Source organism: Oncorhynchus mykiss, chromosome 6 (assembly GCF_057628025.1).
Source record: "Oncorhynchus mykiss isolate SJ-2025 chromosome 6, ASM5762802v1, whole genome shotgun sequence".
In the NCBI taxonomy this organism is placed as follows: domain Eukaryota; kingdom Metazoa; phylum Chordata; class Actinopteri; order Salmoniformes; family Salmonidae; genus Oncorhynchus; species Oncorhynchus mykiss.
Window position 1 is genome coordinate 14,710,103 of NC_143027.1, and position 60,948 is coordinate 14,771,050.

Here is a 60,948-nt window from a genome sequence, read left to right on the forward strand (position 1 = left end):
ATGCAAGAATTTTGAATCGAAACCACACATAAATCAACTGTGTTCTACAGTAAAATGCAGAGGGGAATTTGGTCATGATTTCTTGGAATTGAGACTTGTTAGCTCCAGAAGTGTTTATTTGAATCGGATTTGGAATGTTTGTTGTAATTCAATCTCTTTTAAATAACACACTGCACACTAGCCTTCTTCACCTAGTTATTATTGATATTAAAAAGACATGTCCTTGATTAAATAATTGAAGGTCCTGGTCATGAGTCGACAAGACAATAATCAAAGTTCCCAGGGGGGTATTCACTAGGATCCAAACAGGGAGGGACTTACTGGAATTTGTCCAATAGGAGTTTTCATTGCAAAACCTTTCGCTATGGTCCAAAAGTTTTGCTACAGTGTGCGACTAATGAATACACACGTGGTGTTCCAATGACTAGTATGTTACACAATTAGTCATGTAAATAAAGTGTTGCAGGGTTGGTACAAATTCTCGTTTCAACTGTGATTCCTCGTGGTTTATGTATTTAGGCCTACACAATTAAATATTTTCATTTTCCATTATTTAGATATGCAAAAAGTAAGCTACAAAGTAGTTAATGAGCATGTCTACAACATTGTGCAAGCCATGGACAGGTGGGACTATATACCATGTAGACAATTCACCTGCCAATGTAATGACCATTAACATTGGTTTCAGTGCCACTTGATATGCCCTGAAGCGTCACTTTTAACAAAAAATATTGAGACACCATATTTTTCAATCATTCCCAATCTGTTCAAACTCCCATGGGCTGATCATGAAAGACTGGTGGGGGAGGGGCGAGAGACTTCATGAACTAGGCCTAGTAGGAAAACAAAGTCCCAATATTTCACAGTGCTGTTGTCATGCTGCCAAAGTGATTCTCTGATGTTTCTGCCCATAGGCAAATCATCAGTTTTGCAAGTGCAGAGCATGTTGGAAATGTCAGTTAATTACACTGCTGGTTGTCCAGGCCTTGGCTGCAGTGACTTGGCTATATGTAATTAGAGAATCACTTATCTCTTGGAAGCACCTTGAATTAGTGGCTGGGGTTGTTTGACTTCATATCCTCCATAACTCATCCTCTATAGAGAATTACATTTTATCACCTAGGCCTAGTTCACATTTTTCAGGCAGCTCAATGTGCCCTATACAAGATCATAGTGTCACATGGCCGTAATCTTTATTTCTTTCTGGTACATTTGTTTTGATTTTGACAAAGTCATTTCCCTTGTAATCAAAAGAGATTTGCATATAACAGTTTGTAATGTTTTTTATTTGTTTTATTTTCACCTTTATTTAACCAGGTAGGCCAGTTGAGAACAAGTTCTCATTTACAGCTGCAACCTGGCCAAGATAAAGCAAAGCAGTGTGACAAAAACAACAACACAGGGTTACACATGGGATAAGCAAACTTACAGTATATAACACAAAATAAAAATCTATGTACAGTGTGTGCACATGTAGTAAGATTAGGGAGGTAAGGCAATAAATAGGCCATTGTGGCAAAATAATTACAATTTCGCATTTCACTGGAGTGATAGATGTGCAGATGATGATATGCAAGTAGAGTTACTGGGGTGCAAAAGAGCAAAAAAATAAATAACAATATGGGGATGAGGGTGTGCTATTTACAGATGGGCTGTGTACAGGTACAGTGAAAGATGCTCTGACAGCTGATGCTTAAAATTAGTGAGGGAGATGTAAATCTCCAGCTTCAGTGATTTTTGCAATTCGTTCCAGTCATTGGCAGCAGATAACTGGAAGGAAAGGCGGCCAAAGCAGGTGTTGGCTTTGGGGATGACCAATGAGATATACAGTGCCTTGCGAAAGTATTCGGCCCCCTTGAACTTTGCAACCTTTTGCCACATTTCAGGCTTCAAACATAAAGATATACAATTGTATTTTTTTGTGAAGAATCAACAACAAGTGGGACACAATCATGAAGTGGAACGACATTTATTGGATATTTCAAACTTTTTTAACAAATCAAAAACCGAAAAATTGGGCGTGCAAAATTATTCAGCCCCCTTAAGTTAATACTTTGTCTCGCCACCTCTTGCTGCGATTACAGCTGTAAGTCGCTTGGGGTATGTCTCTATCAGTTTTGCACATCGAGAGACTGACATTTTTTCCCATTCCTCCTTGCAAAACAGCTCGAGCTCAGTGAGGTTGGATGGAGAGCATTTGTGAACAGCAGTTTTCAGTTCTTTCCACAGATTCTCGATTGGATTCAGGTCTGGACTTTGACTTGGCCATTCTAACACCTGGATATGTTTATTTTTGAACCATTCCATTGTAGATTTTGCTTTATGTTTTGGATCATTGTCTTGTTGGAAGACAAATCTCCGTCCCAGTCTCAGGTCTTTTGCAGACTCCATCAGGTTTTCTTCCAGAATGGTCCTGTATTTGGCTCCATCCATCTTCCCATCAATTTTAACCATCTTCCCTGTCCCTGCTGAAGAAAAGCAGGCCCAAACCATGATGCTGCCACCACCATGTTTGACAGTGGGGATGGTGTGTTCAGCTGTGTTGCTTTTACGCCAAACATAACGTTTTGCATTGTTGCCAAAAAGTTCAATTTTGGTTTCATCTGACCAGAGCACCTTCTTCCACATGTTTGGTGTGTCTCCCAGGTGGCTTGTGGCAAACTTTAAACAACACTTTTTATGGATATCTTTAAGAAAAGGCTTTCTTCTTGCCACTCTTCCATAAAGGCCAGATTTGTGCAATATACGACTGATTGTTGTCCTATGGACAGAGTCTCCCACCTCAGCTGTAGATCTCTGCAGTTCATCCAGAGTGATCATGGGCCTCTTGGCTGCATCTCTGATCAGTCTTCTCCTTGTGTGAGCTGAAAGTTTAGAGTGAAGGCCAGGTCTTGGTAGATTTGCAGTGGTCTGATACTCCTTCCATTTCAATATTATCGCTTGCACCGTGCTCCTTGGGATGTTTAAAGCTTGGGAAATCTTTTTGTATCCAAATCCGGCTTTAAACTTCTTCACAACAGTATCTCGGACCTGCCTGGTGTGTTCCTTGTTCTTCATGATGCTCTCTGCGCTTTTAACGGACCTCTGAGACTATCACAGTGCAGGTGCATTTATACGGAGACTTGATTACACACAGGTGGATTGTATTTATCATCATTAGTCATTTAGGTCAACATTGGATCATTCAGAGATCCTCACTGAACTTCTGGAGAGAGTTTGCTGCACTGAAAGTAAAGGGGCTGAATAATTTTGCACGCCCAATTTTTCAGTTTTTGATTTGTTAAAAAAGTTTGAAGTATCCAATAAATGTCGTTCCACTTCATGATTGTGTCCCACTTGTTGTTGATTCTTCACAAAAAAATGCAGTTTTATATCTTTATGTTTGAAGCCTGAAATGTGGCAAAAGGTCGCAAAGTTCAAGGGGGCCGAATACTTTCGCAAGGCACTGTACCTGCTGGAGCGTGTGCTACGGGTGGGTGTTGCTATGGTGACCAGTGAGCTGAGATAAGGCAGGACTTTACCTAGCAAAGACTTATAGATGACCTGGAGCCAGTGGGGTTGGCAACGAATATGTAGCGAGGGCCAGCCAACGAGAGCATACAGGTCGCAGTGGTGGGTAGTGTATGGGGCTTTAGTGACAAAACGGATGGCACTGTGATAGCCTGCAATACCGGTCAAAAGTTTTAGAACACCTACTCATTCAAGGGTTTTTCTTTATTTGTACTATTTTATATTGTAGAATAATGGTGAAGACATCAAAACGATAAAATAACACATATGGAATCATGTAGTAACCAAAAAAATTGTTAAACAAATACAAATATATTTTATATTTGAGATTATTCAAAGTAGCCACCCTTTGCCTTGATGACAGCTTGGCACATTCTTGGTATTCTCTCAACCAGCTTCATGAGGTAGTCACCTGGAATGCATTTAAATTAAAAGGTGTGCCTTGTTCAAAGTTAATTTCTGGAATTTCTTCCCGCGTTTGAGCCAATCAGTTGTGTTGTGACAAGGTAAAGGGGTATACGGAAGATAGCCCTATTTGGTAAAAGACCAAGTCCATATTATGGCAAGAACAGCTCAAATAAGCAAAAAGAAACGACAGTCCATCATTACTTTAAGACATGAAGGTCAGTCAATATGGAACATTTCAACAACTTTGAAAGTGTCTTCAAGTGTAGTCGCAAAAACAATCAAGTGCTATGATGAAACTCTCCCATGAGGACCGCCACAGGAAAGGAAGACCCAGAGTTGCCTCTTCTGCAGAGGATAAGTTCGTTACAGTTACCTGACTCAGAAATTGCAGCCCAAATAGATGCTTCACAGAGTTCAAGTAACAGACACATGTCAACATCAACTGTTCAGAGGAGACTGCGTGAATCAGGCCTTCATGGTCAAATTGCCAAAAATAAACCACTACTAAAGGACACCAATAAGAAGAAGATACTTGCTTGGGCCAAGAAACACGAGCAATGGACATTAGACCGGTGGAAATTTGTCCTTTGGTCTGGAGTCCAAATTGGAGATTTTTGGTTCCAACTGTCATGTCTTTGTGAGACGAGGTGTGGGTGAACGGATGATCTCTGCATGTGTATTTTCCACCTTAAAGCATGAATGCGGAGGTGTTATGGTGTGGGTGTGCTTTGCTGGTGACACTGTCTGCGATTTATTTTGAATTCAAGGCAAACTTAACCAGCATGGCTACCTCAGCATTCTGTAGCGATACGCCATCCCATCTGGTTTGGGCTTAGTGGGACTATAATTTGTTTTTCAACAGGACAATGACCCAACACACCTCCAGGCTGTGCAAGGGCTATTTTTTCACCACAAAGGAGAGTGGTGGAGTGCTGCATCAGATGACCTGGCCTCCACAATCCCCCGACCTCAACCAAATTGAGATGTTTTTTTGATGAGTCGGACCGCAGAGTGAAGGAAAAAGGCAGCCAACAAGTGCTCAGCATATGTGGGAACTCCTTCAAGACTGTTGGAAAAGCATTCCAGGTGAAGCTGGTTGAGAGAACGCCAAGAGTGGACAAAGATCTCATCAAGGCAAAGGATGGCTACTTGAAGAATCTCAAATATAAAATATATTTTGACATGTTTAACACTTTTTTGATTATTACATGATTCCAAATGTGTTATTTCATAGTGTTGATGTCTTCACTATTATTCTACAATGTAGAAAATATTAAGAATAAAGAAAAACCCTTGAATGAGCAGGTGTGTCCAAACATTTGTGTAGATATATATTTTTTTAACCTTTATTTAACTAGGCAAGTCAGTTAAGAACAAATTCTTATTTTCAATGACGGCCTAGGAACAGTGGGTTAACTGCCTGTTCAGCGGCAGAACGACGATACAGTGGGGCAAAAAAGTATTTAGTCAGCCACCAATTGTGAAAGTTCTCCCACTTAAAAAGATGAGAGAGGCCTGTAATTTTCATCATAGGTACACTTCAACTATGACAGACAAAATGAGAAAAAAAATCCAGAAAATCACATTGTAGGATTTTTTATGAATTTATTTGCAAATTATGGTGGAAAATAAGTATTTGGTCACCTACAAACAAGAAAGATTTCTGGCTCTCACAGACCTGTAACTTCTTCTTTAAGAGGCTCCTCTGTCCTCCACTCGTTACCTGTATTAATGGCACTTGTTTGAACTTGTTATCAGTATAAAAGACACCTGTCCACAACCTCAAACAGTCACACTCCAAACTCCACTATGGCCAAGACCAAAGAGCTGTCAAAGGACACCAGAAACAACATTTTAGACCTGCACCAGGCTGGGAAGACTGAATCTGCAATAGGTAAGCAGCTTGGTTTGAAGAAATCAACTGTGGGAGCAATTATTAGGAAATGGAAGACATACAAGACCACTGATAATCTCCCTCGATCTGGGGCTCCATGCAAGATCTCACCCCGTGGGGTCAAAATTATCACAAGAACGGTGAGCAAAAATCCCAGAACCACACGGGGGGACCTAGTGAATGACCTGCAGAGAGCTATGACCAAAGTAACAAAGCCTTCCATCAGTAACACACTACGCCGCCAGGGACTCAAATCCTGCAGTGCCAAACGTGTCCCCCTGCTTAAGCCAGTACATGTCCAGGCCCGTCTGAAGTTTGCTAGAGAGCATTTGGATGATCCAGAAGAAGATTGGGAATGTCATATGGTCAGATGAAACCAAAATATAACTTTTTGGTAAAAACTCAACTCGTCGTGTGTGGAGGACAAATAATGCTGAGTTGCATCCAAAGAACACCATACCTACTGTGAAGCATGGGCGTGTAAACATCATGCTTTGGGGCTGTTTTTCTGCAAAGGGACCAGGACAACTGATCCGTGTAAAGGAAAGAAAAAATGGGGCCATGTATCGTGAGATTTTGAGTGAAAACCTCCCTCCATCAGCAAGGGCATTGAAGATGAAACGTGGCTGGGTCTTTCAGCATGACAATGATCCCAAACACACCGCCCGGGCAATGAAGGAGTGGCTTCGTAAGAAGCATTTCAAGGTCCTGGAGTGGCCTAGCCAGTCTCCAGATCTCAACCCCATAGAAAATCTTTGGAGGGAGTTGAAAGTCTGTGTTGCCCAGCAACAGCCCCAAAACATCACTGCTCTAGAGGAGATCTGCATGGAGGAATGGGCCAAAATACCAGCAACAGTGTGTGAAAACCTTGTGAAGACTTACAGAAAACGTTTGACCTCTGTCATTGCCAACAAAGGGTATATAACAAAGTATTGAGATAAACCATAATTTGCAAATAAATCCATTAAAAATTCTACAATGTTTTTTCTCATTTTGTGTTGTTTAAGTGTTCCCGTTATTTTTTTGAGCAGTGTATATACATTAAAGAAATATTACAGTCGTATTTTACATATAGAATTGCCATCTCTTTCAATGAACAGACTGCGCAAACGTGTAAAAACCCAAAATAAATACAAATAATAAAACAAAAAACACACAGTGTGGTCTATTCAGGAATCAAGTTACAGTGATTTACTAAAAAGAACAAGTGCTTGTTTGGATTTAACCCCAAAAAATATTTCATTGTTTTTATTTCCAAGATTTCATCATGGCAAAATATTTCATTCACAACATGTATTTCCACCCTTTTTTTCATTTACCCCCTGTTTTTTGTCTTAATAGACAAGGTAAAGTTTTTATAATCATTCTTAGAAATTGGTTCAAATTTTTACAAATTAGATGCGCTGAAATGAAAGCTCCTCCCGAAAATGATAATATTGATTGTTATGTATAAACTTGCAAACAATGGAAAACATTTAGCGACACTCGCAATAACGGGCTCCCCGTTATTTAAAAAAAAATCTGCTAAATATGTGTATTTGACCAATACGATTTGATGTTTAGACAGGTGTAATCTAGTGTGATCCAAGTGTGTTGATTTTTATTCTGAGGGTATCCTGCTATTCACACTTGTTGAGTAAGTAATTGAGGCAGTCTAGGCTGTTCAGGTGAGTGCTGGTTGCAGCCCTGTTCAAACCCTTTTTTGTTAATGTGTTCATATATGTAAATATACAGTACCCTGTGTATTTATGGAAATGAGGAACATATAATCATTTTTTTTTTACACTAAATATATTTCAAAAATATACCTGATACAATAAGAAAATGTATATATGATTTCATTCTAAGAATAAAATGTAAAATTTGACAATACATTTTATACACGGATTAAAAAGTTTGGAGTATCTTTGTCGATCTTCCGACTGTTGCATTTATTAGAATAGTTTTTAAACAATTAGCTTTTTGGTCTTAATTTAAGGTTTGTGTTAGGCATACGGTTAGGAGTGGGGTTAAGGTTAGTGTTAGGTTTAAAATACAATTTTAAGATGAGAAATTGAAGATATAGGCAGGGTTTACTTTGTGGCTGCGGTAACTTTTGATGACCCCTACAGTAGGGTACTGCACCATTGAGATTTGAGGCCCTGTCAAACGTGCTTCAGAACAGAAAGGACAGAACATAACATTGGGAAAGAGGGGAGGAGTGAACAAAGAATTACAGAGTTAGTGAGAGGAGAATAGAGGAGTGAGGGGCTGGAGGTGAAAGGGAGGGAGTTTGTGTCATGATTTAGGGATACAGGGATGATTGTGTGTAAGGGATATGAGGATGACATGGCCAGAATTCCATCATTGGCTTTGAAGCTCTATGGGCAATGCTCCATTCCTGAGAGTCAGCACAGTGTTTATTTAATTGGAGTGTCCTTCTGTCATTACTGCAGGGTCATCGTCCCTTCAGACAGATGTTACAGTAACTAATGAGAAGCTGGGCTCTCTTTATGAGGTTAAAGTTGACCCTACCCCCCTTCTCTCCTTATCCTTTACCCCCTCCATCCTGCCTAACCAAACCCTCCTCAGAGCACAAAGGGTCAACTTTAATCTGCTGTGTGTGTGTCTGTGTGTGTGTGAGAGAGGACAGGTCTCAGCTGTACCACTGATTTTGAATCACCTTGACCTGCTCCTTGGACTTCTTTAGGGAGAAAAAAAATGTGTGTACACATAACTTTTGGCTCCCTCTCCGAATGGGCTCCTTTTCATTTCTTCAAACGTGTCCAAATGGCCAACTGCCAATGAAGCTGTTCTTTTCACTCAGCCCTATACTTTGGCAGGCAATAGTCCAACTCACCTCTCACTTCACCTGGAAGCTGTATGCTTTTTGGCATGGACATTCGTAATCAAGTAAAAGTTTCCCTGGCTTTGTCGAGGAAAACACATTTTCCAATGCATTTCTAATTCATCAATGGTTTCTGTATTGGGAGATTTGAAGAAATGTTGCAGGTAGGGGAATCTGAGATTGGTTTGTAATCCTCAGATTATCATTTTTGGGATTGAGGATAAAATCTTTGTCTGGCAAAACCTGCAGGGATTGAAGTGATTCAGTCTATGCCTAACCTATATGTTTTGATACACAACATTCTAATTGAGTTAGCTGTTAAACAACCAGGATGTTGTGCTCTTTTCTTTTATTCTGCACTTTGTTGGTGGTTAGAGAGCCAACACCCCAATGCCAGACCCCATGGATATCCCCTGTGGTTTTAACGTCACACACACACACACACATATACAACCTCCTAAAAGGCCCTTTGTTGCAACACACTGTATGACACTGCCCAATCCCTGAGTGAATTTACATGGGGGCTCGTATTCACAGTAAACCATGAGCAATGAAACAATGCCCGGCATTGATGCAACCACTGTTAATACTCCAAATACGTAACAGAAAACTTTTTAAAACATTTTTAAGAGTGTTTTATGTACATGATGAAGATTGTCCTTGTCTAAAGTCTGTCCCTTGGGTCTCTATCGCTGCAAGTCTGGAGCTAGAAGTGGGACGGTATTTGGGAGGCATGAGTGGTCAGATCAGTGTGGTGTTGGAGCCAAGCATCCCCTATTTCCTGCGGGTTGACTGGGCCGAAGACCTGGGTGCTGGTTTCACTCTCGCCCTCAGTGACGGCAGCTCGTCCTGGATCGGAGAAGGTAAGGGCTAGATGCGGCTTACACAAGCATGTATGTAGATGCGCACACACACACACACACATACACACAGACACACACACACATGGTAGAGGCCCGACTCCTTCACCATCCTCCAGACTGTGTTGTCACCAGGTGTGTTTGGGGTTCTCTTCATAAGGCTTCTTAAGTAGGCACCTGGCCCAACTATGTACCTCGACTCATAGCACTGTGACTGCAGGTCTGTTAGCCAGAGGGACAGCAGCAGGCTTGTTTCATCATCCATATTCACTCATATGGTGCAGCTTACAGGTGTATTACATTGATGAAGCCTTACAAGGCCTGTCTTTGTGTGTGTGTGTGTGCGTGTGTGTGTGCGTGCGTGCGTGCGTACACGAGAGTGTGTGTGTGTGTGTGTGTTGAGGGGTGTCCGAGTGAATGCCACACTGTGTCTTTCAACTAAGAAGTTACTTAGTGCACCATTTGTTTTGTATCATTTAGGAATGGCAACAAAGCACTGCTATGTTTGCTTTCATGTACACATGGAACATAGCTACTCTCTTCTCTGGCTGTCCATCTGGGAGATGACAGGCAGTAACGGCTTTGTAACAGATATGCACGTGCATGTGTGAGTGTGTGTGTGTTTGAACCTGTGTTAATTGGCACCCTGGCCCCTTGGAGAGCAGTTAATGATCTTCTCCTTGGGTTCCTTGCATGCTTTCCTTAAAGCTGGAATTCTTAATTGGTGAGACTGCCACGTCTGTTTGGGATGTTACAACAACAAAGAACATACTGAAAATATCGTAGCACGTGCGATAGGACAGCAGTGTACTGATTTTTAGATTATTTTCACACTGCCGAATGCCCCTCTACATTGTTTTTATCAACAAAACAAAAACAATAGCAAAGGCGCTGGGGCAAACAGTGGTGCTGTTTCCCATAATGCACATTTTCCCCTAATCTTTAAGCCTCCTTTATACATGCATTTAAAGTATGCATTGTCCTTCCAGTGAGACTTCGGTATAGTCACGTCAGCAATTTTATACAACTCCAGTCCTATTTACTGGCATCAATATCATTGACTGGCCAGTCCACACACCTACATGTAGGTAGCTAAGTAGAATCTCTGATTGAAAAGTGAGGATCAATGCCAGAAGAAACCTTGGGGACTAAAGTTGTGTCTTCTTGTTTTAACCCCTGCTTTGTACTCTTACAGTACTAGAGGAGGAGATGACTGGGAAAGCCACAGAGTTGGGAGTGAAAAGGGAGAAATATGTGGCGATCTTCATCAGGCACTGACCGGAGGAGGAGAAAGCAAAAGAGGAAGAGGAAGAGTGGCAGAAAAGGAGGAGTACCTGTTCCACCTCTCCTCTGACCATGGTTGTCTGTCGTATGACAAGAAGACCCAGAGAGGCGTTTTGGTAAGTGTCAGCCATGGCTACTATAGCATGACACCCCACACGACTCCTTCCCTTTCAGATGGAGATACAGGCTACATCCCAATGTTTATGCTAACATACCAGGTAGAATAGTAGCCTAATCCACTGCTTGTTTTTACTCATACAGATGTAGGATATGAATTTGATCACACTGTTGCAGGAGAACTTTCCTGCAATACAGGACATTTAAAACATATAGTTCATTTCAAGTTTAAAAAGTATTCTGTAGTTTGTAAATTCCACTTTGAATTTTCAGACTTGATTTTACCTTACGAAAAATGTATCCACCCCTACAAAAATGTAATTTTTTTTATAATTCACATTTCTTGTTGCTGCAGATTTATTTTCCTGCTGTAGCAAACTGGTCCAAATTAAGATCCTACATCTGTACTACTCCTGGACCAATGGAGAGTTTCCATCGAACATTCTTTTTAGTCAAGGACTTGAAAGTCGTCTTAATCTGGGCCTGTGAACATGTCCCCAAATGTAAACGGTTACTAGGCCTAATGGCTCTCATTGCAAGATCCTCTAGTCTTCTGGTTTCCCATAGGGTTTTCTTATGTGCGGCTCAATTTGTTTGACCACACACTTCATTTCCCATGATGCCCCAAGGACGTAGGTCACTAGCCACACACAAAAAATACACAGGAAGTCACTAAGAGGGTTTACAAGGGGCTGTTTAAAGATAAGATGTATTGTTTCTCCACAATCCAGGATAAAGAAGGTTGTGTTCCCTTGAGGGCCACTTGAGGAGAAACCAAGATAACAATCTGGCAATTTATTACCCATCTTATCAGAACAGAATGGCTTAGTCCCTGTGTGTAAATCATGCATAGAAATCAATGGGGGATTTGTGAGAACATTCTTAGTCTTTGCACAGATCTCAAGGTAGGATTTGGTCCATATTGTCCTGTGAGTGGGTGTTTAAAGCCCTGGGGGCCAGGTCACTGGGCATCCTGGGACCCCTGTCCTGGTAGATAGAGGGAGGGCTGGAGGGTAAGAAGCTCTGTTAGCAGGGGCCATAAATAACCTGTTTATGAACTAGGGCCGGCTCCATCTAAGACGATGTGAGACAAAAGGTCAGTTACAGAGGACTAATACAAACTGTGTGTGTGTGTGTGTGTGTGTGTGTGTGTGTGTGTGTGTGTGTGTGGTAGGCCTTTGTTGAGGATTCCTGGGGTCTGTTTGCATTAAACTTTAACAACTTAGCTGGCTTATCACCTGCTTCTTTTCTTAGCTCTTTTTTCTCTCTCTCTTTCTTTTTCAACACACACAGAAGTTGAAAGTATAACATGTCTTCTTAGCAAGATAATTGTAGGGTACAAAAGTGACTAAGATGAGGCAAGTTTCCTTCGGGAGCACAAGAAAGGAGAAGAAAGAGTACAAAACAGATGTTGAACTTAACCTGACATTAATATCTGATGCACATGACCCCTAGAAGTTGTAACGATACACTATATATAATATAAGGTTTTGCTGTTAAACTGCTCTTAAGCAGGTGTTTTAGATGAGTTACTCTGACATCAAACTCCTAACGGTGCATTTTATAGCCTCACCATTGCTGGTGGAAAAGATCAAGCTTTTAAATCGACTTGAAGATTGTGTATTAGCAAACATTGCTAATGTATTAGCATTAGCAATGTTTTTAATACTGTTATTATGGTAGTTCATGACACAGTATGCTCTTGATATTGATATTGCTGGAGTTAAGTCACTGTTGGAAATATTAACTAACGTTTTTTCCGAGTGAGAGAGGGAGAGGGAGAGGGAGAGAGAGAGTGTCTCTTGCCAGGTGGTTAACAGTCTACACCTGTTGCTTCAGAGTCTGAGGTAGCATTGTGGCACCAGCTGATATTCCTCATTTTTGCTTGAATGTCCACAGCAGCTTGCCCAATCATTATGTCAACACAGCGTCCCTTCACACTAGTGATTGTATGATATAGCTATGTAATGTCGGAGTGTTTGCAAAAGAAACGACCTGGGTGCTATTGCTATCACATTCACTATGCTCGTAAACTCTGATCTTGGATCAGGAACACTGATCACACAATCTATTAATCTATAGGCGCACACACCCAGTCTCTGCTGAATAGGGGACTATCTCTGTAAAATGTGTAACTTTTTATATTGCCTGTAAACAGTACTCAGTAGTGTGGTCTAGTTGACAGTGACAGATAGCTGTAAAGAGTGGTGAATCACGCTTCACCATCTGGCAGTCCGACGGACGAATCTGAGGTTGGCGTATGCCAAGAGAACACTAGCTGCCCGAATGCATAGTGCCAACTGTAAGGTTTGGCGGAGGATGAGCTGTTTTTCATGGTTTAGGCTACCCTTTAGTTCCAGTGAAGGGAAATCTTAATGGGATGAATTGGAACGCCGATTGCAAGCCAGGCCTAATCACCCAACATCATTGCCCGACCGCACTAATGCTCTTGTGGCTGAATGGAAGTAAGTCCCCGCAACAATGTTCCAACATCTAGTGGAAAGCCTTCCCAGAAGGCCAACTCCATATTAATGCCCATGATTTTGATGAGCAGGTACATACTTTTGGTCATATAGTTTATGAGTGCAGATTATACTGACAAACTACATGCTTCGTTGAATTTTAGATGTCAGTGGATTATCACATAGGGTAGAAGACTATGACTGACGCTCAGTCAGCTGGGACTTCTGTGGCAATGACGCTAACTTTGTGGGTGGCCTCATTTCAACAGACTCATGGTTTGTAGCATACTGTATAGCCTAGGACGACCTTGTCTGGGATTTTTTATTTTACTAGGCAAGTCAGTTAATTAAGAACAAATTCTTATTTTCAATGAAGGCCTAGGAACAGTGGGTTAACTGCCTGTTATGGGGCAGAACGACAGATACCTTGTCTGTACCTTGTCAGCTCGGGGATTCGAACTTGCAACCTTTCGCTTACTAGTCCAATGCTCTAACCACTAGGCTACCCTGCCGCCCAAGGAATTGTCTATACCTTGTCTGGGATTCCCTTCCTGCTTAAAAACACCTACAGGACAGTTCCAGTTCTGGGGTAGTTTCCTGAAGGTGCTTTTTCTGAAGCACATTGATTAGTGATTTAGGTATTTTGTTTAGTTTCCTACTCTCCTTCTTAAGCATTGTCACCCGTTGCTTGCATTGATTTCAAGCATAGGTACACATACTGTGAATGCGTTCATATGCATATTGATTTGTTGGGCTTCAGTAAAGAAGCCCTGTGTACTATGGTATGTTGGACTATACTCTTGTAGAGCCTCCCTATGTTATGAATCACTCTTTACCCTTCTACACAATGCACTAGCCACTGTATGCTTTTTTCCCCATTCGCACAAACTGCCATGCCTGGGGGAAAATAGCACCCCCATGTTCAGTATATGGCACACACTCCACACTACGTTCCCTCATGACAGGCCTGCCTGAGTTGTCACCATTCCACACAGACCACAGGCTGATGTTGTTGGCTAGCCTAGCTGAGGGGGGAACACCCTGACTGTCACTGCTCCTCTTATTCCCAGAGGACAGGGCAGGTCCAGGAGCATCCAGTCCCAGGGAATTCCCAGAGGCTTCCTATGGAGGCTCTCCAATATTTTGAGGTTTTGCGTGTTGAGTCACTTCTCTCATACCCTCTCATACCCATTGAAAGATGGCGCCGGAAGAAATGGCAGCAGTTTTACGGGCACCCAACCAATTGTGCTATTATGTGGGGGGGTTTTCGCGTTATTTGTTACTTATTTTGTACATAATGTTTCTGCCACTATCTTACGGCAAAAAAAGAGCTTCTGGATATCAGGACAGCGATCACTCACCTCGGATAAGACGAAGATTTTTTCTTCAACAAGCAGGACGCACAAGACATTCTCCTAACACCCGACAAGGCCAACATCCCAGTTATCTGCAAGAGGAAGAGATGCAGGTACAGAGGACACAGAGTGGGATTCCTCGAGGGGATCCGCAGAAAACGAGTGGAAAAGCTGCTGTTACCGTCAATATTACTCGCCAACGTGCAATCATTGGACAATAAATTAGACAAGGTACAATCACGAATATCCAACCAACTGGTCATCAAAAACTGTAATATCCGATGTTTCACGGAATCGTGGCTGAATGACAACATGGATATTCAGCTTGCGGGATATTCGCAGCACCGGCAAGACGAGGGAGGGCAGTCTGTGCATATTTGTAAACAACAGCTGCTGCACGAAATCCAAGGGAGTCTCTAGATTTTTCTCTCCTGAAGTAGAGTATATTGTGATAAATTGCAGGCCACACTACTTGCCTAGTGAGTTTTCAGTTATACTTTTCGTGGCTATGTATTTACCACCACAGACAGATGCTGGCACTAAGACTGCACTCAGTCAGCTGTATAAGGAAATAAGCAAACAGGAAACCATTCACCCAGAGGTGGTGCTCCTAGTGGCCAGATACTTTTATGCAGGGAAACTTAAATCAGTTCTCCCAAATGTTAAATGTGCAACAAGAGTGGAAAAAATTCTAGATCACATGTACTCCACACAGAGACGCGAACAAATCTCCCCTTCGCCCTCTCTTTGGTAAATCCGACCACAACTCTATCCTCCTGATTCCTGCTTACAAGCAACAATTAATGCAGGATTCACCAGTGACTCGGTCTATAAAAAAGTCGTCAGATGAAGCAGATGCTAAACTACAGGACTGTTTTGCTATCACAGACTGGAACATGTTCCGGGATTCTTCCGATGGCATTGAGGAGTTCACCACATCAGTCACTGGCTTTATCAATAAGTACATCGAGGACGTCATCCCCATAGTGACTGTACGTACACACCCCAACCAGAAACCATGGATTACAGGCAACATTCGCACTGAGCTAAAGGGTAGAGCTGCAGCTTTCAAGGTGCACGATTCTAACCCCGAAGCTTATAAGAAATCCTGCTATGACCTGCGACAAACCATCAAACAGGCAAAGTGTGAATAAAGGGCTAAGATTGAACTATACTACACCGGCTCTGACGCTCGTCTTATGTGGCAGGGCTTGCAAACTATTACAGACTACAAAGGGAAGCACAGCCGCGAGCTGCCCAGTGACACGGCGGATTACCAGGATGTGTGCTCCGGGCTTGTGCTGACCAACTGGCAGGTGTCTTCACTGACATTTTCAACATGTCCCTGATTGAGTCTGTAATACCAACATGTTTCAAGCAGATCACCATAGTCCCTATGCCCAAGAACACAAAGGCAACCTGCCTAAATGTCTACAGACCCGTAGCACTCACATCCGTAGCCATGAAGTGCTTTGAAAGGCTGGTAATGGCTCACATTAACACCATTATCCCAGAACCCTAGACCCATTCCAATTTGCATACCGCCCAAACAGATTCACAGATGATGCAATCTCTATTGCACTCCACACTGCCCTTTCACACCTGGACTAAAGGAACACCTATGTGAGAATGCTATTCATTGATTACAGCTCAGCGTTCAACACCATAGTACCCTCAAAGCTCATCACTAAGCTAAGGATCTTGGAACTAAACATCTCCCTCTGCAATTGGACCCTGGACTTCCTGATGGGCCGCCCCCAGCTGGTGAGGGTAGGTAGGAACACGCTGATCCTCAACACTGGAGCCCCCCAGAGGTGCGTGCTCAGTTCCCTCCTGTACTTCCTGTTCACCCACGACTGCATGGCCAGGAACGACTCCAACACCATCATTCAATTTGCAGACGACACAACAGTGGTAGTCCTGATCACCGACAATGACGAGACAGCCTATAGGGAGGAGGTCAGAGACATGGCCGGGTGGTGCCAGAATAACAACCTATCCCTCAACGTAACCAAGACTACGGAGATGATTGTGGACAACAGGAAAAGGAGGACCGAACACGCCCCCATTCTCTTCGACGGTGCTGTAGTGGAGCAGATTGAAAGCTTCAAGTTCCTTGGTGTCCACATTACCAACAAACTAGAATGGTCCAAACACACCAAGACAGTCGTGAAGAGGGCATGACAAAGCCTAAAAAAAAAGATTTGGCATGGGTCCTGAGATCCTCAAAAGGTTCTACAGCTGCAATATCGAGAGCATCCTGATTGGTTGTATCACTGCCTGGTACGGCAATTGCTTGGCCTCCGACCGCAAGGCACTTAAGAGGGTTGTGCGTACGGCCCAGTTCATCACTGGGGCTAAGCTGCCTGCCATCCAGGACCTCTACACCAGGCGGTGTCAGAGGAAGGCCCTGAAAATTGTCAAAGACCCCAGCCAACCCAATCATAGACTGTTCTCTCTACTACCGCATGGCAAGCGGTACCGGAATGCCAAGTCTAGGACAAAAAGGCTTTTCAACAGTTTTTACCCCCAAGCCATAAGACCCCTGAACAGGTAATCAAATGGCTACCCTGACTATCTGCATTGTGTGCCCAAACTCCATTTTTTGCTGCTGATACTCTCTGTTTATCATATATGCATAGTCACTTTAACCATATCTACATGTACATGCTACCTCAATCAGCCCGACTAACCGGTGTCTGTATGTAGCCTCGCTACTCTTATAGCCTCGCTACTGTATATAGCCTCGCTACTGTATACAGCCTCGCTACTGTATATAGCCTCGCTACTGTATATAGCCTCGCTACTGTATATAGCCTCGCTACTGTATACAGCCTCGCTACTGTATATAGCCTCGCTACAGTATATAGCCTCGCTACTGTATATAGCCTCGCTACTGTACATAAGCCTCGCTACTGTATATAGCCTCGCTACTGTATATAGCCTCGCTACTGTATATAGCCTCGCTACTGTATATAGCCCCGCTACTGTATATAGCCTCGCTACTGTATATTCAGCCTCGCTACTGTATATATTCTCGCTACTGTATATAGCCTCGCTACTGTATTCAGCCTCGCCGCTGTTATTTGTTTGTCTTTAGACTGTTTCTTTTATTTCTTTACTTACCTATTGTTCACCAAATACCTTTGTTGCACTATTGGTTAGAGCCTGTAAGTAAGCATTTCACTGTAAGGTGAAAAATATACAAATTCATCATGATACAACTATTTTTGAGAACAGAGAGGATGTGGCAGTTCGTCACAAAAAAACTATGTTTAACAGAACTGTAAAAAAAAAAAGATAAAATAGTATTTAAGGACCGTAACCTGTTGTATTCGGCGCACGTGACAAATACATTTTGATTTGACCCATGACTTGTGGCAAGGGCATTCTTGCAGCCGCTCACTTGCCCAGAGCCATATATTTAGATGAATACCTACAGTACACTGCACTTGACACATGTTCAGGTTCTCTTGTTTGGATCTTCAGTTGATTCATTGATGCTCCTCTGTGAAAGTATTACTTGAACGAATTGAGATGTGCTAGTTCGGTGTTGAGGTGAAGTTGGATACTATCAGGATATTGTCAGCAACATCATCTGTCAGGGGTTCTAGAGAACTAACAGGCTGGGGGATAACTGCTTTACCATGTCAGACAAATCCTTTTTTATATATATACAGTACCAGTCAAAAGTTTGGACACACCTACTCATTCAAGGGTTTTTCTTTATTTTGACCATTTTCTACATTGTAGAATAATAGTGAAGACATCAAAACTATGAAATAACACATGTGGAATCATGTAGTAATCAAGAAAGTGTTAAACAAATCAAAATATATTTTATATTTGAGATTCTTCAAAGTAGCCACCCTTTGCCTTGATGACAGCTTTGCACGCTCTTGGCATTCTCTCAACCTTTGGTCTGAGAGAGAGGACAAACATAATGTTTTTGCGGATTATGATGCTTCCTATTGGATTTCTATGGACTAGGAAAGTTCCCTGTCCTTTTCTTTGTGCTACATTAACTCACATTAAATATTGTACTTATCCATATTATGACTAGAATATACAGGGCCTTTCTCACTGTGTTTCCAGTATCCATGCTATTGTACTACTGTAGGGTGTCTAAAGGTCCATATCATGTCCAACCCATTCTATACCAATAATACCACTGTCTCATCTAGCTGTCTCTACTGGGCGTGGAGCTGCTCCAACGCCTGCTTCTGTGGCAGAAAAGAGGAAGAACAGCGAAGGAAACTAAAGAAAACAGTGTGATTGAAATCAAAATGAATTGTCCCCACCCAGCCCAAAACCAAACACGTCTGTGAATACCACATTGTTGGCAAACAGTCATATAGTGGTGCCCTTGTCTAGGGTGCTGTGGCTTTTGTTAGGCAGAATGCATTGATAGATACGCAGGGCGACTTGACTGTTGAGCTTGCCAACCGAAACAGACAAGCTCTGATACAGGTAACACTGCAAGGAAAATGTCTAGATGTCTGTTTTACTTAAAGAACTGCAGATAATGTCTTACTAAGAACATGTTCAGTGATGGGCAGAACAAGTAGTGGTGAAATCCAGAATCATTTCAGTCCTAATCCAGACCCCTCTCGGATACAATAGTATCCTCTCCAAGAAATAATGTTGTCCCGTTTTGTGCTTTCATTTTCACAGTTTTGTGTAGTGGTGCAATGACGCTAATTTGTGTTTGGATAAATTGCTAAACCAACAAAAGCAGACAGGGAGCAGAGTGACTGAAAAGTAGGACAATTAATACAACTCAAATTGTGTATTTGGTTGCAAATTACAAAGAAATTGAGACGGCCAGTTCTGTATGACAATTGGAAGAAAGCTGAAAATGAAGATTCTCCAGACCACAATGGAGGATACAATTTAGGACTAATCCATGTGGTCTGTCTGGGTGTCCATCATTCATCTTTTTGTCTGTTTGCACAAGTTGCACTTACAGATATTTGTTAAAGAACTGCAGTCATTTTGACATGCAGATTTCTCCCACAATCTTGCTGGAGTCTTTCTGGTACAATCAGAAATGTGACCCAATAGTGTCACCGTGTTCCATGGCACACACTAAACTGTTTAGAAAGCCTCAAATTATCAGTCTTTATCAGGACATTGCCGCCTCTCACTTCCGTCTCATTATCTTCCCCACAGCCTCTGCAAGGTGGATCTGCTGCTGACAGGGCAAGCTTTCCGCTAGTTGCCCACGCTTCCCATAATAAAGACCCCCTCCCACCCCAAAACACACACACAGTGCTATACAATCACACACACACACGTATGCACACACACACACACACACACACACACACACACACACACATCATTGTTTTCCAGAGATACATGCCATTTTGAGCTAGGAAAGGGGTATATGGCTATGATTAATGGTTGCGTGGGCTCCAGTAGTAGTCCTGTCTGTTGTAATAATGTGTACTGTCTACTAAGTCCTGTCTGTTGTAATAATATATACTGTCTACTAAGTCCTGTCTGTTGTAATAATATATACTGTCTATTAAGTCCTGTCTGTTGTAATAATATATACTGTCTATTCAGTCCTGTCTGTTGTAATAATGTGTACTCTCTACTAAATCATGTCTGTTGTAATAATATATACTGTCTATTAAGTCCTGTCTGTTGTAATAATATATACTGTCTATTAAGTCCTGTCTGTTGTAATAATATATACTGTCTATTCAGTCCTGTCTGTTGTAATAATGTGTACTCTCTACTAAATCATGTCTGTTGTAGTAATATATACTCTCTACTAAATCCTGTCTGTTGTAATGTGTACTGTCTACTAAGTCCTGTCTGTTGTAATAATATATACTGTCTATTAAGTCCTGTCTGTTGTAATAATATGTACTGTCTATTAAGTCCTGTCTGTTGTAATAATATATACTGTCTATTAAGTCCTGTCTGTTGTAATAATATATACTGTCTATTCAGTCTTGTCTGTTGTAATAATATATACTGTCTATTAAGTCCTGTCTGTTGTAATAATATTTCCCACTTGGGAAATGATGTAAATATATCACTAGCCACTTTAAACAATGCTACCTTATATAATGTTACTTACCCTACATTATTCATCTCATATGCATACGTATATACTGTACTCTATATCATCGACTGTATTCTTATGTAATACATGTATCACTAGCCACTTTAACTATGCCACTTTGTTTACATACTCATCTCATATGTATATACTGTACTCGATACCATCTACTGTATCTTGCCTATGCTGCTCTGTACCATCACTCATTCATATATCCTTATGTACATATTCTTTATCCCCTTACACTGTGTACAAGACAGTAGTTTTGGAATTGTTAGTTAGATTACTTGTTATTACTGCATTGTCGGAACTAGAAGCACAAGCATTTCGCTACACTCGCATTAACATCTGCTAACCATGTGTATGTGACAAATAAAATTTTATTTTATTTGATTTGATACTGTCTATTCAGTCCTGTCTGTTGTAATAATATATACTGTCTATTCAGTCCTGTCTGTTGTAATAATGTGTACTCTCTACTAAATCATGTCTGTTGTAGTAATATATACTCTCTACTAAATCCTGTCTGTTGTAATGTGTACTGTATATTAAGCAATTAATGGGGTTTCACCTTGCGTACTCTGCAACAGGGTCATTTTCCTTAAAGTTTCTTATATCACAGTATGGATGAAATTGCTTAACTTTTTGGAAAACCAAAGGATGTCTAGATTATCAAGTAGACTTTGCCTTTTTGAATGAGTTCATTGTGTCCCTGCTCCCAGTGTAACCAGGGTGACTTCAGGACATTCACTTGGGAGTTGGATGCTCCCAGTGTAACCAGGGTGACTTCAGGACATTCACTTGGGAGTTGGATGCTCCCAGTGTAACCAGGGTGACTTCAGGACATTCACTTGGGAGTTGGATGCTCCCAGTGTGACCAGGGTGACTTCAGGACATTCACTTGGGAGTTGGATGCTCCCAGTGTGACCAGGGTGACTTCAGGACATTCACTTGGGAGTTGGATGCTCCCAGTGTAACCAGGGTGACTTCAGGACATTCACTTGGGAGTTGGATGCTCCCAGTGTAACCAGGGTGACTTCAGGACATTCACTTGGGAGTTGGATGCTCCCAGTGTAACCAGGGCGACTTCAGGACATTCACTTGGGAGTTGGATGCTCCCAGTGTAATCAGGGTGACTTCAGGACATTCACTTGGGAGTTGGATGCTCCCAGTGTGACCAGGGTGACTTCAGGACATTCACTTGGGAGTTGGATGCTCCCAGCGTAACCAGGGTGACTTCAGGACATTCACTTGGGAGTTGGATGCTCCCAGTGTAACCAGGGTGACTTCAGGACATTCACTTGGGAGTTGGATGCTCCCAGTGTAACCAGGGTGACTTCAGGACATTCACTTGGGAGTTGGATGCTCCCAGTGTAACCAGGGTGACTTCAGGACATTCACTTGGGAGTTGGATGCTCCCAGTGTAACCAGGGCGACTTCAGGACATTCACTTGGGAGTTGGATGCTCCCAGTGTAACCAGGGTGACTTCAGGACATTCACTTGGGAGTTGGATGCTCCCAGTGTAACCAGGGTGACTTCAGGACATTCACTTGGGAGTTGGGTGCTCCCATAAGGAATGCCTTGTTCCTCTCTATGCCCACTATGTGTTTCCATTTTCACTCATTATCCCTTTGTTCTCCAGTCCTACATTCCACCTCCCCTCCCTGCTGCTGACCTTCTGTTCTGGGCACTGACTGTCTGGACTAGGTCTATATATATATATATATATATATATATATTAATATATACATACATACATACATACATACATACACACACACACACACACACACACACACACACATACATACACACACACACACACACACACACACACACAGTGTGTGGACAGGAGAAGCTGGTAAAGAAAAGCCTGAGCCCAGTTTTTCAAAAGTTATCTACCTGTATTTCGCCTATCGGATAGGTTGCATATAAATACAACGAATAGAACAGGCAAAAATGTTTTCACTTGTTTGGGACTCCTGTTCTATTCATTATATTTCTATGCATTTCATTCTCTCCAATAAAACTGAGCCCTGGCGTATTGTCCTAAGCTGTGCTCCGCACGCTACCGCTGGGATTTATCTGTGTCGGATGTATAAGACAGGGGAATAATGGAAGTGTGTCTGTGTGATGGGCATATGGGCACTGTATGGCGGATGGGTGTACATATACAGTATGTTGGCTGTTATGCCTGTATTGAGAGAGCACATGGAACATGTTTTCTTTAAGGATATATTTCTTAAGGATGTGTGTGTATGGCAGTTGTGTGTTAAACTACAAAGTGGGGAGGTATATTCTGAGTGTCGAAGATGTGTTTGTAAATTTGGACATAGCGGGTTGGGGTAATAAGGCTGGGGTCATAACTGTGTGTGTCTACAAATTGGGGAATGTATGGTATGTATAAGTAATTTTGTATGTGAATGGAGTATGCATATCAAGGCCATGTATCTAATAGGATATTTTTACAAACATTTACAAATGTGTGTGGTATCCATTAGCTTAGTTCTTTTTTGTTTTTTGTATTCTGAAATGTAACCTTTATTTAACTAGGCCAGTCAGTTAAGAACAAATTATTTCATACAATGACGGCCTACCAGGGAACAGTGGGTTAACTGCCTTGTTCAGGGGCAGAACAACAGACTTTTACCTTGTCAGCTCGGGGATTCGATCCAGCAACCTTTCGGTTACTGGCCCAACGCTCTAACCACTAGGTTGCCTTCCGTCAAATCCATGGCTTCTGTTCTCCTTTCCCTATTGCTTACACAGTGTAAGTGTAACTTTCAACATTAATCTCCTACATTTCTCAAGGATGTCATGTACTTGGACTGTTCAATATTCGTAGAAAATATACCTGGTCTATAGTGTTTCCTTGCAACAATTCCTCACAGAGATGCATCTCAATTGTCTGAAGGACCTTCCTCCCCTTGACCTTCCTTCCCTTGACCTACCTTCCCTTGTATCCTTGCTTCCTTTTCGTTATATTCACTTACAGAAATAACCAGACAGGTGAATGCAAATCTCCCTATTGAATAGCAAGTATATATGTGCTATGAAGTGTGTTCACAGCACTAGCAATATGCAAATGCAAAATTCACAAGTTAACAAATTCCACATGAAAACAGAAAGATGTGTTTGCTCTGTCTGAAAGGAGGCCTTTTTTTCAATACCCCAGCTCTCTGTGAAAGGGTAGCCTATATCGGTCACACAGGATGGCAGTTCTGGTACTGCCCAGTTATCTGCCCACACCCTGGCAAGGCCTGTTACACGGCATAGACTTTGACCTTTAGCTTTATCACTGCGTCTCAGAAGGAAAAGAAAAGTAAAGGAATGAGAGAAGCAAGACTTCATCCTGTCCGTCTTTCCATGGAGACTTCATCCTGTCCGTCTTTCCCAGGAGACTTCATCCTGTCCGTCTTTCCACGGAGACTTCATCCAGTCGGTCTTTCCACGGAGACTTCATCCTGTCCGTCTTTCCACGGAGACTTCATCCTGTCGGTCTTTCCATGGAGACTTCACCCTGTCCGTCTTTCCACGGAGACTTCATCCTGTCGGTCTTTCCACATAGACTTCATCCTGTCGGTCTTTCCCAGAAGACTTCATCCTGTCCGTCTTTCCACGGAGACTTCACCCTGTCCGTCTTTCCCAGGAGACTTCATCCTGTCGGTCTTTCCCAGGAGACTTCACCCTGTCCGTCTTTCCCAGGAGACTTCATCCTGTCCGTCTTTCCCAGGAGACTTCACCCTGTCCGACTTTCCCAGGAGACTTCATCCTGTCCGTCTTTCCACGGAGACTTCATCCTGTCCGTCTTTCCACGGAGACTTCATCCTGTCCGTCTTTCCCAGGAGACTTCATCCTGTCCGTCTTTCCACGGAGACTTCATCCTGTCCGTCTTTCCACGGAGACTTCATCCTGTCCGTCTTTCCCAGGAGACTTCATCCTGTCCGTCTTTCTCAGGAGACTTCATCCTGTATGTCTTTCCCAGGAGACTTCATCCTGTCCGTCTTTCCCAGGAGACTTCATCCTGTCCGTCTTTCCCAGGAGACTTCATCCTGTCCGTCTTTCCCAGGAGACTTCATCCTGTCCGTCTTTCCCAGGAGACTTCATCCTGTCCGTCTTTCCCAGGAGACTTCATCCTGTCGGTCTTTCCACGGAGACTTCACCCTGTCCGTCTTTCCACGGAGACTTCACCCTGTCCGTCTTTCTGCACCTCTTCTAGTATAATACGATGTGGTGATCCTTTGGGGATTTTCTGAGATGGAGAAATCAACAGTTCCTGAAAGAATGGCTGTTCTGCTCAACAAGTCTGCAATATGTTTTGTTTTTCACGGTGTGCATCACACACACACACACACACACACACACACACACACACACACACACACACACACACACACACACACACACACACACACACACTGAGTACGTTTACATGCACAGTAATAATTTGATATTAAACTGATTATGCCAGTAGGCAGATTATGCAATAGTCATGTAAACACCTTACTCTGCTTATCTTAATCGGCATAAGTTCAAAATCAAAGTAAACTTACGCCGATTAAAACACCTGGTTTTCAGGGCAGTCTTTCTAATTATTAGGACATATAAACACCTTAATCGGTGTTCCAGCAGTGTATTTGATCTGCTCATGTGTTGGCGCCAGCCGGGCGAGCCTCCCTCTAGCGTGAGTGAAGTGAGTTCAGAACAACTGAATGTATGCATCTTAGAAGTAGTTTTCACATACAAGCTTTATATGTCCCAAAAATAACATGGTTGCTGTGGTAGAATGTTTAGTTTGCTTGGTGATTTTCGGCATTGATCAGAGTGCCATCAGGTAGCCTGATTTCAGATGTGTCCATGTAAACAGGATTATTAAGGAAATCGTTCTTCTTCCAAAGCATGTAAACATTTTAATTTGAACTATTATATTCATCTGACTTTTCACAGTAATCACATTATGTAACCATACTCATTGTTTGCATTAGTCCTGTGATCTTTTGTCTCAAAATGTCTTAGATGGAGCCGGCCCTAGTTCATAAACAGGTTATTTATGGCCCCTGCTAACAGAGCTTCTTACCCTCCAGCCCTCCCTCTCTCTACCAGGACAAGGGTCCCAGGACACCCAGTGACCTGGCCCCCAGGGCTTTAAACACCCACTCACAGGACATTATGGACCCAACATAGCCTAAACACATTACATTGGTCACTCGCAAGAAGGACTTGTGTCAAGGAAACAGTTTGTCGTCAGAATGAGAGGGAGCAGAGAAACAAATGTGCACATAATGATCTTCAAAATATAATGAGCTGCAAAACCAACTGAATACAAGAGGCCCAGAACAGGAGTAGCCAAGCTGCAGTCGAATTCAGGGCTCACTCTGACTTGTCAGCAATGCTCAGCGTGTTAGTGTACACAAGGGTTATAGTTTACCCCATGCTATTATGACCTCTTCTACTCCCCTAACCTATCATTATAGTGATAAATGAAACAGCACATCTTACAGGCAGAGTAATGTGAACCAGGGTTGAACCACGGGGTCACAGAGATGTACTGTACTTTACAGTATAGATAGACTGACCTGTGATTAGCTACACTGAGCTGACTGACACGCTGCCCTGGCACGGGGGTGAAGGGGGAGATCTGACGGAAGAAGTGAAGGTTGGTTGGAGCTAAAGTAAGAACAAAGCCTTAAGTGTGACTCAGTGTGACACATCATTCCCTGAACACACGTGCACTTTCTAAACCTTTGCTCAGATTCACCTTTGCGCGTTCAGACGGTAACGGTAACGGTCACTCACACAGACCTGTGTACAAACACCCTCTAGTTAAACAGCTCTCTCATTTGAAACTCTGCACATTACTTTTATCATCTCTTATTAAGAACGCTTACAGTTTCATAGACTCTCAGGCTGTGGGGCTCAGCCTGCATAGGATCAGTCAGTAACATCTTCATTTTGGTCTTATTTTTACGAGGTTGGGAAGCTGTCTTTCAATATAACCTGGGTGGTCTCCTCCGAATCCTGAAGCCATTAGTGCATTGTTAAAGTGCTGATTTACATGGCCATGTCGTAATCAGCCCTCGTTGTTGGGGCTCTTTCACAGCCGTTACATCGGCTGTTTGGCAACACCAAGGCCGATGGCAGCGCTTAGGTTAGCAATCACACAAAACAAGGACAGGGAGTCTGAGGGGGGTTAATGTGCATTGTGGTGTTTTAGCTTTGTATTGTCACGTTTTTGAGTGTTGAAAGCTATATAGTTAGTGAACAATAACATATTATGCTGTATATTGAAAACAGAAGAGCATAACTTAGTTTATTGAGAAGTGAATGAGGCAGAGCTGTATAAAGGGCCCTATTCGGCAAGCCAAAGTATTGAATAACATATAAACTAAATCAGTGATCTCCAAACACAATGAAATCCTTACAGGAATTAAACATTGATTTTAGTACCATGAAAAACAAACACTGGTGGAAAGAAATGTCAAATATTGGACAACAGTTTGTCCAAAATTGAAATTACTTGCAGAAGTCAGAATAAACTAGCATTGCGCAAGTTATTTAAATACTGTATAAGAGTGAACTAGCATGGTCTAGTCACAGTAAGAATGAGGAACACTGTGCACATATAACTTCTCCCAAACTTGTGTTCAGGTTTCCTTAAGTTTTCGTATTTTCTGAAAAGTGTGGTGTGCAGGTTTCCTCACAGGTCTGATTTCTGTGTTTTCTTCTTCTTTGTGAGAGAGAATACACGGGGAGAAAGAGACCAACAGAGAGCAGGAAGGGAAACATAGAGAGAACGGTGATGATGAGGAGTGTCTACTTTGACACGATCAGGTTCACCGTGCCAGGAGAAAACAGCTGTGTGGCCTGCCAGGACAACTCTGGCCTAGACAAAAAATTACAAGCATTTAATGAGAGCTTTTGAAGACGCCAGCCTTTATTACAGTGGGTCAACGACCCCAACACAGCCCAGCAAAGATTTAGCACCTCACTACCTTCTGGTTTCCCAACTCATCATGAGGCATTGCATCCTCTTTCTCTATGGGGGGAATTTAGACCTGAGGTATGCATACGTAAAGCTAACTTAATTCCTTTTTTACACACGTCCCTCTTGAATTTAAGTATGGGGAAATGCATGTATTAATTCTCTCATAATTCCACCACCTTTACACGTGAGGAAACTATGAATAAGGTCCAGCAACCTATCGGTTCCAAGTGGAAAAACATCAACTTTCTTTTTTCTGATAGAAATAACACCATTCTCCATGCACTGTAATTTACAACTTGATAAGAGCTATTAATAAGACCTAGGTAAATGAGTAATCTGTTTGGATAAGGGGATTGTAAATATAAAATGACACTTGTTTTAGATCTATTTTAACTTATAGTCGGTGGAAACAAATGTGAAACCAGTCATATCACACACACACACACACACATGCACACGCGCACACACACACACCCACCCACACACACATACATTCATGCTACACACACAACACAACTGCTGCTACCAGACTCTTATTTACTATTGTTAATACTGCACAATTTAAACACATTTAAACACTTGCCCCTCAATCCCCCCTTCCCTGAAACTTGTAAATATTGTGCCTTCCTGTATTATACTTATGATAAAAGGTTTATTCTATTCTACCGAGCCATTTACTTTATGTTTGTATTCTTATGTTTTATCATTTGTAATTGCTGTTGCATTGTTGAGAAGGAGCCTGCAAGTAAGCATTTGGCTACATTTCTTTAAATGGACAATTCTGTGAACTATCTTGTGTATCTTTTAAATTGACACAATACCTGTTAGCAAAGGTGTCAGCTAAAGATTACATGCAGGAGCTTGCAGGGATTTGTAGTTTTGCATGATGTCTACTTTGATGCTAATTAGCATTTCTGAATCTGATAGAGGCGAATAAATTGCTAAAAGTCACCTTGTCCGCGAGAGATTTACATGGTTATCAAAACGTCATGCCATGGTAAGGATACACAAAACACAGCCCTTTAAGTGTTTTTAAAATTCCCTATGGGAAAAATAAATGGTAGGTTTTATGGGTATTATGACACCTCCACAGTAGGGCTCTATATCGTGAAAAATGTCATGAAAACCAAAATTTGCTTTTTGGTCTTAATTTAAGGTTAGGGTTAGTGCATAAGTTTAGCATTGTGGTTAAGTTTAGGGTTAGATTTAAGGTTAGGGTTAGAGAAAATCCGATTTTAAGAAGATAAAATGTAGAAATAGGTGTGGTTTATGACTTTGTGGCTGTGAGGTCTGAGTTTCCCACTTGGAAAGTATCAAAATCAACCAATAGGAAGCTCTACGCAAATAACTTAATTTTAACTCAGAGGTTCAGATTTTCCAACTTGTCATGAATACACCATCTAGCAAACCAAAATAGTTATTGAGTAAGCACGGTGAACTTGCAAGCACCCCTTTTGAGCAAGCTCTATCCTCAAGATTGACCTCTCTTCTTTTGTCTTCAAATCATATTAAATCAAAGTTTGTCACGTGCGCCGACTACAACAGTGAAATGCTCTAACCAATAGTGCAAAAATGGTAGTAGGTGAACAATAGGTAAGTAAAGAAATAAATAATAACAGTAAAAAGACAGTGAAAAATAACAGCAGCGAGGCTATATATAGCAGCGAGGCTATATATAGCAGCGAGGCTATAAAAGTAGCGAGGCTACATGCAGACACCGGTTAGTCGGTCTGATTGAGGTAGTATGTACAGTGGGGCTAAACATTATTTAGTCAGCCACCAATTGTGCAAGTTCTCCCACTTAAAAAGATGAGAGAGGCCTGTAATTTTCATCATAGGTACACTTCAACTATGACAGACAAAATGAGGGGGGAAAATCCAGAAAATCACAGTGTAGGATTTTTAATTAATTTATTTGCAAATGATGGTGGAAAATAAGTATTTGGTCAATAACAAAAGTTCATCTAAATAATTTGTTATATACCCTTTGTTGGCAATGACAGAGGTCAAACATTTTCTGTAAGTCTTCACAAGGTTTTCACACACTGTTGCTGGTATTTTGGCCCATTCCTCCATGCAGATCTCCTCTAGAGCAGTGATGTTTTGGGGCTGTTGCTGTACAACACGGACTTTCAACTCCCTCCAAGAAACATGTTGGTGTTACAGACTCAATCAGGGACATGTTGAAAATGTCAGTGTAGACACCTGCCAGTTGGCCAGCACATGCCCGGAGCACACGTCCTGGTAATCCACCTGGCCCCGCAGCCTTGTGTATGTTGTCCTGTTTAAAGGTCTTACTCACGTTGGCTATGGAGAGCGTGATCACACAGTCGCCTGGAACAGCTGATGCTCTCATACATGCCTGAGTGTTGCTTGCCTCGAAGCGAGTATAGAAGTGATTTAGCTCGTCTGGTAGGCTCTTGTCACTGGGCAGCTCGCGGCTGGGCTTCCCTTTGTAGTCTATAATAGTTTACAAGCCCTGCCACATAAGATGAGCATCGGAGCCGGTGTAGTATGATTCAATCTTAGCCCTGTGTTGACGCTTTGCTTGTTTGATGGTTCGTCGCAGGGCTTAGCAGGATTTCTTAAAAGCTTCCGTCACCTTGTCTTATAAGAGTACCGCACCTTGAAAGCGGCAGCTCTACCCTTTAGCTCTGTGCGAATGTTGCCTGTAATCCATGGTTTCTGGTTGGGGTGTGTACGTACAGTCACTATGGGGACGACGTCCTCGATGCACTTATTGATAAAGCCAGTGACTGATGTGGTGTACTCCTCAATGCCATCGGAAGAATCCCGGAACATGTTCCAGTCTGTGATAGCAAAACAGTCCTGTAGTTTAGCATCTGCTTCATCCGACCACTTCTTTATAGACCGAGTTACTGGTGATTCCTGCTTTAATTGCTGCTTGTAAGCAGGAATCAGGAGGATAGAGTTGTGGTTGGATTTACCAAATAGAGGGCGAAGGAGAGCTTTGTACGCGTCTCTGTGTGTGATGTACAGGTGATCTAGAATTTTTATCCCTGTGGTTGCACATTTAACATTTTAATAGAAATTATTTAAGTTTCCCTGCATTAAAGTCTCCGGCCACTAGGAGCGCCGCCTTTGTGTGAGTGGTTTCCTTTTTGCTTATTTCCTTATACAGCTGACTGAGTGCGGTCTTAATGCCAGCATCTGTCTGTGGTGGTAAATAAATTGCCATGAAAAGTATAGCCGAAAACTCTCTAGGCAAGTAGTGTGGCCTGCAATTTATCACAATATACTCTACTTCAGGTGAGCAAAATCTAGAGACTTCCTTAAATTTCATGCATGAGCTGTTGTTTACAAATATGCACAGACCCCCCCCCCCCCCCCCCCCCCCAATATCTTCCTGGAGTGTGCTGTTCTATCTTGCCGGTGCAGCGCATATCCCGCTAGCTGAATATCCATGTCATCATTCAGGCACGATTCTGTGAAACATAGGATATTACAGTTTTTGATGTCCCATTGGTAGGACATTCGTGATTGTACCTCGTCTAATTTTTTGTCCAATGATTGCACATTGGCGAGTAATATTGACAGTAAAGGCAGCGTTTGATACCATTCCATTTATTCCATTCCATACATTAGAATGAGCCCATTCTCCTATACTGTAGCTCCTCCCACCAGCCTTCTCTGGTTTTCTACCTACCAAATGTTATCATGAAACAATGCTTGATAGCTCGAGGGAACATTACATAAACCTAGCTACGTTTAATGGTGAAATATTGGGAATTGATATATCTAGCTAGCTAGCTAATTAAATATTAGCCTGTTAGCTACCTATCGTTAACCGTAACCTCATCCCTAGGCTCAATTGCTTCCGCATCTGGTGGATGCATCCTTGTTGCATTATTGCTAGCTGACCTTCTAATCTCTGACCTTCCTTGACCCTGTCATTTTCCTTGCCCTCATCAATGATGCTTCACATGAAGCTGCCAACCGTGTCGAAATATGACATGAATCTGCTTGAAACCACGAAACTGCAGCAACCATCATCAATGCAGAGGGAACTGGATGATCTCAGCACCTGGACCGCTACCAATGACATGCTTCTCAATGAGAATAAATGTGTAGTGATGCATGTCATCTTCTCTGAAAACCCAGCCTGCACCACCCCCTCTTCATCAATGGTGTCCCCCTGTCATAGACATCAAAGTTCAGGGTGCTGGGTCTCTGTCCAGCAGGACCTGCGCTGGAGCAGCCAGGTTGGCACCATGACCACAAGCACCAGCAGGAAGCAGTTCCTCCTCAAGCGCATTAAGCACTTCTCTGTAACCACAGCAGACCTACCGTCCATCTTCATCTTCATCTAACCAGTTCTGGAATATGCTGTCCCTGGCACCCTGGCCTCACTCAAACCCTGACTACTCAAGTGTTTTGCTAGTTTAGGATTTTACCATTTGTTCATTATTTATGATTGATTTTATAATTGTAAGTATATGTACAATTCAGTCTATGACTGCGAGAAACCAATAAAAGGTACTACTAGCCATGGCCTAACTAGCTAACATAGCTAGCTAGCTAATTCATCCAGCTAGCGCCATCCGGTATATAGACCACTTCATAGAGAAGGAAAGAGTGACTGAGAGAGAGGGTGGAGCTGTGCGTTATATCATTCAGTTAGCTACTCCAGCCACCATGACCTCAACAACATCACAATCATTGACAACATATTAGCTAGCATAACTCAATTGATGTGATTTAGTTACTACTGTAGCTACATTTCCACTTTGTTATAGCTACATGCACTAGTAAGGACCGTCACAGGTCACTTTGCCATACAGATTTTAAAGGTGCTTTTTTGGATGCTTATAGGCTAGTAGATATGCCCAGACAAGTGCCCATTGAGGGTGAAAGATGGGAGACGGCTAGCCAGAAGCAGAGACAGCCCCCCTCAAGCTGACAGGTTTATAAGGAACATTCACTGTACCACCAGTCTGTCTCCTTCAGGAAACAACAGCAGACACACAGCGGGCTACCTCATTACCTGAGAGAGTGAAGCTTAGAAGTGTGTTCAACATGTTACAGAAAGAGAGGGAAATGCAGTAAACCAACTCCCACCCTGTCTCTGTTTGATGACCTCACCTTGGCACCATTTGATGACTTATTTTCTTATCCTTTTTGAAAGGCCCCCTATATTTGACAGCTCTCTGTCTATGTGCTCAGATCAATGGATGTTCACTGTGTGCATGTACAGGCATTCCTGTGTTATTAGTGTATAAAAACAGAGAATGACGATTGTGGGACGCCCCATAATGACACCTCAGTCAAGAGCCCCTAGGAGGTACAGTACTGTAGCTAGATGTGTCTGGACCGAAGAATTAAGTTGACTGTTATACCTTGTTTAGAAGGAGTGGGGATGGTGAGGGGGACAAGAGAGGAGACGAGAAAAAGCTTGGAGCATTTATTTTCCCTATTCAGTCTCACCTCCTTCTTGCCTTTCTCCTCTCTTTCCCTACATCACTCCCTCTCACCAAGGAGTAAGTGAGATGAAGTGAGAGAGAGGGAGCTTTGGAACTTTAAGTCTTGTCTTCAAGCCACCGAGGCCTAGATCCTGAAAGTCTAGTATCTCCTCTAAAGCACTCCATTCTGATAAACAACTTTGAGTTCCTCTTGTGCTGAGAGGCTGCTTCCTTGCTGCTGAATGCCCGTTTGGGTGGGTAGAGAGCTGGGTGCTTGTTCTGTAGTGGTTTCTAAAGCGATAGTAGTGAATCCCACACTGATATTGTTTCCTCACACACACCACACACCTACTAACACTGCATAAACACACAGGCACACACTCAAGAAGAGAACTTCACTTAATCTTGTTCCCCTCTTTATTTCTGTCTGTTTCTCTCTCTCCCTCTACTTTCCCAACCAACTCTCTATGTGTAGGTGAACATGGGTGCAGTGGAGCTGCACCCTGCCCCTGTGGATCTCAACAGGGAGATGATAGCCCACACTCTGGAGCACAGCGCTGACCTGGAGGCAGAGAACAGACGGCTGCAGGAGAAGAATCAGACCCTCCGGCAGGAGCGGCAGCACCTCCTTGCAGAGTAAGGACTGTGTATGTGTACACGCGTGCACGTGTATGTTTAGATTGAGGGCACGAAAAAAGGAAGTAACTTTCCACTTTTACGATGCAGTCCACTTATCTGTGGGTTGTTGTGCCCGTGCTCCTCGTCTTAGGTCTACTCCCTAGCCCTCTTTCCCCAGAGACTCAACAATGACATCATCACTCAATAACATCATCACTAGCCGCCCAAGTGAGAGGAGAGAGTTACCCACGTCCAGGCCACAAAGACTATTGGGGATTTCTGGGAATTGACTTCAATTAATTAATTAATTTCTTCTTTTTTTTCTTTTTGCTCTTTTTTTTCTTTTTTCTTTCCTCCCTGATCCCTTGAGTAGCTGAAAAAGCCAGACAGTAGAGTGGCTCATGTCTGGCCAGGGTGGGGCACATCATCATCCCAATAACAACCACCCAAAGTTCTCTCTCTCAATTCAAAGTGGCTTTAAAGCAAGTGAAATTAACAAAAGTGAGAAGAAACAAAAAAGCACATAAAAAACATAAAAAAATATACAGTTAACATTGCACTCATAAAGGTTTCAAAGACATAAATATATTTCAAATGTATTATTATCAGCTTTGTACACTGTTTTTAACATTGTGCACATAGTTGTAGTACGAATAGTAGGGGAAGATAAGTACACAGATAAATATTGGTTGTATTTACAATGTTGTTTGTGCTCCACTGGTTGCCCTGTTTTCATGGCGATGGGTCACAAATCTCACTGCTGGGACTGCACATTGTGGTATTTATCCTAACCGATATGGGGGTTTATCAATGTTTGATTTGTTTTCACATTCTTTGTGGATCTGTGTAAACTGTGGGAAATATGTGTCTGTGATATGGTCATAACTTTGGCAATAGGTAAGGAAGTGTAGCTCAGTTTCCACCTCATTTATTTGGGCAGTGGGCACATAGGCATACCTGGCTCTCTCTCTCACAGAGTCTACATAGTCAAGGATTTACTTAATTTTGGGTCAGTCACAGTGGTCAGGTATTCTGCTACTGTGTATTCTCTGTTTAGGGCCAGATACTATTCCAGTTTGCTCAGTTTTTTGTTTGATTCTTTCCAGTGTGTCAAATGGTTATTTTTTATTTATTTTTTAGGGGGGGGGGGGGGGTCTAATTGTGGGGTTCTGTGGGGTCTGTTTGTGTTTCTGAACAGAGCCCCAGAACCAGCTGGCTGAGGGGACTCTTCTCTAGGTTCATCTCTGTAGGTGGGGGCTTTGTGGGTGTAGAATTTAACAGTTATTTATTGATTTTAATATTTAGCGGGTACAGTCCTAATTCTGCTCTGTGCATGCATTGTTTGATGTTTTGCGTTGTACATGAAGGATCATTTTCCCATGTTGTGAATTCTTGGTTGGTGAGTGCTCCACAGACCTCAGAACCATAGAGAGCAATGGGTACTATAACTGATTTAAGTATTTTTAGTCAGATCCTAATTGGGGTGTTGAGTTTTATGTTCCTTTTGATGGTATGAAAGGCACTTCTTTCCTTGTCTCTTAGATTGTTCACAGCCTTGTGGAAGTTACCTATGGTGTTTATGTTTAGGCCGAGGTAGGTATAATTCTTTGTGTGCTCTAGGGCAAAGGTGTCTAGATAGAATTGTCCTGGCAACTGGATATTTTTTGGAACACCTTTATTTTTTGACTTAGTGAGATTTACTGTCAGGGCCCAAGTCTGACAGAATCTGTGCAGAAGATCTAGGTGATGCTGTAGGCCAGAGTTCCCCAACCCAGCAAATCAGCTCCAAGTGATTTAATTTAAGTATTGCCGCACATAAAAGAGTGACCGTATACAAATGTAAGCAAGGTTTGAAATGATTATGTTTTAGTCAGATATATCTGTTTGGGCTTCTTGTGGTCAATTGTTAGACTACAAATTATTTGTAATAACGTTCCGACCATCCGCTCAAGATCAAAATGACCCCCCCCCCTCGGCTGAATCTTGTTGATGATCCCTGCTGTAGGCCCTCCTTGGTTGGGGACAGAAGCAAATCATCTGCAAACAGTAAACATTTGACTTCAGAGTCTAGTAAGTTGAGGCCGGGTGCTGCAGACTGTTCTAGTGCCCTCGCCAATTCATTAATATATACATATTGAAGAGGGTTGGGCTCAAGGTGCATCCTTGTCTCACCCCACGGCAGTGGCAGTGCCTTCAGAAAGTATTCATACCCCTTGACTTATTGCACATTGTGTTGTGTTACAACTTTTTTTTCACTCATCTACACCCAATACACCATAATGGCAAAGTGAGAACATGTTTTTAGACATTTTTGCAATAAACCACTTCTCCAACCTTTTTGACCATATAACAAAGAACCAGGCGCAAACACATATACAGTACGTGATCATTTGCCAAACTTAGAATAAGATATTTAAAGACTACCAGAACCAGCTGGATTCTCCAATTACATTGGATGAGCTACAGGACAAAATACAGACCCTCCAACCCAAAAAGGCCTGTGGTGTTGATGGTATACTAAACTAAATAATAAAATATACAGACCACAAATTCAAATGGGCTATTCTTAGTCTTCAACGGACTGGTATCTTCCCCAGTATTTGGAAGCAAGGTCTGATCATCCTAATTCACAAAAGTAGAGCTAAATTTGACCACAATAACTACCGTGGAATCTGCATCAACAGTAAGCTCAGAAAAATCCTCTGCAGTATCATCAATAGCAGACTCCAACATTTCTTCAGTGAAAACAATGTCCTGAGCAAATGTCAAATTGGTTTCTTACCTACAGTAAATATCGTACGACAGACCACAAACAGTGCCTTCAGAAAGTATTCATATCCCTTGACTTATTCCACATTTTGTTATGTTACTGAGTGGATTTCACACAATAGCCCTAATGAGAATGAGACAACAGCATGTTTTTTTTATATTTTTACGAAGGTATTGAATACAGAAATAACTATTTTACATAAGTATTCACACCCCTTTGCTATGTCACTCCAAATTGAGCTCAGGTGCATCCAATTTCCATTGATCATCCTTGAGATGTAATTTACCCTGCCCCCACCCCCAAATGGACATTTATCATTGTTACAGTTGTAAATATGTATTTATTATTCTTTTTATAGTTTAATTTACTTCTCACTTCCCCCTCTGCTGCTCCCCCTATAGACATTCCCTCGAGGACATTCTACCCTGGTTATTGTTGTTTCATTCACTTCATTCACTGCAATGTTGGTGTTCAGAACTTAAACATTTCATTGTTGTCACGTTCTGACCTTTATTTCCTTTGTTTTGTATTTATTTAGTATGGTCAGGGTGTGAGTTGGGTGGGCAGTCTATGTTTGTTTTTCTAGGTTTTGGGTATTTCTATGTTTCGGCCTAGTATGGTTCTCAATCAGAGGCAGGTGTCAGTAGTTGTCTCTGATTGAGAATCATACTTAGGTAGCCTGGGTTTCACTGTGTGTTTGTGGGTGATTGTTCCTGTCTTTGTGTTTGCACCAGATAGGACTGTTTAGGTTTTCACTTTTCTTGTTTTGTCTGTTCATGTATAGTCGTCTTTATTAAAAACATGAATAACCACCACGCCGCATTTTGGTCCGCCTCTCCTTCACCTAAAGAAAACCCTTACAGAATCACTCACCACAACAGGACCAAGCGGCGTGATGAAAGGCAGCAGGAGCAGCGCGAGGAGTACTGGACATGGGAGGATGAGTTGGATGGTAAAGGACCCTGGGCACAGCCTGGAGAATATCGCCGCCCCAAAGAAGAGCTGGAGGCGGCGAAGGCGGAGAGGCGCTGGTATGAGGAGGCAGCACGGCGGCGTGGATGGAAGCCCGAGAGTCAGCCCCAAAAATGTATTGGGGGGGGCACACAGGAAGTGTGGCGAAGCCAGTTAGGAGACCTGCGCCAACTTCCTGTGTTTACCGGGGGGCTGGAGAGACCGGGCAGGCACCGTGTTATGCTGTGAAGCGCACGGTGTCCCCTGTGCGGGTGCATAGCCCGGTGCGGTACATTCCAGCTCCGCGTATCGGCCGGGCTGGAGTGGGCATCGAGCCAAGTGCCATGAAGCCGGCTCTACGCATCTGGTCTCCAGTGCGTCTCCTTGGGCCGGCTTACATGGCACCAGCCTTGTGCACGGTGTCCCTGGTTCGCCTGCATAGCCCAGTGCGGGCTATTCCACCTCGCCGCACTGGCAGGGCGACCGGGACCATTCAACCGGGTAAGGTTGGGCAGGCTCGGTGCTCAAGAGCTCCAGCCTGCACGGTCCGGTCTATCCGTCACCACCTCCACGCACCAGCCCTCCGGTGGCAGCCCCCCGCACCAGGCTCATCCTTACAGGGGCTCCCGCCTGTCCAGCGCTGCCGGAGCCTTCCTCCTCTTCAGCGCTGTCGGAGTCTCCCGCCTCTCCAGCGCTGCCAGAGCCTTCCTCCTCTCCAGCGCAGCCGGAGTCTCCCGCCTGTTCGGCGTTACCAGAGCTCCCGCCCCTCATTTCAGAGGCACCAGAGCTACTCAGTCCAGCGCTGCCAGAGCCTTCCTCTCCAGCGTTGCCGGAGCTTCCCGTCTGCCCAGCGCCATCTGAGCTACCCGTCTGCCCAGCGCCATCTGAGCTACCCGTCTGCCCAGCGCCGCCTCAGCCACCCGTCTGTCCAGCGCCGCCTGAGCCACCCGTCTGCCCAGCGCCGCCTGAGCCACCCGGCTGCCCAGCGCCGCCTGAGCCGCCCGTCTGCCCAGCGCCGCCTGAGCCGCCCGTCTGCCCAGCGCCGCCAGCGCCGCCAGTGCCGCCCGTCTGCCCAGCGCCGCCAGTGCCGCCCGTCTGCCCAGCGCCGCCAGTGCCGCCAGTCTGCAAGGAGCCGCCAGTCAGCCAGGGGCCGCCAGGGGCCGCCAGTCAGCCAGGGGCCGCCAGTCAGCCAGGGGCCGCCAGTGCCGCCAGTCAGCCATGGGCCGCCAGTGCCGCCAGTCAGCCAGGGGCCGCCAGTGCCGCCAGTCAGCCAGGGGCCGCCAGTCAGCCAGGGGCCGCCAGTGCCGCCAGTCAGCCAGGGGCCGCCAGTGCCGCCAGTCAGCCAGGGGCCGCCAGTGCCGCCAGTCAGCCAGGGGCCGCCAGTGCCGCCAGTCAGCCAGGGGCCGCCAGTGCCGCCAGTCAGCCAGGGGCCGCCAGTGCCACCAGTCAGCCAGGGGCCGCCAGTCAGCCAGTCAGCCAGGGGCCGCCAGTGCCGCACCTCAGCTCAGAGGCGCCAGAGCCCCTCAGCCCAGAGGCGCCAAAGCCCCTCTGTCCCGAGCTGCCGCCCCTCTGTCCCGAGCTGCCGCCCCTCTGTCCCGAGCTGCCGCCCCTCTGTCCCGAGCTGCCGCCCCTCTGTCCCGAGCTGCCCCTCTGTCCATTGAGAAGGGTCGCCATGGTTAGGAGGCCACGGAAGCGGACAATAAGTCAGACTAAGACTATGGTGAAGTGGGGGCCACGTCCAGCACTAGAGCCGCCACCGCGGACAGACGCCCACCCAGACCCTCCCCTATAGGTTAAGGTTTTGCGGCCGGAGTCCGCATGTTTGGGGGGGGGGGGGGGGTACTGTCACGTTCTGACCTTTATTTCCTTTGTTTTGTATTTATTTAGTATGGTCAGGGCGTGAGTTGGGTGGGCAGTCTATGTTTGTTTTTCTATGTTTTGGGGTATTTCTATGTTTCAGCCTAGTATGGTTCTCAATCAGAGGCAGGTGTCATTAGTTGTCTCTGATTGAGAATCATACTTAGGTAGCCTGGGTTTCACTGTGTGTTTGTGGGTGATTGTTCCTGTCTTTGTGTTTGCACCAGATAGGACTGTTTTAGGTTTTCTCACGTTTGTTGTTTTTGTTAGTTATTTCATGTGTAGTGTCTTTATAAATTAAAGAACATGAATAACCACCACGCTGCATTTTGGTCCGCCTCTCCTTCACCTAAAGAAAGCCATTACAATTGTACCCTGCAATTACATCTGCAACGCTGTGTATGTGACTAATAAAAAATAATTGTTTGATTAGCAATATGTTAGCTGTTAGGTCAAATACTATGTTCAGGTTACCTACTGCTAAGATTACTCCTTTGCTATTGCAGGGAAACATTTTGTCCTGGAGGTTGTCTAGGAGGGATTGGATTGTTGGTCAATTTGTTGTTGGACAATAGTTTTTTGGTAGGTCTCTACACTACACTGCCCAGTTTGTTCGGCCTCGATATCTCATGGTTGTGCATTGCTCTTTTCAAGTAGAATGTGATTTTGCTGTGGTATAAATCAGATAGCGGTGTTGGTTGGCTGACTGTGAACGCTCTGAGAGACTCTGGGTTGAGGTCGGTGATAAAGTAACCTACAGTACTACTGCCTGGGGATGAGCTGTAGGTGTACTTACCATAGGAGTCCCCTCGAAGCCTACCATTGACTATGTACAGACCCAGTGTGTGACAGAACTGCAAGAGTTGTGACCCATTTTTGTTGGTTGTTTTGACATAGTTGTCTAGGGGGGCATATCTGGGAGGGAATGGTGTCACCTCCAGGTAGGTGATTGTCCCCCTGTGTGCTGAGAGTGTCAGGGTCTTGTCCAGTTATGGCATTTATGTCCCCAAAAACTAGTTCATCTCCCTGGGTAGGGCTGTTGCGGTGACCATATTACCACCACACCGAAGATCACGAGTTGTGAGTCATGAAGGCAGTCAAATTCCACCTGACCTTTTAGTCACGGTGATTGGGCTTCTCCAAGCTCTGATGCTACTGATGGTCATTAGTAGCCAACCAAACTTGCTAACTGCCTGGTACTGAGCACTCTATTGTCCCTCTAATTACTCTGATGTCAATGCAAATGTAATCGAAAATCTAATCAAACACTTCATGAGAGCCCATTGAGCTCATGTTGCGCAACATTCTGTAGGCTATGCAATTGCAAGAGTGATGGCCAATACTAAAAAGAGGAGGATCCCATCAGCTTTCTATAGGCTTGGCCTGCTATATTTTTATTTCTCAACTTTTCTAATATTAACACACATTGCTTATCTTTACAACAGGAGTATAGCCTACCTGGCTGTCATGAAAATGAACCACGGGAAAAGCGCCCTCCATTCACTTTTTAAGTGCATGTATATTTTCACGCTGCCTCTGTTTCGAGACAGGTGACTGATAATGGTCCATTCAAATTCAAAACAAATGTCACACATATATTATTTAGTATTTAGTGATGGGTGACAATATTAGCCTATCACTTATATATTATCACTTGTGAATGATGTCCAGCATAAGGCAAGAAACAATGCCTTTATTTATTTTTAAAAAAAAATTACCTTATTTTTTTTTTATATCCAAAACATACAATATACTTGCAGTGAAGCCACTCAACAACTACACCACACCAGTCATCCAACAGACTCCCATTCAGAGCGACACCCCGAAATATCCAGGGTCAATGCCCTGCCCAAGGGCACATCGACAGATCTCCCACCAGGCCAAAAACACGGGGACCTGAACCCTCCAAGATCCCCAATAGCTGTCCCTCAACCATCTGAGAACCCTCCCACAATCCCCACCATTTTTTTGCTCCCAGCCTATAGACAGAAACTAAAACAGGAAAGACCCATGCTCAGGTCCATACAATGCTGGTCATTCGGACCATGCTGACCATGCTGGTCATTCGGACCATGCTGACCATTCGGATTCCACACTTCAAGATTGCGTGGACTGGGATATTTTTTATTTATTTTACCTTTATTTTACTAGGTAAGTCAGTTAAGAACAAATTCTTATTTTCAATGACGGCCTAGGAACAGTGGGTTAACTGCCTGTTCAGGGGCAGAACGACAGATTTGATGACTCCCCATCCCGCATGAGGGAGCGTAATCATCGCCTGACACTAATTAGCATAACGCAATGGACATAAATATTCCTAGAAAATATTCCTATTCATGAAAATCACAGATGAAATATATTGAGACACTACTTAGCCTTTTGTTAATCACCCTGTCATCTCAGATTTTCAAAATATGCTTTACAGCCAAAGCTAGACAAGCATTTGTGTAAGTTTATCGATAGCCTAGCATAGCATTTTGTCCAGCTAGCAGCAGGTAACTTGGTCACGGAAATCAGAAAAGCAATCAATTTAAATCGTTTACCTTTGATGAGCTTCAGATGTTTTCACTCACGAGACTCCCAGTTAGATAGCAAATGTTCCTTTTTTCCAAAAATATTATTTTTGTAGGCGAAATAGCTCCGTTTGTTCTTCACGTTTGGCTGAGAAGTCGCCCGGAAATTGCAGTCACGAAAACGGCTAAAAATATTCAAAATTAGCTCCATAATATCGACAGAAACATGGCAAACGTTGTTTATAATCAATCCTCAAGGTGTTTTTAAAATATCTATTCGATAATATATCCATCGGGACAATGAGTTTTTCAGTAGGACCGATTGGAGTAATGGCTACCTCTGTATTTTACGCGACAATCTCTCTGGGAGCATCTATTGACCACTTGCGCAATGTAGCCGCTTACGTGTATTCTTCAACATAAATGCGTAAAACTACGTCAAAATGCTGTAGACACCTTCGGGAATACGGAGAAAGAGTAATCTGGTTGATAGCCCATTCACTGCTCAATAGGGACGCATTGGAACGCAGGGCTTTCAAAACATGAGGCACTTCCGGATTGGATTTTTCTCAGGCTTTCGCCTGCAACATCAGTTCTGTTATACGCTGACTCGGTGAGCGAGTTTATTAGGAAGTGCATCAGAGATGTCGTTCTCTCTGTGACCATTAAAACCTTCCCTAACCAAAAACCATGGATTGATGGCAGCGTTTGTGCGAAACTGAAAGCGCTAACCACCGCTTTTACTCATGGCAAGGTGACCGGAAACACGATTGAATACAAACAGTGCAGCTATTCCCTCCGCAAGGCAATCAAACAAGCAACGCGTCAGTATAGAGACAAAGTAGAGTCGCAATTCAATTCAACGTCTCAAACACGAGGCGTATGCGGCAGGGTCTATAGTCAATCACAGATTACAAAAAGAAAACCAGCCCGTCGCTGACACCGACGTCTTTGCTCGTTTTGAGGACAATACAGTGCCACTGACACGGCCCGCTACTAAAACCTGTGGGCTCTCCTTCACCGTGGCCAACATGAGTAAAACTCTTAAACGTGTTAACCGTTGCAAGGCTGACGGCCCAGGCGGCATACCTAGCCGCTTCCTCAGAGCATGCGCAGACCAGTTGGCTGGTGTGTTTACGAACATATTCAACCAATCCCTATCCCAGTCTTGTCCTTACATGCTTCAAAATTATCACCATTGTTCCTGTCCCCAAGAAAGCTAAGGTAACTGAACTAAATGACTATCGCCCCATTGCACTCACTTCTGTCATCATTAAGTGCTTTGAGAGACTAGTCATGGACAATATCACCTCCATATCCATGATCATATCACCTGTGCATTGACTACAGCTCAGCATTTAACACCATAGTACCCTCTAAACTCGTCATCAAGCTCAAGACCCTGGGTCTCAACCCTGCCCTGTGCAACTGGGTCCTGGACTTTCTGACTGACCGCCCCCAGGTGGTGAATGTAGGGAACAACATTTCCACCCCACTGATCCTCAACACTGTGGCCCCACAAGAGTGCGTTCTCAGCCCTGTCCTGCACTCCCTGGTCACCCATGACTTAGTGGCCATGCACGCTTCCAACTCAATCATCAAGATTGCAGACGACACTACAGTGGTAGGCCTGATTACCAACAACGATGAGACAGCCTACAGGGAGGAGGTGAGGGCCCGGAGTGTGGTGTCAGGAAAATAACCTCTCACTCAATGTCAACAAAACAAAGGAGATGATCGTTTACTTCAGGAAACAGCAGAAGGAGCACCCTCCCCATCCACATTGACGGGACAGTAGTGGAGCAGGTGGAATGTTTTAAGTTCCTCGGCATACACATCACGGACAAACTGAAATGGTCCACCCACACAGACAGCGTGGTGAAGAAGGCGCAACAGCGCCTCTTCAACCTCAGGAGGCTGAAGACATTTGGCTTGTCATCTAAAACACTCACAAACTTTTACAGATGCACAATCGAGAGCATCCTGTCGGGCTGTATCACCGCCTGGTACGGCAATTGCACCGCCCTCAACCGCAAGGCTCTCCAGATGGTGGTGTGGTCTGCCCAACGGGGGCAAACTAACTACCCTCCAGGACGACTACACCACTCGATGTCACAGGAAGGCCAAAAAGATAATCAAGGACAACAACCACCCTAGCCACTGCCTGTTCACCCCTCTATTATCCAGAAGGTGAGGTGAGTACATGTGCGTCATAGTTGGGACCAAGATACTGAAAAACAGCTTTTATCTCAAGGCCATCAGACTGTTAAACAGCCATCACTAACATTGAGAGGCTGCTGCCAACATACAGACTCAAATCTCTGGCCACTTAAATAAACAAACTTAATAAAGGTATCACTAGCCACTTCAAATAACGCCACTTTAATACATTTTACATAGAGGTATCACTAGTCACTTTAAATATCGGCACTTTAAAAATGTTTACATATGCTACATTACTCATCTCATATGTATATACTGTATTCTACTCCATCTTCTGCATCTTGCCTATGCCGCACGCCATCGCTCATCCATATGTACATATTCTTATTCATCCCTTTACATTTGTGTGTATTTGTGTGTGTATAAGGTAGTTGTTGTTAATTTGTTAGATTAGTTGTTAGATTTTACTGCATAGTCGGAACTAGAAGCACAAGCATTTTGCTACACTCACATTAACACCTGCTAGATCAATGCTATGTATTTTCAGCCATTCCTGAACCTGAGACCAGAAACAGGCTACCTGAGGGCAATACCAAAATAAATGCTCCATTGATTCTGTATCCTGACAACAAAATCTGCAGAACTTCAATGATTTTATGCCCCAAATATTCAACATTTTGTTGGTGGCAATAATTCTATATTACACTTTTAGCTGAAAAGCACAAAGTCTTGAATCTTGCGTTGTTTTATATATCAGCTCGTAAACCCTGTACTCTGGAATCGGTGTATCAAAAATCTCTTCCCGACTATTTTGCAATCTATATGGCAATGTTGTCAACATCCTGGTCCTCAAATGAAACTGGTATACTTTCCTATTCATACTATTTTTATTCCTCTGCCAGTTTTGATCCTTTATATTGGGCAGACAGACCAGTTCCATACCTCTTCCCACTGCCACCTGCCTCTTCCATTTTTGGGGTAATCAATTGGTTATACTCTTGGATTGAGCAGACCTTCCCGTACAATTCTGATAACTCCACGAAGGACATAACTCCACCATTCCAATTTACAATATCATTTAAGAACAAAATACAATTTTCAAACATCTTTCCCATAAATACAGGTATTTTATCAACCAGCCCATTTGAGTTCAGCCATAATATTTGTTGTTATATTTGTTCAATATTTTCAGGGGCATGAAATTGAAATTGTAGCCAGCTTTGCAATTCTTGTTTTGAAACAGCGAGATACTTTGAAAAAAGTATAATTTTCAATTAATCGAAAAAGGCAATTTTTAAACAATGGATGAGCTTTTCTTAGTAGTCTACTTGGGAACCATTAAGGGTTCAAGTAAAACTTTTTAATAAGTGAAACTTTTAGAGAGGAAGAGAGGTTTAGTGCAGGGGTTCTTAAACTTTTTCAACCTGGGACCCAAATGAGAAATTCTGTGTTTACCTGGGACCTAAGCTTAGGAAAATATGCAACTATACATACATATCGGTACATTTTATTGCCCTTATGCCTTAAACAAATGCAATATAGACAAAAACAAATAACAATGAAATTAAATATCCATATAAATATCTGTTAATGTTTATTTCCCCCCATTAAAAACACTCTTACATATCTGTCTAGGTTGGAACTGTTGCTGTTAAAATACAATTAATAATTTTCATTCTGAACTGTAAAAAACAGATTGATCACATCACACAGATGAATAACAGAACACAAACACAGGCTCAGTTTTTGATAGTGAACCCTAAGTAACACTACAGATGAAAAAGGGATCAGGCCTACTGTACATCTTACTGTATAAATTATTGTTGAAAGAAAGTCTAAGTTGGAACTGTTGCTGGTAAAATACAATACATATTTTATTCTGAACTGGAATAAACTGATTGATCACATCACACAGATGTAGACCAGAAACACACACACACACACAGTCCTAATGAGAGGTGTGTGTCTGGTTGAAGTTTTCAACAAGCATGTCTATTCTGGGCTCCGTTTTTGACATTGCAACACTGAGGTCATGCTCAGCCTTAACTTTTTTCTGTACTTGTTTTTTAAAAGTATGTCAGAGTTGAGAACACAGACTCGCATAGGTACAGTTGAAATCGGAAGTTTACATACACCTTAGCCAAATACATTTAAACTCAGTTTTTCACAATTCCTGACATTTAATCCTAGTAAAAATTCCCTGTCTTAGGTCAGTTAGGATCACCACTTTATTTTACGAATGTGAATTGTCAGAATAATAGTAGAGAGAATAATTTATTTCAGCTTTTATTTCTTTCATCACATTCCCAGTGGGTCAGAAGTTTACATACACTCAATTAGTATTTGTTAGCATTGCCTTTAAATTGTTTAACTTGGGTCAAACGTGTCGGGTAGCCTTCCCCAAGCTTCCCACAATAAGTTGGGTGAATTTTGCTCCATTCCACCTGACAGAGCTGGTGTAACTGAGTCAGGCTTGTAGGCCTTCTTGCTCGCACATGCTTTTTCAGTTCTGCCCACAAATCTTCAATAGGATTGAGGTCAGGGCTTTGTGATGGCCACTCCAATACCTTGACTTTGTTGTCCTTAAGCCATTTTGCCACAACTTTGAAAGTATGCTTTGGTTCATTGTCCATTTGCGACCAAGCTTTAACTTCTTGACGGATGTCTTCAGATGTTTCTTCAATATATCCACATAATTTTCCTTCCTCATGATGCCATCTATTTTGTGAAGTGCACCAGTCCCTCCTGCAGCAAAGCACCCCCACAACATGATGCTGCCACACCCGTGCTTTATGTTTGGGATGGTGTTCTTCTGCTTGCAAGCCTCCCCTTTTTTCTTCCAAACATAACGATGGTCATTACGGCCAAACCGTTCTATTTTTGTTTCATCAGACCAGAGGACATTTCTCCAAAAAGTACGATCTTTGTTCCCATGTGCAGTTGCAAACCGTAGTCTGGCTTTTTTGTATGGTAGTTTTGGAGCAGTGGCTTCTTCCTTGCTGAGCAGCCTTTCAGGTTATGTTGAAATAGGACTTGTTTTACTGTGGATATAGATGCATTTGTACCGGTTTCCTCCAGCATCTTCACAAGGTCCTTTGCTGTTGTTCTGGGATTGATTTGCACTTTCGCACCAAAGTATGTTCATCTCTAAGAGACAGAACGCGTCTCCTTCCTGAGCGGTATGATGGCTGCGTGGTCCCGTGGTGTTTATACTTGCGTACTATTGTTTGTACAGATGAACGTGGTACCTTCAGGCGTTGGAAATTGCTCCCAAGGATGAATCAGACTTGTGGAGGTCTACCATTTTTTTCTGAGGTCTTGCGTGATTTCTTTTGATTTTCCCATGATGTCAAGCAAAGAGACACTGAGTTTGAAGGTAGGCCTTGAAATACATCCACAGGCACACCTCCAATTGACTCCAATTATGTTAATTAGCCTACCAGAAGCTTCTAAATTCATGACATCATTTTCTGGAATTTTCCAAGCTGTTTAAAGCCACAGTCAACTTAGTGTATGTAAACTTCTGACCCACTGGAATTGTGATACAGTGAATTATAAGTGAAATAATCTGTCTGTCAACAGTTGTTGGAGAAATTATTGCCAAAACTCTAGTTTGTTAACAAGAAATTTGTGGAGTGGTTGAACAAGGAGTTTTAATAACTCCAACCAGAGTGTATGTAGACTTCCGACTTCAACTGTATGCTGTGCCAAACTGGACCAGAACATCCACTGCTTTCTCAGTCAGGCAGGAGACCGCTTCCTGCTGTAGATGAGCAACCCAGAACTGTGTGAGTGTGTTTGCCTCAAAAAGCATCTTTCGTCAATGAGTTTATTCCAGTTAAGAATAACAATTATTGTATTTTAACAGCAACAGTTCCAACATATACTAGTTTTCAACAATAATTTCTACAGTAATATGTACTGATCATTTTTAATCTTCTTCTGTACTGTTACTACGGTTGCACTATCAGTAGCGTGTTTGTTTTGGCGAATGTTAGCTATTGACTGTGTACGAGGCCAGCGGATTGTTTGAAAGAGAAACTCATATAAACTACTATGAGAGTTAGTTAGTACTCCCTTATTTCTGCTTATCATCACCCGTTATAAAATGACTACAATGCCTTGCTAGCTGACTTACTTTTCCACTGTCGAAGCAATGTTTCATGAAGCATTCTGCCCTGTTCTGAAAGAACTCCCTGGGTTTACCATAATGCTGTGGATGTTTTGTCTTAGTTCAAAATAAAGTTGTCCTCCAGTAAACTTTGATTACATTTCCAATATCCCCGTCCACGTGGAAATTCTATAAGAGTTATGTGAAGGCCAATTAGATGATGATCCGATCGCATTCTGTCTCCTATTAGAACTTTTTTAACCTTTGACGCAAGAGAGAAAATGACAAGAAAGTAGTCAAGACGACTAGCTTGATTAAGTCTCCTCCTTTATCTCACTAGGTTTGGGTTTTTTAGTCTCCAAATATCCACTATTTCTAATGTGTCCATAATATTTGTGATTTCCTGTACCGTCCATTCAGGTACTTTACACTGTGTTATAGTGTCCTACCATAATGTTTTGATCATTTGTTGCCTGTCAGTTCAATACATTGGTAGAAATATTTTCTAAGAAGTATGGATCATCCTGCTTTGGACCATATAGATTAATGAGCCAAGTCTCTTTTTCGTCCACTTTCATATTCAAAAATATCCACCTTCCTTGCGAATCATTCCTGACTATTTGCACATTCAGATCAACATTTTTGTTAATGAATATCATCACACCTTTTGAGTTCCTTTGTCCATGACAGAAAATTACTTCACCATCCCATTCCTTTTTCCACACAACTTTATCTAAGGATGTAGAGTGAGTTTCCTGTCAACTGTATATGTTACATTGCTTTTCTTTTAGCCACGTAAAGACTGATCTTCTTTTTTTTATAATCTGCTAAACCTTTACAATTTTAACTGCCGATATTTATTTCACCCATTACCATAACTAGATACTATATTCTCAGTCTAAATTGACCATAATTAGTGCTTGTAAAGTTACTTCCATCAGAGGTATTATGATTGCCACAATTAGAGATTTCAAATGTCTGATATTTAGAATTCAAGAAATCCAGCAATATTTGTTTTATTTCCTTGCCTGTTTGCCTGTGAGCCAATGCCAGCAATGTTAGAAAATTGAGACAAGATATGTGTGTTGTAAATCTGAGTAGGTTGATGTGTATGATATTGGATGTGATATGCTGTAGTGAGAGTGTGTACGACATCTAACAGTAAGACTATAATGTGTGCTGTCCAAATCAATAATAACTCCGGCAATTTGCATGGTTGAGTGTCTATATGTGTAACATCTAGTGCGTATAGCCTTAATATTCACGATGATAATTGTAATCCATATCGTATCACCATCATAGTTGCATCATAATTATCTTTAACAGCATTGAAAAACACATCCCAGCAATTGACGTTTCACATGATCATGAAAGATACCTTGCATTACCATAGAGACGGCTTCACTACAGTGCAAATGTATTCCGTACAATATGTTATTATTCCCCAATGCCCCTATTCTGATATATTCCCCTTTCTTGTTGTAAACATATATAAACATGTAGACAAAGACATAAAAAAGATAGACAAACAAGAAATATATTCAATTATAAAACAGTTCATGACAATAGAGGAGAAGAGAGAAGAGAGTGAGAGAAGAGAGTTAGATCTAGTGTGTATGTGTAAGTATTTGGTCTGTATGTGTAAGCGAGTATGTAATTGAGTACATTTGTGTTCATATTCACTTCATAGTGTTCAGATATTTTTACAGTCCCCATACTTTCTTTTTTCATAACCTGAAATCCCTGTAGAATTTAGTACAGCTATGGTGTTATGGAGCTGTCTCGGAATAGCTGTCCATCTATAAAGAGTTTGTCCACAATGAGAACGGCACGCTTACCCTTCTCCCTTTGTTGCCTCTGTACCGGATACAGGTTCTTGCGACATTTGTTTATCTCCCTTGGAAATTTGTCATTGAGACCAAATTTGGTCCCTTTAAACTCCCTTCCCCTGCTTTTGATCAATTCCTTTTGTTGGTAGTGTTCAAATTTTGCGATGATCGGTCGGGGAACCCTTGGTCTTGTCATTCCTAGCTCCAAGTCTACGTACTCGGTGGAAAGCCACCTCGTTTACAGTCTCTGTAGAAAGTTTCAAGGCAGATTGCATGAATTCTCTGATCGCGCCCTCTGGATTATTGGACAATGCCTTTTTTTTGCGACTTTTTTGAATCATAGTTGCACACCTCATGTAGCCTAGCCCATAGGCCTATATAGGCCAAATAACTTCTTAAAATTAAGCACATTCATGTGCAAGTGTAGAGCCTAACTGGCATACATAAGTAGCACACGAGTTTCAACTTTGTAGAACATTTTCACCATACAAATGCACCTTTATAATAAAAGCTTTACATGCATAATCGCATTTGCGGTCACTTCTGATAATGGTGTTTTTCCGCTAATGGAACATTCGCACGTGTAGCCTACTGCTATGTGCACATTGCTGCACTTGTAATGTGAAGAAATAGCCTTATCGTTTATCAACATTTTAAGCTAAACATTCTGATCTGTTGCGTCAGCCACATTGCATAATAAAGGTTTGTTGATGCTAGTGATTGTATTCATTTGGGATCTATTGCATCCCACAACTGTCACAGACTATGTTAGGAATATTTATTCCTTGCACAGAATAGAATAGTTCAACTTTTGTACTATGGGGAATAGTAGATTGACATAGGCTAGTGCTTTTGCTGTTTGTTAGGCCTACTCATCTTGTTGGCTGATGAATATCTTCAATATGCACCTCCGAATTGGATAAGGACAGGCGCAGTTGCCTCCCTGATGTGTCTGTTTTCACTTTTAGCCTGTGAGGAAGACCCGATCACGTGAGGGAAAGCCATGTGAGTGAGAGGTGCTTCGGAGCTAGCAGCACTCAGGGAGAAGGGCACAGCACAGCAGTCCGGGCCATGAGCACAACAGCCACTGGCCTCAAAAGGCATGGATTTTTTTAGGGGGCATTACAGCCACACAAAGTGGATGCCACCGTGAAATTCGAGGCATTATTAAGTGCTTGTCAAATTGTGAATGAGAGACCGCCTGTGCAAGTGTGTACAGCCTGCACAAAAAAAACAAAGCAGAGCTATTGCCTTTCAAGCTACTTTTTTAAAATCATGATTAGTGTCAAATCATGCAGCCTTACAATGTAAAAATCAAAACATATAGCCCAATGTTTGTAGAATAACTGAAGTTACATTAGTAACTCTAAATTAAGCATATAGGAGTACCTATTTCTTTGTTAACCTCTAAAATAAAGGTTATTTAAAATAAAACACATAATAGCCGCATTTGCACACTCCCTCAAATCGTTTGGAGAAAATATCCTTTTATATTTTATTCAGCTTTGTTCAATTGTATTCTTCATACTATCAAATAAAATAATGTCACGGAATTCTAAGCAAATTAACTAGTGTATCCCGTAACCATTTGGCATAGCCAAAGAGTATGCTATTCTGTTCTTCTGAAATAGACTATATTTTCTTCATATCATGCTTCTTTAGACCTGTCTAAAATAAGTATTGGATTTATTGTGAAGGTTTAGGCTATATTACATGGACTTATTCAACTTTTTACAATGCAGATGTTCCAAAGGTCTGCGTTCCAATGTTCCATCAGTGGCTTGTAGGATATGTGTGGAAGCCAGAAGATGCTAAATGTGTTTGTTAATTAACGGTCAATTACCATGAGACCGTCAGTTATTTGCTTGTCAATCACCGGCTGACAAAATGTTGTGCCCGCCACAGCCCTATCCCTGTGTCTGGAAATAGTTAATACCCTCTAGGTTGGAGAAGTTGTCTTGATTAAAGTATGGGGATTCTAGTCGGGGGATATAGGTACATTTTTCTCTTTTGAGATTATTTATTTTTTAATTTCTAGCCAAATGTAAAATGTTCCTGCTTTGATTAATTTAATGTGCGTTAAGTGTGATCTATACCAAATAAGCATACCCCCTAAGTCCCATCCCTGTTTCACACCTGGTTGTTTGGTGGATGGGACTACCAGCTCTCTGTAACCTAGAGGGCAACCAGTGGGTCCATCTGCTCTATACCATTCTTCTTTCAGGAAGACAATGTCTGCATTTCTGATTACTTTGGTGAAGTCTTGGCTCCTGCTCTTTAGGCAAAAAGCAGATGACCTCAAACCTTGTATATTCCAGTCTCTCTCTCTCTCTCTCTCTCTCTCTCTCTCTCACTCACCCTCTCTCTCTCTCTCACCCTCTCTCTCTCTCTCACCCTCTCGCTCTCTCTCTCTCTCTCTCTCTCTCTGTCTCTCTCTCTCTCACCCTCTCTCTCTCTCTCTCTCTCTATGGCATTGTGGCATTAATAGTGTGCGTGCATCACACACACCACTAATGTGATGATACCACCTGTGATCCCCAGTCTGGAAAAGCATGTCCAGGAGATGGAGACAATGGAGGGAGACCTGTTTTCTCGTTTCATCATGCTGCTTAATGAGAAGAAGGTCAAGATCAGGGCCCTGCAGGACACCATCAGACACGTCCAACAGCGGGTGGAAGAGCAGGACAACCACCGGTTGGACAACAACTGCATATTCCAACACACCGTCGGGTTCTTTGTTTTGTCTGTCTTCATGTCCCCGGCACCCCTGTCTCTTTACCAACTTGTCAGTTTCTGACATAGGCCGCCGCATGATGATTGTCCTATAAATAAGAAAACGTACAATCGGTGTCTTTTGAGGGACTAACTTGTCTGAAAGTAGTTGACTTGAGTTGTACTTTTGATGGACAAAAACCTACAATGATGGACGTTATATATGATTTCATCATGCTTCTGAGTGAGCTGTAGCCATAGTCAACCCAAAGTGGAAAGACAGCCACCCTACTGTTGAAGTTAGTTAGAGACCCAAGTGGCTCATTTATTGAGCAGGCCAACCTGCCTGCCTGCCTGCCTGCCTGCCTGCCTGCCTGCCTGCCTGCCTGCCTGCCTGCCTGCGTGCGTGCGTGCGTGCGTGTAACTGAGCAGACAGTCCAGTCCATACTATATTGAAAGCTCTACACGGGTTACTATCGGAATAGTAGATTTTACACATAATTTAGTTGCTTGTGCTTGGCTCTCTTGCTGTCCCTCATGGTCTTGGATTTAATTGTATTTAATTTAGTTGCTTGTGTAACCAGGAAAATCTGTTGAGAATTTTAATTACATTTTAATCGATTGCTAATGTCTGAAAAAGGTAAACAGATGTCAAAAAAAGATCTAATTATTGAGAGAGATGTCAATGATGTCCCCAAATAAAGTGTGATGCCTCAGTGAGTGATCCCTCTCTCTCCTTGTCTCTTCTCCCTCACTCCTGTCTCTCCGTAGGGTAACTGGGGTAACTGTCAAATCCAAGGCTGGAGACAGCATTAAGGAGGAGGAGGACCTGCCTCAGAGCTTCCACCCATCTCAGGCACCCACCGTGCTCATCAGAGGTTTGTGTGTGTGTTTCTATTCTGATATTCCAATTTTTTCCCACCATGAATACAGCAGCCAAATACTGAAACTCATTGTAATTTAGACACCATGACAAGGCTTGACTAATGAATTTCCCTAAAACACACTGTTGATGTTGATTCTGTGGTACTCTGTCATTACGTGAGCTTTTTTTCCATAGGTGTTCTTCCATTGGTTCTCACTTCCAATTGTTCCACCAAGATGGAAGCATGGCGCATGCCAATTCACAAATAAATGCACTTTTTTTTTTAGTTGAAAGGGTTGAATAGGTTTAAGAAAAAATCTGAATGTACCTATCTTATCATTTCAGATCTCCACAAGGGTATAGGTGATTGGGTCTAGGAGTCCATTGGGAATTTGGAGTATGACTATAAAAGGACATTGTGTGTCAATCAATCAAGCACCCCATTGGTCTGTGGAAGTGTCATTTTGCCTTGGCCGACACCCACAGAGAGGTGCCAAGAAGCATTCTTAACCACAGAGTTCACCTTCTTAACCACTGTGCAGTTCAGGAACACTGACATAGCAGCTTCTACCTGTGGTAAAATCTGATTCATGTGTGCTCTATTAAGTTACAGTAGTGTGACCAACACTCTTATTGGTCCACTCCAGCACCACGAGCACAAGCAACAGTTTGGGTGGGGTGTTCAACTGGGTTGAATTTTTCACCCATTCCCTTTACTGCTCATGATGCCATAGGTCATGATATGAATTACCATGACGACATATTAGGTCAGGCTCTCCCAGTCCATGTCTGCGAGCTCCCAAGTTTATCCATGTTAATTTTTACTGCTCCATAAACTCCACATGGCAACAGAACTGATGTTAGAACAGTGGTTTAGATCGAAACGCCACCGCCTGGGGTATTGGATGCCTGGAAAGCTCTCACCAGTGAGTCATAAACCCACTGTGTGTAGTCCTCTCTGCTTCCAAGGGGTTCAGCACGTCCGCCTGCGAGGTGGTCCCTTGTCTGCGTCAGAGAGAGCCACCCCCCTGTCTCTACTGTACGGGGGGAACTGGGGCCTCCTTGTGTCTGGTCCAAACCCAGCAGAGGGATGGAGCAGGCGGTTTTGATATGCAACACAGTCATGGTTCTCTCATCTGTACTGTAGCATCGGGATTAATTGTGGTGGCTCTGTCCAATGGGTCGGTCTATTCTCTGTGTGTGTGTGTGTGTGTGTGTGTGTGTTAGCACTGTTCAATATTCTCAAACTGACTATATATTCTGTTTATAACCACATTTCCATCCACAGTTTTCATGCGAGTAAAGTCTTACAGGTAATTTGTTCATTCGACATGGTGGGATCGTTTTGTGTCGGTAAAGTTCATTTTGCGAGAAATGGTGGTGTAAATGCCTTTATGCGCAAATACAGATTATAATATTCATCATATCGTAGCAAACTTGGAGTCAACGTGATGATATGGTGTGTGGTCCTCCCACTACAATTTGGGAAACCATGCAGTTTATTAGGCTACAGATGAAACAAGTTACAATGAACTTCAGTGTGGTGAGAGTGCCCGATGATGAGCTTGGTGTTCCTTTCCAATAAATATTGAGGGTCTAATTTTGGTGACATGATGATCAATGCTTGACTGCCGTTTCATAAATTTGAATATTCTCGCTCTTATCCATATTAATCTCATCATGCAGACTAGCCTACCTGCACTGTATCTGTGAGCTGTTGTCCAGAGTGCATGTGCCAAAACCAGAGTAGGCACAACTGCTATTTAATGCAACAGTTTTTGGGACAAAACATCGACAAAAATTATTACGTTGAAAATGCAATGGAAACACATTAAACTTTAGATTTTTATTCAGCACATAAACATTTTAATTTTGTGTGTACTATGTAATCACACACTGACTTTTTGCTGATTTTAGAATATTCAAATGAAAATCTGTCGCCATATGTGCTTCTTTTGTGTTTTTGTGTTTGTCTGTGAACATGACCAGACCAGAGTAAGCCCATGTGGCTGTTTTGACCCTAGTTAACCCATGTCCGTCTGTGAGTGTCCTGGTTTAAATTTTCCTCTTGATTATGGCCTGATAAGAGAGAGTAGGATGACAGACAGATAAGTGTGAGGGAAAAAGGAAATCTAGCCTACAATTTTCCCGTCATTTTTTCTGTGCTCTGTAAATTTCTACATGTGACTCTATGACACACTCTTACAGGAAGTACATTTAGGACCCAAAGACCTATGGAGTGGAAACAAAGGAGAGAGTGTCAGGGCTGAGAGAGGGAAGGGTAGGGAGGGAAGGAGAGTAGGAGTGTGAGGGAGCAGAGAGGGAAGTGGGGATGATGAGGTGTCCTTTAGACTATGACAGACCTCTAAATCTACAGCATCCCCAGGTGACCCCCTTGTATATTCTATAATGTATGTAGGCTACATTAAATGACACTACATTATCACCCCTGCTCTCCTATGAATGAGGGGGGAAAAGGTTTAAAGGTGGAAACAGAGTGATTACAACCTGGGGAGGTTTTCAGCATCTCAGTTCATCAACCATGGCCAGTCACTCTCCTTGAGATCAGTTGACCTAAATCATTTCTGACCATCACTCATCACGACACTGACAGTTCCCTGCCAATTACTCTACAAAGGAGACAGTAGTACAGGCAAATGAATAGGTTAGGACCCGGGTTGGAGTAAAGAATTAGGGTTAGGACCCGGGTTGGAGTAAAGAATTAGGGTTAGGACCCGGGTTGGAGTAAAGAATTAGGGTTAGAACCCGGGTTGGAGTAAAGAATTAGGGTTAGGACCCGGGTTGGAGTAAAGAATTAGGGTTAGGACCCGGGTTGGAGTAAAGAATTAGGGTTAGGACCCGGGTTGGAGTAAAGGATTAGGGTTAGGACCCGGGTTGGAGTAAAGAATTAGGGTTAGGACCCGGGTTGGAGTAAAGAATTAGGGTTAGGACCCGGGTTGGAGTAAAGAATTAGGGTTAGGACCCGGGTTGGAGTAAAGAATTAGGGTTAGGACCCGGGTTGGAGTAAAGAATTAGGGTTAGGACCCGGGTTGGAGTAAAGAATTAGGGTTAGGACCCGGGTTGGAGTAAAGAATTAGGGTTGGGACCTGGGTTGGAGTAAAGAATTAGGGTTAGGACCCGGGTTGGAGTAAAGAATTAGGGTTAGGACCTGGGTTGGAGTAAAGAATTAGGGTTAGGACCCGGGTTGGAGTAAAGAATTAGGGTTAGGACCCGGGTTGGAGTAAAGAATTAGGGTTAGGACCCGGGTTGGAGTAAAGAATTAGGGTTAGGACCTGGGTTGGAGTAAAGAATTAGGGTTAGGACCCGGGTTGGAGTAAAGAATTAGGGTTAGGACCCGGGTTGGAGTAAGGAATTACATGCTGACCACACCGCTTGCATCACGTGCGCAAGCGTTGCAAAATACATTTGCACATAGATGTTATTCAATCATTGCACCAACACTGCTCATGGGCGTCAGCAAGCGTCTGCGTGGCCAGGTGCTAAAATAGAAATTGGTTCTATTTGTGAGCATATACCCATGTGCCATCTCCTCATAGGTTTTTAGGAGCATATACCCACGTGAGTGACTGAAAGATGAACTTAGGTCCACACTCCGGTAGGTTGTAGTAATGCTGTAAAGTTGATTGCCAACTCCAAAGAAAAGAAGCCTTGAGGAAGGAGGAGAGATGATGAGAAACAAATTAGGTTTACCGTTTTATCTGTGGATGAATTGTCGTAGAAGTGGACCTTGTACATTTCAGGTTAAATAACAACCCAATGTTTATATACCAGGACAAATTAGCTAGCAACAGCAAGCTAGCTAGCTAAATTGCCATATATGTTCAATGCTTTTTGACTTGTCCCCAAATTAATATAATTGGTTCAGAGTTTGTTTTGATATTTCAACCTGTGTGTCCTGATCGCTTCTGGTGTGGGTGAACAAAATAGAAGTGCGCACGAGGACGGAGGCGCGCGTCCAGTTTGGTCAGCATGTTCGGTTTAGGATAATAGGACCTTAGACACAGTCATTTGATACATGTGAATTAAACCTCAAGGGGCAGTTGCATACGTAGGTGTAAACTGGTTCCGTACGATCACCTTTTTTATAGACATTTCATAGATCTTTTCATAACCTTGGTGTGTTTTCTGGCATTGAGAATGAATGAGCTCATCAAAGAATGTGGCTCTGAATGGCCCCCCTTAATCACTTTACAGCCAAACTGACTTAAAGTAAATACATCCCCTCTGACTACTGACACCACCAACAGCTTTGAGAGGGTGTCTTTTATGTAATTTGTGTGTGTATGTGTTTGTCACCCAGACATGTCAAGCCAGACGAGCTCTATGGAGGACATTGTGCAAGACAGTAAAGATGTGTTGCCCAGCAGCAAGCATGTGCTCTGTTACCATCAGAGCCCAGAGTTAAAGGTCAAGAAGCCCTCTCCAGACCAGAAGTAAACTCACAGGTTAGTGCAACAGCCAATGAAGCCCTAATATGGTAGTTGTCAACATCAGAATGATCCTATTCATTACCTTTGACCTCCCTACCACCATTATTATTATCAAAATGTCATATGTCAACATTGTATTGAATGAATATTATTATGATTTTGGCATCATTGACATCATATATGTATGATACTTAGGTACAGTTGAAGTTGTAAGTTTACATACACTAAGGTTGGAGTCATTAAAACGTGTTTTTCAACCACTCCACAAATGTATTGTTAACAAACTAGAGTTTTGGCAAATCAGTTAATACATCTACTTTGTGCATGACATGACAAAAGTCATTTTTCCAACAATTGTTTACAGACAGAATATTTCACTTATAATTAATTCACTGTATCACAATTCCAGTGGGTCAGAAGTTGCACATAGATGTTATTCAATCATTGCACCAACACTGCTCGTGACTGTGCCTTTAAACAGCTTGTAAAATTCCAGAAAATTATGTGATGGCTTTAGAAGCTTCTGATAGGCTAATTGACATAATTTGAGTCAATTGGAGGTGTACCTGTGGATGTATTTCAAGGCCTACCTTCAAACTCAGTGCCTCTTTGCTTGACATCATGGGAAAATCAAAAGAAATCAGCCAAGACCTCAGAATTTTTTTTGTAGACCTCAACAAGTCTGGTTCATCCTTGGGAGCAATTTACAAATACCTGAAGGTACCACGTTCATCTGTACAAACAATAGTATGCAAGTATAAACACCATGGGACCACGCAGCCGTCATACCGCTCAGGAAGGAGACGCATTCTGTCTCCTAGAGATGAACATACTTTGGTGCGAAAAGTGCAAACAATCCCAGAACAACAGCAAAGGATCTTGTGAAGATGTTGGAGGAAACAGGTACAAAAGTATCTATATCCACAGTAAAACGAGTCCTATATCGACATAACCTGAAAGGCCACTCAGCAAGGAAGAAGCCACTGCTCCAAAACTGCCATAAAAAAAGCCAGACTATGGTTTGAAACTGCACATGGGGACAAAGATCATACTTTTTGGAGAAATGTCCTCTGGTCTGATGAAACAAAAATAGAAATGTTTGGCCATAATGACCATTGTTATGTTTGGAGGAAAAAGGGGGAGGGCTTGCAAGCCGAAGAACACCATCCCAACCGTGAAGCACGGGGTGGCAGCATCATGTTGTGGGGGTGCTTTGCTGCAGGATGGACTGGTGCACTTCACAAAATCGATGGCATCATGATGAGGGAAATTATGTGGATGTATTGAAGCAACATCTCAAGACATCAGTCAGGAAGTTAAAGCTTGGTCACAAATGGGTCTTCCAAATGGACATTGACCCCAAGCATTCTTCCAAAGTTGTGGTAATATGGCTTAAAGACAACAAAGTCATGGTATTGGAGTGGCCATCACAAAACCCTCACCTCAAACATATAGAAGATTTTTGGGCAGAACTAAAAAGCATGTGCAAGCATGGAGGCCTACAAACCTGACACAGTTACACCAGCTCTGTCAGGAGGAATGGGCCAAAAGGCTACCCGAAACGTTTGACCCAAGTTAAACAATATAAAGTCAATGGTACCAAATACTAAATGAGTGTATGTAAACTTCTGACCCACTGGGAATGTGATGAAAGAAATAAAAGCTGAAATAAATTATTCTCTCTACTCTTATTCTGCCATTTCACATTCTTAAAATAAAGTGGTGATCCTAACTAGGATTAAATGTCAGAAATCGCGAAAAACTGAGTTTAAATGTACTTGGCTAAGGTGTATGTAAACTTCCAACTTCAACTGTAAGTGAGTGCCCAGTTTTTTTAACAGTTGAAAACCAGTTATCCATGCCAAAAAGTTCATGTCTACACAATCATCCCTGAATACTCATAATAATATCATGCGTATATAGCCTGAATGAATATCTATTCGAGGAATTTAATCATAGTCAAAACTAGCAGCTTGGCCACTTCAATAATTTTACAGAACCTTAAAGGCCCATTGCAGTAGAAAACATGATTATCTTGTGTTTTTTATTTCCACACTATGAGGTTGGAATAATACTGTGAAATTGTGAAAATTATGATCATGCCCTTTTTAGTACAAGGGCTGTTTTGAAATTTCAGCTTGTTGTGGTGGGATGGAGTTTTGGTCAGGCGGTAAATTAGTTAATTAACCAATAAGAAAGAGTTCCAAACCTCTCTGCCAATAACAGCTAGTTTTCAGTTTCCCCCTCCCCACTCAGACCACTGCCAGACAGCCCTAGCAATATTCTTGCTTGAGAAATTGCTCTTCTTGCTAAGATGCTATTTTTGTTTATTTTTGACAACAATCACAGTAAGGTGCTTAATTGTTTCCCTGAATTGTTTTGATATTCAGATAAAAACAGCTGTTGTGTAACTTTAAACTTTCTTCAGACCCCTTCACCTGTTCTCTTGCCCCGTATCTTACTTATTGAACCTTTGTGACCCCTTGTGGTGTTCAAAACTATTTTCAGCTTTCACAGTGTCCTGCAATGTTCACTAATACAATGTACCTTATGCAAACATCCATAAATAGTGCAAATGAACCATTAAACTGATAAGCTTAACGGGCTAATTTGTAAAGAGTGGTTAACCAGTCAGCCACTGGCATCCCGATTCGATGCCTACATCAAACAAAGAGTACCTTTTTGTGCATCATTCAGGCTTAAAAGTTATTTTGGCAAGAACTTGATATTGCTAATCATGTAATAAATACTACTACTAATAATAATAATTATCACCAAAGGGTCTTTCAAGGTTGAGATAAAAAATACATACAAAAACTAGATGTAGGTCGGCTGGTATTTCTTTGCAGAAACAGAAATTGTTGGCCTAACCCTAAACGTTTCATGGTTGTTTGTGTAGCCCGGTCCAT

The 60,948-nt window shown here is 42.6% G+C and overlaps 1 pseudogene across 1 annotated transcript; it reads left to right on the plus strand.

Annotated features, from left to right (window-relative positions):
• The first annotated feature begins 9,058 nt into the window (after positions 1-9,058).
• Positions 9,059-58,046, plus strand: LOC110525103 (DNA repair protein XRCC4-like; annotated as a pseudogene). The gene is made up of 6 exons (XR_016496931.1): positions 9,059-9,502; positions 10,695-10,899; positions 33,675-33,835; positions 52,553-52,705; positions 53,495-53,601; positions 57,910-58,046. The product of XR_016496931.1 is annotated as a DNA repair protein XRCC4-like (transcript).
• Positions 58,047-60,948: the final 2,902 nt, after the last annotated feature.